Source organism: Balaenoptera ricei, chromosome X (assembly GCF_028023285.1).
Source record: "Balaenoptera ricei isolate mBalRic1 chromosome X, mBalRic1.hap2, whole genome shotgun sequence".
NCBI classification, from domain to species: domain Eukaryota; kingdom Metazoa; phylum Chordata; class Mammalia; order Artiodactyla; family Balaenopteridae; genus Balaenoptera; species Balaenoptera ricei.
The window spans coordinates 43,931,541-43,993,142 of NC_082660.1; the positions used below are offsets into that span (position 1 = coordinate 43,931,541).

Here is a 61,602-nt window from a genome sequence, read left to right on the forward strand (position 1 = left end):
ACTTGGGTAAACTTGGCTCTTGACTTAGGAGTGTACTACACATTCTTAGTATAATCATTCCCCTAGTATCTGTGTTACAGTGTTTAAATGTGGGACCTCCAGAGTCCTAAACGCTACTGTGCAGCCACTGTCCTTTCTGATGATGCAACACTAAGGTGCTTTTGAAGGAATGTGAAGAATGGACATTTGTCCAACTACAGATTATGTTCTCCAAACCATCTTTAGATCAATGTAACCCAGACAATGGTGAAGATGTGAATTTTCCAGAATAATATTCTATAGCTGACCTCACCTGCCCTTGGCCAAAAGGGGTAGTGAAGAGTAAAAACTTCTCTGGGACAGAAAGAGTGAAAAATCAGCTCAGAGTGAGAAAGAAAAAGGCAGCACTGCATAACAGGTACAGATAAAGACAATTGCTAGTTAACAGGAAATACTATTTCTCCTAAATTCATACAGCAGCTGTAAAATGCCACAAAGACACATTTTTTTCTCTACTACTTTCTTATCAATGATGACCCCCAGATCCACTTTGCTATTCCCATCTATTGCCGGAGATTTCCACCCCTTCCCCTCTGGGTCCCTGCCTCATTCACCTCTGCTTACACACATGGCCCATCACATCAGACTGCCATCTGGGCCCCAGGAAGCAGGAGTCCAAGATCAACCTGAAATGGCAGATCTGACCGCCCATCCCCATCCCACTTAAGGGTGACCTTTGATGGGCCTGAAACCCCAGGAATATTCTCTATCAGCAGGAGGACGAAATGTTTCTTTTGTTTTTTAATTTTATTAAAGTATAGTTGATGTACAATGTCGTGTTAATTTCCGCTATACAGCAAAGTGATTCAGTTATACATATATACATTCTTTTTCATATTCTTTTCCATTATGGTGTATCACAGGATATTGAATATAGTTCCCTGTGCTATACATTAAGACCTTGTTGTTTATCCATTCTCAATGTAATAGTTTGCATCTACTAAGCTTGATTCCACCACAGAGATGGCCTCAGTGAAAAACCACAATAGGGTGAGGGCCACAAATATGGTCATTCATACAGTGGGACCTCTCCTTCTGGAGCAAAAGTGCTATTACATGGACTTTGGCTGTGTCCATTAAGATCATGTCTTTCAGTCTGTCTCTCACCTTGGAAAATGTTGTCACCAGCAGAGGTGTGATTTGGGGGGCAAGTTATTCAACCTTTCTGTGGATTTATGCTTTATATCTCTTGTAAAAAGAATACACACACATGCATGAATGAAGTAATTTAAATCGTTTTAAGATACAGAAAGGCATTGGCAGGCTTTAGTACAGGAAATTTTCACAGATGTCACTGTGCATACTAAATAAGAAATGTGTTCCAGTCTCAATTATTGTAGATTTACATAACGTAGCCCCAGCTGACCTTAGAATCACTTTATTTGGCAACCTCAAGAAAGCAATGCTTGTGTGCCTTTGGAACTGGCTGGATATCTGTTTTGTTTGTTTGACTGATAATTCAATTTACTCACTCTAAAAAAATTAAACTCCACATTGAGCATATCTATACTAAATGTTATGAAATCCTACATCTAGAATCTGACTTCATTAGAACAGTAATAGAAAATATGCTTTTTAAAAAGTTTTATTTTTTGAAAAGGTAGTACATCCACATAGTACAATTTTCAAAAGTTCTGAAAGGATATACAGTTGTCTCCCTCCCAATTCCTTCCCTCCAGCCACCCACTTCCCCTTCCCTTTCCCAGAGGTAATCAGGGTTCCCAGCTTCTCGTATATCTTTCCAGAGATAGTTTATGCATATATACTCAATTATGTATTCACCATTTGTTCTCCTTTTTACTTACAAATGGTAGCATATTATCCTCAGTATCCTGCACCTTGCTTTTCTAATAATGTATATTGGAGGTCATCCCACATCACTACACAAATGGTGTCCAAGTTCTCTTTATCCATTTTTTTTTTTTTTGTCTACCTAAAAGGTTGCTGTGCGAACATTCCAGGATTTCAGGAGCCATGTGGAAAGCTTCCAATCTTTTGTTTTCACAAACAGTGCATCACTGAATACCTCTGTGTGTTCATCATTTTGTACATGCATGAGTATATACATTCCTAGAAGTGGAATTGCTGGCTCAAAAGCCATGTACATTTATGGTTTTGATTGCCTTGGAATCACTCCTCATTGAGTAAGAGTTTTTTCCTGGACTTGTTGTTTGCTGGAAGTTCATGTAAGGGAAGAAATGGGGCCACATTCTAGGCAGATCAGAGTTTTTCTAACTGGAATTACTTTTGCATTTGGTAGGTTTTTCAGATTTGACTTTCCAGAGTCAGTAAATAGGGGCAGCTGTTGGGTTCTTTACAAGAACACTCCCTTCTCTTTCCCCAGCCCCTGCCAACTGCTCCGCTCATGAGTATAGACTACTTTCTGCAAATATGGCTTGTCTGAGCAATTCCTTGTTGAGGCCCCTGCCTGTCTCTCCTGAGACTCCAAATGGGTCTAGGAAACGTCCCACCTGCCCATGCTCTCTGTTACCATTGTTATGTATCTATTTGGTCTTGCACTCCGCCTAAAACTCGGCTAAGAGTCCTTACCAGTGCTATCTCACATCTGCAGCCTTGACCACTCCTCTCTAGCCTTTGAAATCTCCTTGCACTGGTGCTTGATTTCCTCTGCCTCTGGCAGCCCTCTCATCAGGGTTTCAGCGATCTCCTAATTTTGTCAGATACAGAGATTACACGTCCACTTCTTTTTCTCCTAGTAGCTTTTGGGTGAAGACTGAGGTGGAAAGGAAAAAAGGCTGACTTTACTCCCCATATTTAAACCAGAAGTCAGAACATACTTTTAAAATGTTTAAACTGACAAAACTTTCCTTCAGTGAAGATAACTGCACTGTTGACTCTCTAATGTGAAATGAGCTTAGACTTCCGGGTATGGCCTTTCCCATGGGCTTTCTTTCCTGTATGTGTTCTCTGATGTACAATAAGATTTGACTTTTGAGTAAAGGCTTTCCCACATTCTGTACACTTATAGGGTTTCTCTCCAGTATGAGTTCTCTGATGTACAGTGAATGTTGATTTTTCTCTGAAGGCTTTGCCACACTCAGTGCACGCATAGGGTTTCTCTCCTGTGTGTGTTCGCTGATGTATTATGAGCTGTGACTTCTGGCTGAAAGCCTTCCAACATACAGGACATTCATAGGGCTTCTCTCCTGTATGGATTCTCTGATGTATAATGAGCTTCGACTTTTCTCTGAAGGCTTTGCCACATTCATTACATTTATAGGGTTTTTCTTCTGTATGCGTTCTTTGATGTATAATGAGATATGATTTCTGGGAAAATGCTTTTTCACATTCATTGCATTCATAGGGCTTCTCTCCTGTATGACCTCTCTGGTGTAGCATGAGATAGGATTTCTGAGAGAATGCTTTCTCACATTCATTACATTCAAAGGGTTTCTCTCCTGAATGAGTTCTTTGATGTACACCAAGGTTTGACTTTTGGGTGAAGGTTTTCCCACACACATCACATTCATAGGGTTTCTCTCCTGTATGAGTTCGCTGATGCACAATGAGGGTTGACTTCTCGTTGAAAGACTTCCCACATTCCGTACATTTATGAGGTTTCTCTCCCGTATGAGTTCTTTGATGTATAATGAGAGTTGACTTATCACTGAAAGTTTTCTTACACTCATTACATTCATGGGGTTTCTTTCCTGTATGAGTACTATGATGTATAATTAGATCAAGCTTCTGTATGAAAGATTCCCCACATTTGGTGCATTCGTAAGTTTTTTCTCCTGTGTGGGTTTTCTGATGGACAATGAGGTTTGACTTCTGAGTGAAGGCTTTTCCACATTCGTTACATTCATAAGGTTTCTCTCCCGTATGAGTCCTGTAATGTATAATGACAGTTGACTTTTCTCTGAAGGCTTTTCCACATTCTGGACATTCAAAGGGTCGCTCTCCTGTATGAGTTCTCAGGTGTATGATGAGCTGAGATTTTTGGCTAAAGGCTTTGCCACATTCTGTACATCCAAAGGGTTTCTCTCCTGTATGAGTTCTCCAATGTACAATGAGGTGTGACTTCTTGCTGAAGGTTTTCCTACATGCAGTACATTCAAAGGGTTTCTCTCCATTTTTAATTCTCTGATGTAGACTAAGACCTTTCTTTTGCCTGAGGGTCTTCCCACACTCTTTATATCCATAGGGTTTTACTCCAGGAGTTGTTTTCTCATACTCAGTATGGAAGAATAATTTTGCACATTCATTATCATGTTTCTTTCCTGCAGAGCTTCTACTAAATAAGTCTAAATTATCTACCATATTATATCCAAATGACTCATATTTATGGGGCCTTTGTATTGAAGCAACAAGGTTTGTACTCAGATGAAGTATATTTCCAAATTCATTATAGTCAAGGCCACTCTTGGTGGTAATTGTTTTCCTGTCAGGGAATCCAACTTGCATCAGATATTTATCTTGGTCATCCTGATGCTGTCTCTCAAACTGTTCATCAACCTGGCAGGCTTCTTCTAGAAAGAAGTACAATAAACCATCTTTATACTTTCACATTATGGAATGGACCTTCTTTAGAAATGCCCTGCCATATGAAAGCTGATACTGATATCTCATTTTATGAGTTCCTGGAGAGAGAATCACAGCCATCAAATCCTGTTCTTTTACTAAACTCCCACCTGCTAGCCTTTTTGTTACCAAAAACAATCTTACCCTAACATCTCAGTCTTTCTTACCTCTACTTTTACATCACTCTGGGGATCTTATCACCCTTTATTTATCATATGAACTCTTAACTGTTCCTGACTTACACTATTTCCACCTAGACAGAAATACAACACTGTGACTCGTGGACTCAAATCTTACAACAATCCTGAAACCCACATTCTCAGTAAATGAGAGAAATATCTAGAATAATTAGCCTTACAAAAACAAAGAAACCTAAATATCTTTGCCCAATTTGGATTCACCTTTGTATTCATCCAAGTTTGCATTCATAGTTCTTCAACACCACCTTCTGCTTCTGTCTACACTAATTCCACTAAAATCCCATCTATTATTAACTCCAAACCCTTCCTCGTGTTCCATCACCCACATAGCCCAGTCCTCCATATTTTGCTATATTCAGAATCCAGATAACTTTCAAGAAGCAGTTCAGTCTTTTCAAAAAAGCTTAATCTGATCTTCCTCAATGACTTTAACTTTCATTAACTTCTAAAGTAGTCAGTTATCTGTACCACTCATTTAGACAGTTAAAATTGCAAGGCCTTGCCTTTAATATACCATACTTCATCAATTATAAGATGCATATTATTCCACATTTTAAAACCTCTGAATCCAGATTCACCTTACAATCAATGACATGTCATAAATTAATTGGTGGCAAATTTTATTTCTCAGTGGTGTGTCTTAAAACCAATGGTATCCTGGACAGTAAATACTTTTTGCACATACACTAAATTTTTATTTTTTGTAGTTTAGTTTTCTTCTCACCTTTTCCTAAAATTTTATATGAAAAATTTCAAACATACAGAAAAGTTGAAAGAAGAGTACAATAACTACTCATATTACCACTTAAACTTAATAACAACATTTGAGAGTAATACTGAATTTTAAAAGGGATCATGCAGCTGTGGCTTCTCTTCCTGTGACTTCCTTTCTTTCCATAGTAAAGCACTAGTTCTTAACTGAGAGTGAATATCATAATCATAAGAAAAGCTTTTACAAAATACATTTGATGGGACCCAAGCTCCACCAAGGATCTACTGAATCTGGACCTCCTTAGGTGGTTAAGAAGCAACATAGCACATGTGGCTAGGGTCGTAAGTTCTCTAGGCCAGGATCAAATCCTGGATCAGACTTTTACATGTTCTGTGACCTTAGGCATATTAGCTAATCTATTTGCATCTTACTTTCACACCTGGAAAACAGGAATTATAACAGTGCCCACTGAAATGTAATGTTTATGTACAGCACTTCAAATGTTTACTAGAACAACAACTACCACTAATGCAATACAGCTACTACTATTATGATTGAGTCACTACATTACTATAAAAAGAAGTAAGGACTATCTCAGTATATTTAACATGTTCTTGAATTAACTGAAAAAAGAAGGTGTATAAAAATAAGCACAGTAGGCTACCATTTTTCTAAGGAGGAAACAAATATATAAGTATATATTTAAAATAATATAGGCTCATACTATAAAAAACAATGGAAGGATAAATCTTTAAATTTTAATAAATGGTTACCTATGGGGGAAGGAAGAGAGAGAATAGGATGGAGAGGGAAAGAGGCTAGACTTCTTTGAATATACCTTGTTTTCTAGATTTGATTTTATTTTCTAGGTTTGATTTTGGAACCAAGTTAATATTTTGCAAATATTTTATATACTCATAAAGCAAAATTGAAAATAAAAGGATTCCCTAATAGTAATAAATATCCCCTCATCTGTATTTCCTAACAACCATGCTAAAAAGTCTTGATTCTCAATGGCACCAACATGATTACCTCAATTGATTCAACCCGCTATACATATTCAGCGGTCTCAGAATAATACTAACAATATTACCATCAGATGTAAGATTAATAAATTAAAAACATTTAAGTCCAGAATTTGATTTGGAAATATACATTTGAATACGTGATATATCTTTCTCTTAAAAATCTTTTTTTACATAGTTCCTAGCTATGTCAATGAAAAGGCCTAGAAACAATTCCCTAACATCCAAATTGTGGTCACAAAACATTATTTACCACTAAAAAGAACCAAGGCTCCTTGGAGAAATGGCTGATTCCAGGGCAGAGAAAGGAACTATATAATATGAGCCTGGAACATCTTGTAACAACAGAAAGCAAGGAAGCTACCAAAGACTAGGGACCCAACTTGAAGGGGTTTCCACTGGCCAGAGATAGAGCAGTTTGATTTATAATAAGGATAAGGCAATGGATCAAAACATAAAAGTGTTTAAATCTATAAGTCCATAAATGATACTCCAAAAAGACATACTAGGCTTTGAATGATGCTACAAAACCAACTCATTTTGAAAACTGATAAATAAATGGAAAAATACATGTAACTCATATATAACCAAATACAGTTGACCCTTGAACAATGCAGGGGTTAGGGGCACTGACCCTCTGCACAGTCGAAAATCCAACTGTAACTTATAGTTGGCCCTCCATATAGGTAGTTTCTCCTCCTAGTCTGCGGTCCCACATCCGTGGATTTAACCAACTGCAGATCATCTAGCACTGTACCATTACCATTGAAAAATGCATATAAGTGACTTGCACAGTTCAAACCTGTGTTGTTCAAGGGTCAACTGTAATAGATGGAGGGCAATCCCTCTTTATTGAAGTATTCCAACTAATCAACAAAGAAGGAAAGTTCTTTACAGAAAAATGCCAACTTACAAATGTAGAAGGAATGATAGAAAGTGCACCATTTTTCCAACCATCTTAGTAATAACTGATTCAGGCAAGAATCATCAGTGAACGTTAAAACCACCGGGTAAAAATTTTGGAGGAACAGGATATACACACAGTTTGGCAGTTCCACAAAATGTTAACACAAACAGCTATCACATGGTCTAACAACTCCACTCCTATGTATGTTCTCAAAAGAAATGAAAATGTACATTTCAAAACTTCTACATGAATGTTCATAGCAGCATTATCTATAATACCCAAAAAGTGGAAATAACCTAAATGTCCATCAACAGATGAATGGATAAACAAAATGTGGAATATCCATACAATGAAATATCATTCCACCATAAAAAGGGATGACACATGCTACAATATGGACAAACCTTGAAAACATGCCAAGTGAAAGAAACCAGACATAAAATTCCACATTTTATATGGTTCCATTTATATGAAATGTCAAGAATAGGCAGAACTATAGAGATAGAAAGTAGATTAGTGCTGGCCGGGGGATGGGTGTTGGGGAATGGAGAGTGACTGATAAGGGATAGGAGTTTCTTTGGAGGGTGATGATAATGTTCTAGAATTAGACAGTGGTGATGGTTAGATAGTATATTCTGTGAATATACTAAACATCCTGAGTTTTTGAGTTTCACTTCAAAAGAGTGAATTTTATTGTATGTTAATTATATCTTAATGAAGCTATTGTTAAAGAGAGAATCAAGATGCTTTAGGAGAACAAATCTGATAGGAATGTCTAAACTGGATGGAATCAGGTAACCCAATCTGGAATTAGAGCATTAGTGCCTAGGCCTGTGACTCATGTGGGCCTGGCTTCAGATGAGCAGTGGGAGTTAAGAACGATAGAAGTGGCAGGGCGTGGGGCCGGGGGATTGGCATTTACAAGACAACTTTATACAGGGAAATGGAGCTGTGCAGAAACTTATCGGTCAGCACCAACTTAAGGAGAGTGGTCTGGTGGGTGTAGGATAGGGTAGGGGGTGTCAGCCTTAGGTGTTCATGTCCCTGTCCTCCAACAACCATTCCTGAGATATTCCTCAAAGTCCTTTCACAGGTCCTCACCCCTGACTGACAAGCTGGGACCTCCTTTCCCCATAGCCTGAGTCAATCCCACTTACCTGGAAAGCTCCAAATTGGGATTTTTCCTTCTGGCAGGCATGGCTCTTCTACCTCCAATTTGAGGATGAGATCTGGTTTGGTAACCTGCTGCCCTGCTAATGAGAAATGACAGCGATACCTCCTTGGTCTTCAGAGCCTCTGAGAAAAAGGAAGGTGGAGTTTGGGGCAGTACAAGCGATATATCACTTGACACAATGGTCGTCAAACCAATTCACCTGAGTTTTGAGTTCACAAACACCTTGTCAGGAAAGCAAAGGGGGAAAAGGAACTCTGATCCATGGAATTTAATGACAGACTCTTCAATCAGTTCAGAGGCCTTGCAAGTTTCCATACTTGAGAAAGGAAAGGCGTTCTATCGGACAGAATAATCATAAACAGCAAAATTACCTGAGGAAGCCATTCTTACCCACAGAGACCAGGTTGCTGTAGGTTTCCAGCATCACATCTCTGTACAGGTTCCTCTGTGGAGGGTTCAGGTACTGCCACTCCTCCTGGGTGAAATCCACAGCCACATCCTCAAATGTCATGAGTCCCTATAATTGCACATTCTTTTATTCTAATATGCTTACCACTGGGTGATAAGGATGGAATGAATGTAGGGGAACTTCTGACTGGTTCCCAGTTCATGATGATAACTTAATACAGGATGCCTATCAAGTTAGTGACCTACTCTGTGGGAAAAAAAATCACAAGTCATGGTAGAGAAACTATTACATTAAATAACAGAATATTTAAGACAATGTGGTATGAGCACAAGGATAGACGGATAGACATATAGTCCAGTAGAACTAAAAAGATAATCCAAATATGTACGGACACCTGAGTTATGATAAAGTTGAAACTGCAAAACAGTGGGGACAGGATGATATTTTCAAGTAAATGTGGATGGGTTACCAGATATCTATATGGGGACAAAAATGCCATCTAACCCCCTAACTCTCACTATATACAAAAATCTGCTACAGGTAACTTGTAAATCTAATGTGAAAGGTAACACAATGAAGTGTCTGGAAAATAATATACGAAAATGTTTTCATAAGCTTGGGGTAGGGAAAACATTCAAAAACAAGACATGAAAAGCACTACTCATAAAGGAAAAGACATACATGTTACAAGATTAAAAATACAGCAGCAAAGGCAAGCTATAGATGGGGAGATTATCGGCAGCTTTCATAAGTGATAAAGCGTTCTGATCTGGAACATATAAAATAACCCCTACAAATCAAAAGAAACATACCAACAACGCAGAAAAATAGACAAGAGATGTGAATAGATACTTCACTAAAAAGAAAAAATAAACATATGGACATATGTTCTATGAACATAAGAAAATATACCCAACCCTGTTAGCACTCAGGTAAATGAAAATTTAAGCCACATTGAGACACCACTTGGCACCCACCAGAAACATTATAATTATATGACTAAAATGCCATAAGATTGTGTTGAAATGGGAACTCGCACACGCTGTTAGTAGGAATGTTAAAAACTGGTATAACTGCTTGGGAAAACAGTTTGGCATTATTTACTAAAGTTAATGATTTGCAAACACTATGACCCAGAAATTCTACTCTTAGGTGCACACTTTAGAGAAAATCATGCACATGTGCTCTAGAAAACAAGTACAAGGATGTTCACAGAAGCACTATTTCTAATACTAGGTTGTGGGAAAAATCCAAATGTCCCTCAACAATACAATAGGTAAATTGTGGCACAATCTTTCAAAGGAATACTATGTGGTAATGAAAAGGAATGAACTACAGCTGCATATCCAACATAGATGAATGTCACAATTGTACTAATGAGCAAAAGAATCCAGCCCCAAAAGAGCACATACTGCATGATTCTATTTATATACAGTTAGAGAACAGGCAAGCCTAATCCATGATGTCAGAAGTTAGGAGAGTGATTACCTTTGAGGCTGGTATTGATTGAAAGAGGGCATGAAGGGGGATTTAGGTCGTGATTTATGTTATAATCTTCACCTTGACCTGGGGGTGGCTCCACAGTGTGTTCACTTTGTGATAATTCATCAAGCTGTACACTTATAAACTGTACTTCATGTATGTTATAATTAAAGGTACTTTATATCTTTATACTTAAAATTATTTTTGACAAATGCAAAGGCACTTTGATGGAAAATGGGAGTTCCCATTTCAACAAATGGTGTTGGAACAATTGGATATCCATATGCCAAAAAATAGAAATAAAAAAAGAACTTCAATCCATACCTCCAACATATATAAAAATTAACTCAAAATGGATCACAAACCTAAATGTAAAATCTAAACCTATAAAATTTTTAGAAGAAAATATAAGAGAAAATCTTTTTAACCTTAGGTTTGCCAAGTATTTCTTTGATGTGACACCAAAACTCAAAAGATACTGTTAAAAGAATAAAAAGCCATGGAACGGGAGAAAATATTTACAAATCATATACCTGACAAAGAAGTTGTATTGAGAATACATAAGAACTAGAACTCTCAAAATTGAAAAAAAAAAAGGCAAAAGAGACATACTTTACCAAAGATATATAAATGGGAAATAAGCACATACAAAGATGCTCAACATCATTAACCATGAGGAAACTACAAATCAAAACCACAATGAGCTACCACTACATACGTATTAGAATGGGAAAAGAAACTGACAATGCCAAGTGCTGGTGATGTGGAACAACTGGAAGTCTCATTTATCATCGATAGGGATGCAAATGGAACAGTCACTTTGGAACAGTTTTCTAGTTTCTTATGAAGTTAAGCATATACTCCCATAGGACCTGCAATCCCACTCACAGGTATATTTACCCAAGTGGAAAGAAAACTTATGTAAACCCAAAAACCTGTACATGAACATTTATATAGCAGGTATATTTGTAATCACCAAAATACGGAAACAACCCAAATGTTTTTCAACCAGTGAGTGAAAAACAAACTGTAATCTATACAATGTAATACTAAACAATAAAACTGAAAGAACTAATGATACATGCAGCCAACATGGGTGAATCTCAAATGTATTATGCTAAGTGAAAGAAGCCAGACTCAACAAGCTACATACTGTATTATTCCATTTATATAACATGGGAAAGGCAAAACTGTAGAGACCAAAAATATATCAGTGATTACGAGGGGCCAGGGTGCGGCAAGGGGTTGACTACAAAGGGGAAATACAGTTGACCCTTGACAACACAGATTGACAATCTGACAACACAGATTTGAACTACATGGGTCCACTTATATGCAGATTTCTTTCAATAAATATATTGGAAAAATTTTTGGAGATTTGCAACAATTTGAAAAAACTCACAGATGAGTTGCATAGCCTAGAAATATTGAAAATATTAAGAAAAATTTAGGAATGTCATGAAAGCATAAAATATATGTAGATACTATTCTATCCTTACATAGGCATATGGTGATATTTATATAAAATTAATAATGTGTTAGTTTTCCTACTATTTTATAACTTTGCTTTCAAAGAATTTTATTACCGTACAGTATGCTGTTCTCTCTCATAATTGGAGAAACTGCTTATCAGCCTATCATCACAGGTAACTGGGTTTTTAAAAAATGTAACAATGTTCCCAATACTGTATTATGAATATGACTGTAATATTGTATGCCATAAAATTATATAACGATTCATTCATTAGTGTATAGGCTAAGCTACCATGAAGCAATCATATCGACTACACTATGCTACCATAAAGCAATCATATTGCTGCTTCTTCGTTATCAATGTATGAATCATTATAACTGTAAATAAATATGAATTTCTTTTTCACATTATCTTTTCATTGTTGATGTCCTGTTAATAATCTGTATAACATCTACAGTATTTTGTAGCATATAAAACAATATTAATGTAGGTACTGACAGACGTGATTCATCTTGTAAACAGACGACGCAAACTTAAGTATCGACAAATACAGTGCAGTACTGAACATGTATTTTCTCTTCCTTATGATTTTCTTAATGACATTTCCTTTTCTCTAGCTTACTTCATTGTAAGAATACAGTATTTAATACATATAACATATAAAATATGTGTTAATAGACTGTTTATGTTATTGGTAAAGCTTTTGGTCAACACTAGGCTATTAGCAGTTAAATTTTGGCGGAGTCCAAAGTTATACGTAAATTTTCAACTGTGCAGGGAGCTGGAACCACTAACCCCCGAGTTGTCCAAGCGTCAACTGTATTGGGAGGTGATAGAACTGTTCTACATCTTCATTGTGGCAGTGTCAAAACTTGCAGCGTTTGCCAAAAGATGCAGAACTGTACACTGAAGGCCTATTTTACTGTATACAGATTATACCTTAACTTTTTATTAAAAAAATTAAGGATCCTCCAGGTAATTTAGAATAACTTCACCTGTTAAAGGTGAAGTAGTTAAATCCAAATCTCTTCACATATCCCCCCAAAAACTATACAGATCAATATGAAGAACAAATAAAACTATACATAACCTATACCTTCAGTATAACTTATAATAGAAAATAGAGAGTACTATACACATTTCTAATTATCTATAATTGAAAAACAAATACCAAATTCTAGCTCAGCTGGCTTTCAAATTACTGCCACAAACCTTTCTGGAGTGTGAGAAGGGTATGAAGAAAACAGTCAAGAGAACAGAGAGGGGAGCAGAGAACCTAAGAATGAGCTGAAATCAAAGCTTAGAAAGAGAAAATCTACCATAAGTATAAAAACACTGAAAAATGGGCTAGATCAATCACAGCACCAGCTATAAGAAAGGTATATGGGACCCAAGGTGGCAGTCACAAAAAAGCATAGCCTCCAAGGGAGCAGATGATAAAAAGGAATGAGGAAGAACCATGTGGAGATTGGGTTGTAAAGGGGAAAAGCTAGAGGGGGAAATTGGAGGTCATGTGAGACAAAAAATGACCTAAACAAACTAAAACAAGTCAGAGCACACACAAGTGGCACCTCCACAGTGCCAAAAGAAAAGTCTCCATTAAGGGAACTGCAGTTTGCCTCACTGACAAAAGAGGGGGCTCTTGAGCCAAGAATCGTGCAAGTCACCACAACCTCCAACACTGTCCTTAAATAGATGAAAACAGTGTGCATCCATTCAAAGCTTCTTTGAGAACAATAGAAAATGAGAAAATATTTCAGGTGATAAGAAATTCACCCCACAATGGCATTAGCAAAATGACAGAGTAGGCAGCTCCCAGCCCTTAGCTTCTCTCCCACTACCACCCCAAAAATAAAAATTAAAAAACAAGCAGAAAAGTGTCACAACCAACTTTGTCAAAACTCTGGAAAACAAAGGTTTGCAGTAACCACATGGAATCAAGAAAAAGGCAACTTAAAAGACATCAGGAAAACTTCATGGCATCTTTACTTGTCCCTCTCCTAAAGGACAGCAGTCTTGAAGCAGCAGCAGCCAATGTTCCCCATGTGGGACCCCCAACCCCTAATTCTGAAGGAAGCAGAGCAGACCTTATTCACAAATTAGTGTGTGTCTGTTCTAACCTGTCTGGGGCTACCAGAAAGACTGATGTAAGGTGCTCCTCTCTGTTTCACCTAACTCTGAACTCAGGCCAGAAAGCAGTAGGCGTTGCTCTTAAAGGCTGCAAGGCAAACTAACAACCCAGAGGTGCCTGGGGCAAAAGATTACAGTCCAGACAGACAACAGACTGCCTAAGGCCTGAAAGGAAATACTGGGGGAGATTCTTTGGGAAATTAGGACATTCAAAAGCACCCATGTACAAGGGAATGTAGAAAGCCACACATATGCCCAGGATAAGACTCATGCTCACAAGAGACCTTAGAAGACTCTAACTGCTCTAATTCTTCCTAAGCATAGAAAAATGAAAAGCTTCCAAATTTGTACAAGAACTGAGTATAAATTTGACACATAAACTCACTTAAGGTTGTACAAAATAGGAAAATGCAGACTAATCTCATTTATGAACAACAGTGCAAAAAATCCTAAATAAAATACAGTTAACCCTTGAACAACATGGGGGTTAATCTACGTATAACTTATAGTCAGCCCTCCATATCAGTGGCTTTCCACATCTGTGGATTTTAGCACAGACCAAACATGGACTGTGTAGTACTGCAGTATTTACTATTGAAAAACATCCACATATAAGTGGACCCAAACAGTTCAAACCCATGTTGTCCAAGGGTCAACTGTATAAGCAAAAAGAATAGATCCACATTAAGACAATAATACATCATGACCAATTAAAATTTATTCCAGGCATACAATGATAGTTCAATATTAGAAGATTCATTAACATAAATCACCATTAAACAGACCTAAAGAGAAAACTTACATGATTAAGATAATTAATATAAGAAATGCTGATACAAAAATATTGAAACAGAATTCAATACCCAATCCCGATTTAAAAAAAAAAAACAGTAAAGATTAGAATAAATGGTAATTTCCTTAAAATAACCAGATAGGAAGGAAGGGAGGGAGGGAGGGAGGAAGGAAGGAAGGAAGGAAGGAAGGAAGGAAGGAAGGAAGGAAGGAAGGGCAGAAGTATGTTTTGCATAGGGGCTTTAGGGTGGGGGCTTTGGGTCACTCCCAGAGGGGCTGGAGACAGACAGCAGCCACATGGATAATCATGCTTATAAAATGAAGCCCTAATTAAAAACTCTGGGGGACTTCCCAGATGGTCCAATGGCTAAGACTCCGTGCTCCCAAAGCAGGGGACCCAGGTTCGATCCCTGGTCTGGGAACTAGATGCCACATGCCACAACTAAAGATCCTTCAGGCTGCAACTAAAAGATCCTGCATGCGGCAGTGAAGATCCCAAGTGCCACAACTAAGACCCGGCACAGCCAAAATAAATAAATAAATAAATATTTACCAAAAAAAAAAAAAAAACTCTGAACACCAAGGCTCACAAGAGCTTCCCTGGTTGACAGAACTCCATGTGTACTATCACACATCAATGCCAACCACACAAAGTCATGCACCCTGACTCCATGGGGAGAGAAAAATGGAAGCTCCATGTTTGGTACTTTCTAGGGCTCTGCTCTATGTACTTCTTCCCTTGGCAGGTTCCAATCTGTATCCTTTCCCTGTAACAAGCCATAACCATGAGTATAACAGCTTTCAGTGAGTTCTGTGAGTCCCTCCAGTGAATTGTCAAACCTAAGGGTGACCTTGGGGACCCCCAAACTTGTAATTGGTGTCAGAAGTGAGGGTGGTCTCTTATCGGGACAGTTCCCTCTAACTTCAGAGTTGTCCAACTCTTCATAGATAGAATGATAGAAAGTCACAAACATGTAGTTATCCCTAAGTTAATTTATAAATTTAATCTGATCCTAATTTAAAAAACAAGCTTTTTAATGGTACTAAACAAGGTAGTACTAAAGATCATATCAAAAAATAAATGTGCAACAATAGCTAGAAAAAGTCTGGAAAAGAGAAACTGTGAGGAAGGGAGTAGCCCTACCAGATACCAGAACACACTCTGATACAGGCATTCTCTCAAAGCACAGGGTGAAAGACCCACTTTTTAATAAATGGTGCTGGGTCAACTGGAGAGCAATTTGGGAAAGGCTAAATTGGATCCATACCTCATTACATACACAAGTATAAACACCAAATGGATCGGGAGCTAAATGTAAAAAACTGAAACCAAACAAAGTACTAGAAGAAGGCATGGGTGAATGTCCATATAACCTGAATGGAGGGAAAGACTTTCTAACTATGAATAAAAATTCAGATGTAATAAATGATTAATAAATACAACCACAAAAATATAAAAACACTTTGGCAAGTCCAAACACATAAGTCCAAAGACAAATGACAAACCAGGGGGGAAATCTGTTGCAACATATATCACAAGTAAAGATTGCTGTAACATATATCACAGATAAAGATTAATATCCTTAATATATAAAGAACTCTTAAAAATCAAAGGGAAACGAAGAACAAATACATGATAGAAAATTACACAAAAAACATAAGACAATTAACAAGAGGTATAAAAATGGCTCTTATAGATATTTTATTTATTTTTTGGCTGCACTGCGAGCTTGCAGTATCTTAGTTCCCCAACTAGGAGCTGAACCTGGAGCCATGGCAGTGAAAGTGCCGAGTCCTAACCACTGGATCTCCAGGGAACTCCCATAAATGGCTCTTAAATATATGAAATTACATTCAACTTTACTCATAATAATAGTAATGCTAATTAAAACTATACAGAGATATCATTTCTTCCCTAGCAGATTGGAAAAACTTAAAAGCCAGACAATATTCTCTGTTGGTACAGCCATAGAGAAACAGGTACTATCATACATTGTTGGTGGGAATGTTAAACAGTACAACCCTTATGGAAGGGAATTTAGCAATATCTAATAAATTGTGTTTACCCTTTGACCCATCAATGCCACTTGTAGGAATTTACATAGAAGATATACTTGCACAAAAAGGAAACAACTTATGCACAGTATATTTCATTTCAGCATTATTCTTAATTGCAAAATACTGAAACAACCAAAATTCACATGTATATAGGAGAATGGTTGAACAAACTGGTACATCCACTAATAGAATACTATGCAGCTATAAAAATGAACAAGTCACAGAAACAGAACAATCCAAAGTTCATATGAAATCACAAAAGACTCTGAATAGACAAAGCAATCTTTAGAAAGGACAACAAAGCTGGCGGCATCACATGCCCTAATTTCAAACTATATTACAAAGCTGTAGTAATCAAAATAGTATGGTACTTGCATAAAAACAGAACATAGATCAATGGAACAGAACAGAAGGCCCAGAAATAATCCCATGCATAAATGGTCAATTAATTTATGACAAAGGAGCCAAGACTATACAATGGGGAAAAGACAGCCTCTTTAATAAATTCTAAAATAAACTGTGTTGGGAAAACTGGACAGCCACATGCAAAAGAATGAAACTGGAGCACTATCTTATACTACGTGCAAAAATTAACTCAAAATGGATTAAAGACTTGAACATAAGACCCAAAACCATAAAATTCCTAGAATAAAACATAGGTAGTAAGCTCCTTGACACTGGTCTCGGTAATGATTTTTTTGGATATGACACCAAAAGCAAGGCAACGAAAGCAAAACTCAACAAATAGGACTACATAAAAAATAAAGAGCTTCAGTACAGCAAAGGAATCCATCAACAAAATGAAAAGGCAACCTACCAGACAGGAGAAAACACCTGCAAATCATATAACTGAAAAGGGGTTAATATCCAAAATATATAAAGAACTCACACAACTCAGTATCAAAAAAACAAACAACCCAATTAAAAAATAAGCAGAGGACCTGAGTAGACATTTTTCCAAAGAATACATACAGATGGCCAACAGGCACATTAAAAGATGCACTAATCATCAGAGAAATGCAAATCAAAACTACAATGAGCTATCATCTCACACCTGTCAGAATGGCCATTATAAGAGACAAGCAATAGCAAGTGTCAGCAAGGATGTGGAGAAAAGGGAATCCTTGTGCACTGTTAGTGAGAACGTAAATTGGTGCAGCCATTAGGGAAAACAGTATAGAGGTTCTTCAAAAAATTAAAAATAGAATTACCATATGATCCAGCAATTCCACTTCTGGGTATTTATTCAAAAGGAAACAAAAACACTGACTGGAAAAGATATATGCACCTCCATGTTCACTGCAGCATTATTTACAATAGCCAAGACATGGACTCAACCTAAGTGTCCATGGATGGATCAATGTATTAAGAAAATGTGATACATACAAACACACATACACACACACACACACACACACACACACACACACACAATGGAATATTATTCAGTCATAAAAAAGAAGGAAATCTTTACATTTGTGACAACATGGATGGATCTTTAGGGCATTATGCTAAGTGAAATAAGTCAGAGAAAGATAAACACCATATGATCTCACTTATATGTGGAATCTAAAAACAAACAAACAAACAAACAAAAGAACCCTCATAGATACAAAGAACAGATTGGTGGTTGCCAGAGCCAGGTGGTGGGGAGGGGGGTAGACAAAATAGGTAAAGGGGGTCAAAAGGTACAAACTTCCAGTTATAAAATAAATAAGTCCTGGGGATGTAATGCACAGCATGGTGACTACAGTTAATAATACTGTATCGTATATATAAAAGTTGCTAACAAAATAAATCTTAAAAGTTCTCATCATAAGAAAAAAACGTGTAACTGTGTGATGATGGATGTTAACTAGACTTATTGTGGTGATCATTTTGCAATATACACAAATATCAAATCATTGTGTTGTACACCTGAAGCTAATATAATGTCATATGTCAATTATATCTCAATTAAAATAAAATGAATGAGGACAATATTTGTAAACATACATGGAGCAATTTCTAGGTTATATTGCTAAGGGAAAAAAGCAAAGTGCAAAAGACTATAAATAAAGTATACTACCTTTTTGAGTAAGAAGGAAGGGGAAATTTTTAAAATATACCTTTATCTGCTTCTTTTAAAAAGAAACACTATAAGCATAAATCAGAAGCTAACAAGATTGGTTATCTCCAAGGTAGAGTGAGAATAGGGTAGAAGGTACAGGGGAGAGGTGACTCAAATCATATTAACATTTTACATATAAAGAATAAAATTAAATCAACAAAAATGGAAAGAAAGAAAATCTAAAATGGAATACCAACAGAAAAAAATGAACCTAACTGTATACCAAATAAATAACATAAGCACACTAGTTAGGAAAAAAAAAACCAAAAGGAAAAATTAATTCAAGTAACTTCTAAACAGAGTACTTTGATTACATATCCTCAGTACAAAAGGCATGCAAACAAATCATGTACTGTACTCAATAGGTTGATTTTTCACAGATGTGGGTGCAGGAATTCTGATTCTACTTTCTGTATATTGTAAGACTGAGCAAATGAGTCAATATATTGATGCTAGGATCCAGTGCTCTCACTGTTGGTGAAGGCAGATGCAAATATGGAATGAGAGAAGTCTAAGAAGATTCCTGGGATATTGTATGAATTCAAGGTGTGTGTGTGTGTATATACAGACACACACATACATACACAGACATATAAATAGAGACACACACACACAGAGTTCACTGAAAGGGCCTAGAAGTAATGACGCCCAGCAGCAATGAGCACACCCAGCACCCAGATTTTGATTTCTATAAATAATTATTTACTAACAGGAACCAGTGCTCCTTGAAGAAATGGCTGATTCTAGGCCTGGGGTAGGGAAAGTAAAAGATGGAGGCTGGAACATCTTATTATGTCGAAACTAAGGAAGTGCTCAGAAAATTATCAGGATGTGACAAAAGGACACAAAAGCCAGCTTAAAGGGGCTCCCACTGGATAACTCAGGGACAAGTGAGCAGCAAAATAAACAGTGACAGTAATGGATTATAATCCACTGAAAAAAATTAAAATCCATAAAAATAAAAATTCTGTATTACCGATGTAAATAAATAAATAAGAAGAGGAAGCCCCACCTGCTAACACCATCACTTACCTTGGGCATTAGGATACCAACATGTGAATTTTGGGGGCACACAAACATCCAGACCATAGCAAAGGTCAACAAACAAAAATCAATCATATTTCTATATACTGGCAATGAATACTCGCAATTGAAATTTTAAAAACAAAACCATTTACAATGGCTTAAAAAATGAAACATGCCATGTTGTTATGGAGTGAACTGTGTCCCCCCCTAAAATTCTTAAGTTGATGCCCAAACCCCCAATGTGACTGTATTTGGAGATGGGGCCTTTAAGAAGGTAATTAAGGTTAAATGAAGCCATAAGAGTGGGGCCTAATCCAACAGGACTGGTGTCCTTCTAAAAATAGGAAGAAACACCAGAGCTCCTTCTCACTCTGCAGATGCACAAAGGAAAGACTGTGTGAGGACAGTGAAAAGGCAGCCGTCTACAAGGAAGAAAGTTCTCACCAGAAACCAACCCTGATCTGGGACTTCCAGCCTCCAGAACTGTGAGAAAATAAATTTCTGTTGTTTAAGCTAGTCAGTCTGTGGTGTTTTATGGCAGCCTGAGCAGACTAATACACAATGTATATGCTCTGTATGTTGAAAATTACAAAATGTTGATGAAATCAATAAAATATCTAAATAAATGGAGAGACATACTGTGTTCATGGACTGGAAGACACAACATACTAAAGATGTCAATTCTCCCCAAACTGATCTATAGGTTTAACTCAATTCCTATCAAAGTCCTAGCAAGGGGACTTCCCTGATGGCACAGAGGTTAAGACTCCGCCTGCCAATGCAGGGGACACGGGTTCAAGCCCTGGTCCAGGAAGATCTCACATGCCGCGGAGCAATTAAGCCTGTGTGCCACAACTACTGAGCCCACGTGCCACAACTACTGAAGCCAGCACACCCTAGAGCCCGTGCACTGCAACTACTGAGCCCACGTGCTGCAACTACTGAAGCCCACACGCCTAGAGCCTGTGCTCCACAACAAGAGAAGCCACCGCAATGAGAAGCCCACGCACCACAACAGAGAGTAGCCCCTGCTTGCCACAACTAGAGAAAGCCCGTGCAACGAAGACCCAACGCAGCCAAAAAAAAGTAATTAAATTATTCTAAAATTGATATATAATGACAAAGGCAAAGAAACAAGAATAGCCAAAAATTTTTGAAAAAGTAGAATAAAGTTGGAGAAGTCATACTACCTGATTTCAAGACTTACCATAAAGCTGCAGTAATGAAGACAGTGTGGTAATGGCAGAGGGTTAGATACACAGATCAACAGAACAGAAGAGAGTCGAGAAATAGACCCCACAAATATGGCCAACTGATTTTTGACAAACCATAAAATCAATTCAATGGAGAAAAGATGGTCCTTTCAACAAATGGGGTTAGAACAAATAGAAATCCATTTGCAAAATTATGAACCACGACCTAATCCTTACACCTTACATAAAAATTAATGGAAAATGGATCTTAGGTCTAAATGTAAACCTAAAACTGTAAAACTTATAGAATAGGAGAAAATCTTCATGACCTAGGTGATATTGTGATTTATAATAAGAAATATATTTTTGGTCTTAGCTCCCAATTTCTGGCAGAAAGAGCTCCTGAAACCCTTGGAGTTTCTTAAGTGAGGAAAGCAATAAAGGTGTCTTTTGTTATGTTAATGAGATGACTTTGGGACCCCCCACCTAAGGAGGGGGAGCTGGTTGACAGGAGAACCAACCACGTGATTAGAAGGTTGGAACTTTTAGTCCCGCCCCCCAACCTCGGGGAAGGGGAGAGGGGCCGGAAGTTGAATCAAAAGCCAATTGCCAAATAAATAAATAAATAACAACAACGCCAATGAGTTAATCATGCCTATGTAATGAAGTCTCCATAAAAACCCAAAAGGACTGGGTTCAGAGAGCTTCTGAATTGGTAGACACATGGAGGTGCTAGGAGAGTGACACACCTGGACCTAGAGAGGGTATGGAAGCTCCACACTTCTTCCCATATACTTTGCCCTTACACAACTCTTCCATCTGCATGTTCATCTGTATCCTTTACCATATCCTTTAATAAACTGGGGAACGTGTTTCCCTGAGTTCTGTGAGACACTCTAGCAAATTAGTCGAACTCAAAGAGGGGGTCGCTGGAAGCTCCAATCAACAGCTGGTTGGTCAGAAGCACAAGTGATAAGCACTGGGCTTCTGACTGGCATCTTAAGTTGGAAGGTGGGGGCAGTCTTGTGGAACTGAGCTCTTAACCTGTGGGATGGATCTGACACACTCTCCAGGTAGATAGTATCAGAATTAAGTTGTAGAACACCCAGCTGGTGTCACAGAGAATTGCTTGTTCTGAGGGGAAACCTCCACACATTTGGTGACCAGAAGTATCAGAAGTGAAGCGTTCTGTGTGAGAGTAAGATTCACAGGAGTGACACAGTATGAAAGAACTGGGTTTTTCTCTACATAGGAGGTAGAAGACTAGAGGTTTTCCATTTCACCTAGGGTTAGGCAAAGAGTTCTTAGACCTGACACCAAAAGCACAACCCATAAAGGAAATGGTTTATAAATTGGACATTTTCAAAGTTAAAAATTCTTGCTCTGTGAACAACACTATTAAATGAAAAGACAAGCTACACACTTGGAGAAAATATTTACAAACCATGGATCTGACACAGGACTTGTACACAGAATATATAAAGAACTCTCAAAACTCAGTAGTGATTGGGCTTCCCTGGTGGCGCAGAGGTTAAGAATCCGCCTGCCAGGGGGCTTCCCTGGTGGCGCAGTGGTTGAGAATCTGCCTGCCAATGCAGGGGACACGGGTTCGAGCCCTGGTCTGGGAAGATCCCACATGCCGCGGAGCGACTAGGCCCGTGAGCCACAACTACTGAGCCTGCGTGTCTGGAGCCTGTCCTCCGCAACAAGAAAGGCCGCGACAGTGAGAGGCCCGTGCACCGCGATGAAGAGTGGCCCCCGCTTGCCGCAACTAGAGAAAGCCCTCGCACAGAAACGAAGACCCAACACAGCCAAAAATTAATTAATTAATTAAAAAAAAAAAAAGAATCCGCCTGCCAATGCAGGGGACACGGGTTCGAGCCCTGGTCCGGGAAGATCCCACATGCCTCAGAGCAACTAAGCCCGTGTGCCACAACTACTGAGCCTATGCTCTAGAGCCCTCGAGCCACAACTACTGAGCCCACGTGCCACAACTACTAAAGCCCGCACACCTAGAGCCTGTGCTCTGCAACAAGAGAACCACTGCAATGAGAAGCCCGCACACTGCAACAAAGAGTAGCCCCCGCTCACCACAACTAGAGAAAGCCTGCCCACAGCAACGAAGACCCAACACAGCCAAAAATAAATAAATTAAATAATTTTAAAAAAACCTCAATAGTGATAAAACAAACAATCCAATTTAAAAATGGGCAGAAGACCTGATTGGACACTTCACCAAAGAGGATATGTAAAAAGTAAATAAGCATATATAAAGATATTCAACATCATTGGCCATTAGGGCAATGCAAATTAAAGCCATCATGAGATAACACTACACACTAGAATGACTAAAATTAAAAACGCAGTTGACCCTTGGACAACATGGGTTTGAGCTGCATGGGTCCACTTATACGTGGATTTTTTTCAATAAATGCATACTACAGTACTACACGATCTGCAAGTTAGTTGGAAACACACATGCAGAGGGCCTATTGTAGGTAGATTTTCAACTACTGGGGGAGTCAGTGCCCCTAACCCCAGCGTTGTTCAAGTGTCAACTGTACTGACAATACCAAGTGCTGGCAAAAATGTGAAGCAATTGGAATTCTTATACATTACTGGTGGAAATGAAAAATAATTCAACCATCCTAGAAAACAATTTGGCAGATTCCTAAAAAGTTAAGCCATACACTTACCATATGACCCAGCAATCCAATATTTACTCTAGAGAAATGAAAACATATGTTCACACAAAAACCTGTGTATGAATGTTTAAAGTAGCTCTACTCACAACTGCCAAAAACTGAAAATAATTCAAATGTCTTTCAACAGGAGAATGGATAAATAAGCTGTGGTACATCTACATCATGGAATGCCACTCAGCAATAAAAAGGAAAGAACTATGGACACACACAACTTGGCTGAATCTCCAGGGAATCATACTGAGTGAAAAAAAAATCCAATCTCAAAAGGTTACAGACTATGTGATTTGAATTATATCACATTCTTGAAATGACAAAATTCTAGAAATGGAGAACAGATCAGTAATTGCTAGAAGTCTAGGCATAGGGTGAGGGGGGGAAATGGATGGATGTGGCTATAAAAGGGTAACATAAGGGATCCTTGTGGTGATGGAACTGTGTCTTAACCATATCAATGTGAATATCCTGGTTGTGACATTGTGCTATAACTTTGCAAGATGCTACCATTGATGCAAACTGGGCAACGGATACATGAGATCTCTCCGTATTATTTTTACAACTGCATGTCAATCAACTGTTGCAAAAGAAAGTTTAATTTGAAAAAAGGAAAGCTATATACTGTATGATACCATTTATATGACATTCTTGAAGAGATAAAACTCTAGTGACACAGAACAGGTCTGTGGTTGCCTGAGGTTACAGGGAGGGGAGGATATGACTAAAAGGGGTTGCATGAGGCAGTTTTTTGGCGGGATGAAACTATTCTCTATCCCACAGATTAGTTATAACAATCTACATAGGTGTTAACATTTATCGACCTGGACAACAAAATCAATTTTACTGTACACTAATTTTAAAAATAAAAAAAATTTAAGTGAAAGAAAAAAGATGGTGGGCTGTGGGTGCCTACAGGACTTTGTCTCTGGCCAAATGAGAATCAGAAGTCCAACTGAGAAAATTACTTCAGCAAAATCATTTGGAAGACAAACAAATTCCCTAAGATATTTCATTCCCAAATTACATCTAGATATTATGTCTCCAGCTCACTGAAGAATGCTATAAGGAATATCTGCAGGAAACCATAGGCTGCATTTATCATTAGGCTGTGACTGAAGACAATTCCACCATCCACACGAAGATTCAGCAAAGAAACGCCTTGAAAGGCAATTGCAGGAAACCTTTACTTCCCTGAGGGCTTGATGTGTTCTCTCTTTGATGAGTAAAGTGAGCCAGATTACCTCTGGCTGCCAGAGGCGCAAAGAGAAATTTGCAACACAACTAATATTGTACTGCCGTTAACTGTCTGTTGCCCTAAGTCATTTGTCTACATTCTAATCTGGCCTTGCTGCTGTCTCATTTTCCCTGATTCTAATGCTTATTTATAAATAATTTTCTCTTTTATGTCTGAGATTCCTACATCGCTCATCACATTCATGGTAAAATAAAAGAAGGAACAGACAATATCCTTACCTGGGGTTTGGCCATTTCCTGCTCTTCTTGGGAAAAGACAGAGATGTGTGAAGCCTGAGCTAAAAGAGTGGAGAAGTGGAGAGCATATGAGAGACCCCATCAGGCTTCCAGTGCCCAGAATTATCTGCCTAGAAATCCCCTCACATGAAGCTGCTCTGTGGAAGTTTGGGCGACCATGTGGTTTTAACAACCACTTGTGTATTCTTGAGTCTTTTCCTCATGTGAACATCTAACACAAAAGGTTTTCTTCTATATATACTTGTGTACTGACTCAGAAATTGTATTTCTAGGTATTTTCCTTAATGAAATAATGTATCATAATTTCTCTGTAAGTACCTTCATCTCAGCATTGACTTTAACAATGCCAAACTTAAACGATCCTCTATGACCCATGATATGGGATTAATAAGGAAATACAAGGGATTAAATTCTATGTAGCTACTGAAAATAATGTTGTATGGTACTGTACACTTATTATCTGTGTATTTTCTGTACATATATCTAAATTACAAGTTTTTTTAATGTTACAGAATAAATCTTTAAGCTGAATGGCAGTAACTTCTAAATGAAAGAAAAGGCAGGTTATCAAACTTCAGGAACGCATTTTAAAACCATACGTTAAATGTTTAAAAATGCATATCCCTTATACATACTAAAAAGTGTCTAAAGAATGAACATTTAAACAGAGGGGGCTAAAATTAGTTCTTTTTTATTTTCTTCTCTATTTTCTAATCAATCTATAATGCAAATGTGTTACGTGTTAAATGCCAAAAAAAAAACCCCCACTGAACTTTAACACTATTATTCCCAGGCGTTTTAAGCCCGACCCCCGCGCCCCGCCAGACCCCACAACACCAGACCCTGCCCACGCCTCCCAAGCCCCAGGCTCTGCGCGAGGCCCCTAATCAGGTGAGTTCTCTCAGGTGCCTCTTCTTGCTTCTCCTCACCTCACTGGGGACGTCTTGCCCAGGAGCCAGAAGGAAGCCTTCGGGTGCAGATTCACTTCAGCTGGAGCATTCACACAAGGCCCCTACCTCGGGGCTCGGGCAAGGGGAGAGGAACAGAGGGAGAGGCGGGGGCGCCTAACGAGGAGCTTGAGGGGTGCGTATGAACCCTTAGCGCAGGTCACTGTGCTGGAAAATGTGTAAAAGTCAACGTTTAATATGCCCCATTCAACCCCGACTAGCCCCATAACTTTGTCTACCACTGAGCCCACAAACCCTCATTCGCTGACCTCTCGGTCCACCCCACAACCTCCCACAACAGTGACGCCCCAAAACCCGCTTCATTCGTCCCCCAGAACTCCCCATCACTCAGCCCATCACCCCTACCACTCGCCCCCTCAACCTCTCTCTCGACACAGATTTTGTGCTCGCTGCAGAGGAGACCGTTACGAAAACTGGCCCCGAGAAGCACTTCCGCTTTGGGACCAACTCCGGCTCCGCAGCCCAGAGGGCTGTAGCGGCCGGGTGTGCGCACGCTCAGTGGGGGCTTTGAGCCCGCGTACACCAATAGTCAACACGGGGCCCCCTCCCGCCTGCCGGACGCGAATGCGACGGGGCTGCGGCGCAGGCGCAGAGGGGAGATGGCCGCTCCGGTGACGTCACTGCTCTGAAACGATGGCCGCGCCCACTGCGTCTTTTCCCTTCGAGGGTGGCAGTGTAGAACAGGTGCTTACGTTGATCTGCGGAGGCCGTCATTCCTAAGACTCCAAAGATCGGTTTCCTTATGGAGGGAGGGGAAGGGCCCAATTAAGGAGAATGCTAGCAGGCGGGAATTTCATGTCTTGAGCCTGGAGGGCAGTATCGGGTTTGCAGGTGTAATTGAATAGGAAGTCGGGATGCGTGGCAGAATTGCTCAGCATGCACAAAGGCTAGGAGGTAGGGAGAGGTCACTGGCTCCATCCAGTGGCTAAGGCTGGGAGTGTACAGTCTAGCGTTTGAAGGACGGTGTGCAGACAAACACGAAGCTGAAGAATAAATAAATGGCCACCTAGTACACACACGCACCGGGATGAAGGGGATGTGTTAAGTAGTGGCTGACAATGTTGTTGTCTCAGGATGGGCAGGGACGATCTCCTTTTGTCGGGGGTGACAGTTAACGCTGATCAAAAGGAGCCGGCCACACAAATATTTGAAGCAAAGAGCTTCGTGGTGGAGGGCGCGGCTGTTACAAAGGCCCTGAAGTAGGACCTGGTTTGGCACGTTGGAGGAACAGAAACAGTGTCAGTGTGTTGGGAATATAGAAGGTGTGGGCAAGGGAGAAGTGAGTGGGTGCCAGATGCTGTAGGGCCTCCTCTGCCAGGGACAGAGCTCATGTCTCATTCTGACATAATGGGATGCCCTTAAGGGGGATCAGATTTTTAAAACACCAGTCTGAAGCAATCTAGCATTATATATTAACTTTAAAAATACACGTATACTAGGCTCTTGTTTATTGCCTGTCTTGAACCGCTAGGACATGAGCTCCACAGGAATTTGCTTAAGCACCTCCCGTACGCCAGGTAGTGTTCTAGATATTGGGAATACAGCAGGAGAGAAAACAGAACCAACCAAACAAACAAACATGATGGAGACAGCCTGGTTGCAAACTCCCACCTACCAGCCGTGTAATCTAGGTCAGGACTCAACTCCTCTGTGCTAAATTTCCTCATCTATAAAATGGGGGATAATGACAGCACCTACCTCGTTAGGGCTGTGGTGACAAATGAGCTGATAATTGTAAATGGTTTAGAACAATGCCTGGAACACAGCAAGTGCTGTGTAAGTGATGATGATGATTAAAATAAAATTAGATGTGTGTATGTATAAAACTTTTTTTAATAAGAAGAAAAAAATAAAAAGATGACCTGCAGGCTGCTTTGTGAATGACAGATTGCAGAGGGCAAGGGCGAAAACAGGAAGAACAATAAGGAGGCTCCTGCCAACAGGCCCAGCAAGTGATAATGGAGGCTGAGACCTAGCTCAGTATCTCCTGTGTGCCAGGCACTGTGTGAAGCACATGACATGACCTGCCTCAGATAGTCCCCACTTTCTGTGAACAATCCTGTGGTCCCACCCGTCTTGTTAGGTGAGGAAACTGAGTCCCAGAGAGACTAAGTAACTTGCCCAAAGTCACACAGTTTCCCAAGATCGGATCCTTAACTTCTACCCAATAATACTCTTCTTTTGTTTATTCAGTATCCCACAGAACTTCCAGAAAATATCTGAGGGTCCTCATTCCAGAACCATTAAAACTAGGCAAGGAATTTTTTTGGGGGGGGGGGCCCAGGAATATAGATGGAGCTTCCTAGCAGACAAAGCAAAGAGAGAAAGCAGGGAAGTAACTCAGGTCTCTTGCTCTCTTAAGGATCTCTGCCTTCTGGGTACAAAACTTGTCAACTCTCTTAATGCATTAGGAGGTGGAAAATAGGAGGGGCTGGACCTTTAGGGCCCCTGTCAGTCTGGCTTCTTCCATCCTGTAAACATAACTTCTCCGCCACCTTGTACACACATATATATACACACACCCCTGTGTGTAGGGGGAAATCCTATAGGGTTGGTGGGTGTTGGGGTACAGTGATTTCCAGCTCCAAAAATATTCTGAGCCAGTGATACAGCCCTGCAGAAGCTGTCCCAGGGTTCACAGTGCATATCCACAAGCTACGTGAAACCAGATTTTCTGCTGTGGAGCTAGGATGCCCACTCTCTGTCCTGGGCATCCTCTACCATCCGTCCCTACAGGTACAAACTCATTCAGTGGCCTAAGCAGCAGGTAGCTAGGTGAAGGGGTGTGGAAAGCTGACAGGTAGCTGGTCCCACCACAGAATCTGCACGATGTGACACTCCAACCCAAAGGCCACCCCCACCTCGCTGGTGAGTCATTACAACTGCTCTTAAGATACATTTTCTCAAAACTGTGGAAGTGTTGCCAATTGTAAGCAATCATTTTGGACCATAGGTAGCAGGTGAGTTTGGCAGAGCTACAGCATAGGAGCAGCCAGCTCTCTGGTGAGCTTGGAGCTGCCAATCTAGCCCTGCCTCCAAGAGAGGAATCCCCTTCCATCCTCTTGAAGCCATTGGTATTTAGGGTGGTATTGGTATGTGCAGCCAAACTGAATCCTGAACAATACATCAGACTTTTCTGTCCTGGCAGATGTGTCACTAAACAGAGACATGTGGGCCCAGTGGGGGTGGGGGGCGTGAATAAGGGTGAATGAAGGACAAATTGGGAATGAATGGGGGCAAGGAGAGACAAAGGGGGATGGCAGGGAGGTGAATGAGCAGTGGAGTGGAGTGAATGTGGGTAGTGTGGGGCAGAGTGAGGGAATGACTACGCATTCAATTTTGAATCAATTTAAGATTATGGATGAGACTGAGTAAGTGATGGGAAAATGAGGCACCGTCTAAGTGGCAAAAAGTGAAAGAGGGAGTGGACTGTGAGTGAATGGGACGCTGTGAAAGGTGGTGAATGTGAATGGGGTTGATAAAGCATGAGAGTGCAAGTCGATATGAGTACTAAGGATTGAAGTGTAAATGAATGATGGTTTATGGGGCACAGTATGAGTAAGGAGAGGTGAATTTAGGGAGAAAGTAGCAGTGAATGGAAGTCATGTGAGGCACAGAGGGAAGAATGGGGGGCACAAGGGGCAGAATAAGAGGAAACAGAAATGAATACATGGTAGAATGTGAATAAGTGAATCGGGTCAAGTTTGTTTGAGTGGGGATACTACGAGGGAGGAGAGCGACCAGAGGTGAATGAGAGGCAGACTGGGATTAGATGGGGCAGGTAATGCGGGGCAGCGTTCCAGTAATGTGCAGAGATCCCAGTGGGAATCAGCCCAGGTGAATGAGCCAAAGCATGTGCGTGGATGGAGGTAATGTTGGGCAGAGTGAGAGGGGATGGAAGTAAAGAGCAGAAGAAGGTGAGGAATTGGGTATTGTGAGGCAAAGGGAGAGGGGATGAAGGTCACATGGCCCAAGGTGAGTAAAGTGGGGGAAATGGAGCCCGATGTGAGCAAAAAGTGGTAAATCCGAGGCAGAGTGTGACTGAACAAGGGTACCGCGAGGCAGAGTGGGAGCAACTCAACATGAATCGGGAGCAGAACAAGACTGATGAGTGGAAACAGGGGTTACATCGGGAGTGACTTTAAATGAATGAGATAATGGGAGGCAGTGAAGATTGAGAAAGAATGGAGGTGACCAAGTGTAGAGTGAGTATGTGTGGATAACTTGGGCTAGTGTTTGGGAGTAATACAATTTCAGGAAATGCAGGTAATATGGGAGGAGTGCTTGAGAGAATAGAAGTGAAGAAGGGGCAGAAATAGAGTGAATGAGGGAGGGAATGAGGCCCAGAGTCAATGAACAAAGGTGAAGGATGGGCCACGTGAGAGCGTATGGGAGTCATTTGATGCAGTGTCAGGCAGTGAAGGTGAAAGTAGGAAAAGAGAGTCTGGGAGTGAATGGAGGTGAAGAAGGAATAGGATGTGAGAGAGCTTGGGTAAGAGTAAGTAGAGGGTTAGGGAATTGCAGTAACACGAGGCCCAGTGTGAGTGAATATAGGTGGATAAGAGGCAGTGTAAGTGGACGAGGGAATAAAATGTAGAATGAGAACGGGGGTGAAAAAGCAGTAGAGTGAACATGTATATGTAATATGTAATGTGTAATATGTAATGTGGGGCAGAGTCTGATTAAATGGGTGTAACGTGGGGCAGATTCCAGTAAATGAGGGTGGAACAGAGCACACTAAGTGAAGAGAGGTGAAGGAGGTGCTGAGAATGAGTAAATAGAAGTAATGTGGAGCAAAGGGGAGAGCACAGTGGTCATATTTTATAAAGCATGAGGAATCCGAGGTGGTAGTAGGCATGGTGTAGTGACCAGAGCTGACTACTCAGCAGAGTGGGGGAAATGGAGGTGATGAGGGGCAGAATGAGTGGAAATGGAGGTAACCAAGTGGTAGAGCATGATTAATGGGAGTAGAGTGGGACAGTGTTAAGGAACGTAGGGGAATGTGGGCTGAGTGTGAGGTCTACTACCTGGGTCCTGTCTGTCCTTTTTGTGTCCCCAGCCCCTCTCTCCCTGCATCCCTTTCTGATATCTCTGGGTTTCTCCCTGTCCTTGTCTCCTTCCACCTCTGTGTATACATCAGTATCTTTCTTTTTCTTTGTGTCTTTAACAGAGCTAGCACAGGGGAAGATGGTGAGATGCCCAACCCTCTGGCTTCTCTGTTCCAGAATCTGTCACTTAGATCTTCACAGAGCCCAAAATTCCAGCATATCCTTAGTTCTGAGCACTGGAGGGTGAGTCTGAAGCAATGGGTCAGTTAGGAGGGCTTGTGGGTGTCATAATGCAGGCCTGGGACACTATGGTGGTGACCCTGGCCATACTGATGCCTGCCACTGTGGATGCCAAGATCTTCGAACGCTGCGACCTGGCAATGAAGCTGGAGGAGGCGGGCCTCAACGGCTTCAAGGGCTACACCATTGGAGACTGTGAGACTCGTCACCCCAAGTCCCACCCATGCCACGGGCCGCCCACCACACTCAGACCCAGGCCCTTCCCCTTTGCCATTTGTTACCTCCCAGGCTAGGGAATGATCCTCTCAGTCACTCTCTGACTATGATGAGTATTTTAACTAACTCTAGTTTCATCATCATTGCCTTCACAACCATTTACCCTCATCTCTACTAACACCGCCATCACTACCATCAATGTCATCACTGCTGTTATCACCACGAATACCATCACCACCACCATTACTGGTATCTCACCAGAATCACCAACATCAACCCCAAACCAAGATATTCACCCCCAACAACTAAGATGAAAACCATCCCTGCCCCACTCCCTCATCCTACCCTCTCCCCTATTCCCAAGACCCATGCCCATCTGCTACCTCCCCCCTCCCTGCCCCAGGGCTGTGCATGGCGCACTATGAAAGTGGCTTTGACACCTCCTTCGTGGACCACAATCCTGATGGCAGCAGTTCATATGGCATTTTCCAGCTGAACTCCGCCTGGTGGTGTGACAATGGTGTTACACCTACCCAGAACCTCTGTCACATGGAGTGTCATGGTAAGGCAGCATTGAGGACACCTTGAAGCCCTGCCTGGCCCCACTCCCCAACACGCAGAGGGCAAGACTGTCTAAGCCATAGCCTTGAGTAACAAGCAGAAAAATGATAGGGAAAGGAGCAGAGTTGCCTGGGCTGTTACAGACACCAGCCTGTATCCTTACCCAGATTGCACTGAGATGTTGTCTAGGTCAGGAGGACTCAGAGCTCCCAAACCTCACCTAGAATGGAGGCTGCCATTTTCTAGGACTCAGGAAACAATACACTTAGCTCCAAGTGGAATGGAGGGGGAAACTGTCCTGATTTGGGGTTGGGGTTGTCCAGGCCCTGAAGGAAGAAGCAGATATCTGTCTGTAGGAACAGAAACAAGGTACCTCTGTGCAGAAAGGAAAGAATTTTCCAGACAAGAGTGTGGTATTGTTGAGGACAAAATTGAATAGCAGTAGAAGTTGTTCAGGGTTGGCCAAAATGGTGTTTAAGGTTGTCCAAGATAGGCCAAAATGGAGACTGTGGTTATTTGGGACCAGCCCAAGTGGAGGTTGAAGTTGTCCAAGTCCTGCCACAGTGACAGAATAGATCACCCAGGACTTGGCAGCTTGAAGGCTGAGGCTATCCAGGACTAGTCAACATAGTGGTTGAGATCATTAGTCAGAATGGCAGTTAAGGTCATCCTCGTCTAGCCACCATAGCAGTTGATGTCATCTAGGACCAGGCACCATGGTAGCTGAAGTTGAACAGGACTAGCCAACATAGAGACTGAGGTCTCTTGTAACTAGTAAAAATGGGTGTTGATGTTATCCAGGACCTGACAACATAGTGTTTGAAGTTCCCAGGACTGACCAACCTTGCAGTTGAGTGGCTTCCCAGCCAGCCAACAGCCATTGCAGTTGAGATCATTCATAACCATACAAAATGACAGTTGAAGTCATCTGGAACTGGCCAACATGGAGTCTGAGGTTGTCCAGGACCAGCCAACATGGTGGTTGAGGTTACTCATAACCAGCAAACGTGACAGTCAAGATCACTCAGGATCAGTCAATGAGTTAAGGTTGTACAGAACCAGTCAACATGGCAGTTGATGTAATTCATAGCCAGCTAATAAGTGAATCAAGGTCATCTAGAATCAGGCAATATAGTGGTTGAAGTTATTCAGGCCCCAAGAAACCCAGAACCCCTTGTCCCTTCATACACTGTCACCCTGTCTCCAATACACCAGATTACTATATCCCTCTCTTCCTCCTAGAACTGTTCAACCGCCATATTCTGGATGACATCATGTGTGCCAAGCAGATAGTGTCCTCACAAAATGGTATGAATACCTGGTAAGTTTCATGGGGATGGCTTGGACTCTGGGCAGCCGGGATAGTGGCATTGCCACCCCATCAGCCTGTCCACTTCATCCTCCCTCTCTCCCTTCATTTCCCAGGGATTCTTGGAACCAGCACTGTTCTGGCCATGATTTATCTGAATGGCTCAAGGGGTGTCATATGTATGCAAAACCTTACACAACAGAAATTCATTCATGACTCAGCTTCCCAGAGATAGAGATTTCATTTTCCTTTCTGTTCTTTCTTTTGTGGATTTAACAAAGGATGATATCTATAAACAATGCAAGAGACCCCTGATGTCTGACTCTCTTCATTTTTCCAATGCCTGAAGGTACCCCTATTCAATCTCTCCCTCCATATATTCAAAGCTCTAATCAGGGGACACGAGATCACTCAGGGTGGGGGTGGAGGATAATGTAGTGATTAAGAGCATAGGTTCTCCTGGGTTCAGAAACAATCTCTACCACTTACTGTCCCCAAGTTGCCTTGGGTGAGGCACTTAATTTCTTTGTGCCTCAGTTTCCTCATCTGCAAAATGAGGATGATAGTGGTAGTAACTATCTCATGGGTTTCTGAGAGAATTAAATGAATTAATGTTTGTAAAGCACATAAAGCGTTTAGTACACAAGACAATTCTAGGTCTGGAAATAGAAGGGTGGTGTGGGGAGGTATGAAAATTGGCTTCCCTTAAAAAGTATCACTCTCTGTTGAAGTAACTACAGGGTCTTTAATTAAGGTAGATACAGTCTCTTCAGGGGAAAATGGAATTGGTTTCAGCTTACAGAGAAAGCTCAGTGGGAATTAGGATTTTAAAGTATTCACATTCTCCCACATCCTCCCACATTATTACCATTCTAACTCTCAGCCCCCAACTCCTTCTTTCATGATCTGTAACCAAAGTTTCAAATGACAAACTGGAAATTTAGGCCAGGAATTCAATGGCTGCACAAGGTAATAATTATTTTTACAGAATCCCCGGGTTTCAGTCTATGTCTTGAGCAGAGAATTTAGGAATTTGAACTTGCCATTCTTTCTCTTTGTGCCGACCAGCCCCATTGGAAGCAGCCACCCCCGTGAGGAAGCAGTCCCTCACGTCCTTTGTACTCTTTGGTTGGGGTGGATATTCAACTACCCAAAGCCTTGTTTTCAGTGTTGACTTCATCCAGATAAGCACAGATGATCATTAAAGCAGTTATCTGCTACTGCATGCCAAGGAATGCCAGAGCCCCCTTCTTTAATGCCACCTGGATTTCCCCTGCCTTCAGCCCCAACCAGCCTAGATAACCAAATCTCACATTTCCCTGGGGTCCATAAAAGGTACCATCACTCTGGATACCAATTTCTGAATGAGATAGTTATTTATCAAAAGCAGCATAAATAAACTCTGGTGAACTTAAGTGAAAAGCAGATCTCCTAAAAGCCTATCAGGTAGCTCATAGTATTTCTGGGAAGACTGCATGATCTAGCTCAGACAGGGGGAAGGTCCACACAAAGGAGAAGCCAGGAGGATTCCCTGGTGGCGCAGTGGTTGAGAGTCTGCCTGCTAATGCAGGGGACACGGGTTCGCGCCCTGGTCTGGGAAGATCCCACATGCCCGGAGCAACTGGGCCCGTGAGCCACAATTACTGAGCCTGCGCGTCTGGAGCCTGTGCTCCGCAACAAGAGAGGCCGCGATAATGAGAGGCCCGCGCACCGCGATGAAGGGTGGCCCCCGCTTGCCGCAACTGGAGAAAGCCCTCGCACAGAAACGAAGACCCAACACAGCCATAAATAAATAAACAAATAACAAAAGTGATTGTTTAAAAAAAAAAAAAAGAAGAAGAAGAAGAAGCCAAAATCTTGAACGTAGAATAGGTTGGGGCAAGAATATTGGCATTATCAACTGTTGCTACTTCTGAAAACTGGATTTGATGCCCTAGTGTTTCCTTTACATTGTTCCGATTATGCATCCTTTCTAATAATTTACAATATTTATAGTATATTTATCATTGTTATTCCTTTAGTGGTTATCTTTAAATCTCTAATTTTATATCATTTGATAAACTCTTTTTTCTGTAGGTAGCACTTATTCCCCATTATGAGAGATGTCAAAGCAGCTGTTCTTCATAATAGACTGTATTAGGTTTTTTTCTATGAGAGTTTGATATTAAATCTGGAATATTTCCCTTAATATCATTGCCATGGGACTATGTTTATTGAAATCAATTAAATTGGGTTTCTCTTGATACCTGTGCCCAGATTTACCATGAGGTTTGGCTCTCATATATTCAAGGCTTCAAAGGACTGCAGTCTTGAACAACCTCTCTGATGTATAATGGTTATTCACTATACACCCATGATAACAACTACAGAGGCCAAGTATTTTGCACCAGGGTCTTGGCTCTTGCTATTCCTTATGCCTGGAATGTTCTTACCCCCAGTATGGCTGGCTCCTTATTTTTAGAAAGACCTTCCCTGACCACCTTAGCTAAGGCATGATCCTTTCACCTCACCTTTTTCTTTTCCTTTCACATTTTTATGAAGGATTTTCCATTTTCAGTTCTTTTGCAAAGTTTCTCTTTTCTCTGAGTTCTTTAATCCATGATGAACTTTAACTTCTGGAAGGTTTTTCTTATATTCAGGAAAGCCATAGGGTTTCTCACCTATGTGGGTTCTTCGATGTAGAGTGAGTTTTGACTTCTCTCTGAAGGCTCTACTACACTTATCACATTTATAGGTTTTCTCTCATGTGTGAGTTCTTTGATGTATAACAAGATATGATTTCAGGGAGAAAGCTTTCTCACATACATTACACTCATAGGGTTTCTCCCCAGTGTGAACTCTCAGATGAATAATGAGATATGACTACTGGAAGAAAACTTTGTCATATTCTTTGCATTCATAGGATTTCTCAAATTTTTCTCCTGTATGAGCTCTCCGATGTAACATAAGATAGTACTTCAGGGAGAAGACTTCCCCACATACAGTACATCCATAGGTTTTTTTCTACTGTATGAATTCTTTGATGAGCACTGAGATTCAGCTTAAGGGTGAAGGCTCCTCCACAGTCTGAACACACAAAAGGTTTATCTCCTGTATGAGTTCTTTGATGTCTACGTGATTTTGATTTCTCTCTGAAGGATTTGCCACATTCATTACATTCATAGGGTTTCTCTCCTGTGTGTGTTCTCTGATATGTACCTTTTGATTGAAGGTTCTCCCACATTCATTACATTCACAGGATTTCTCTTCTGTGTGAGTTCTCTGACGTATAATGAGGTTTGTCTTTTCTTGGAAGGCTTTGCCACATTCGTTGCATGTATATGGTTTTTCACCTGTGTGCGTTCTCTGATGTATATGCAGTGCTGATTTCTCTCTGAAGGATTTGCCACATTCATTACATTCAAAGGGTTTCTCTCTTTTGTGCGTTGTACTTCTGATGTACACTGAAGCGTGCCTTCTTGTTGAAGGCTTTTCTGTATTCTGTGCATCCGTAGGGTTTTTCTCCTACATGAGTGATCTGATGAGCAATAGGAGTGAATTCTTGCTGAAAGTTTTTCTACACTCAGGAAATTAACAGATTTTCTCTCCAGCTTGAGTTATATTATGCTGAACAAAGAATGGGTTATGCTTATGACCTTTCCCACCCACATTATGGTCATGGGATTTCATTCCATTATTTTTCTTAAGCCTGCCATGAATTAATAATTTTCCACATACATTACATTCATAACATTCTGAGCTGCAAAGCCTCTATTATGACTGAGTAAACCCGAATTATCTTGAAAACTTTTCTGAGTCATATATACAGGGAGTGTGTAATGAAGAAACCACCCCTGTGCTCTGAGGAAGTGGGTTTACAAATCCATTATATTCATGACCTCTCTCCTTAGTCAAATTTTTCTCATTAATGGCTATAGCTTGCCTCAGGTGTCTGTTTTGGTTTTTCTGGTACCTCTCCAGCTGGTCAACTTTCCAGACTTCTAGAAAGAAGAATAATAAACCATACCGTGTGAATACACCTTTTGTCAGAAGCAGACCTTTGTAGGGTTGACTTTTATTTTCTTTTGACTAGATACCAGTCAGAAAGAAATTCGAAGCACATGTCTCTCCTATATGCTGAGCTTAAGGGGAAAAAAGCTCAAATTGCTCTAATAGATATTGGAACAGGAGAGTAACAATAAATATAAGTGACTTTGATTGTTTAAGAAAAGTACCTTAAAATTGAGGAGAGAAAGTGAAAATGGGTTTAGGTAGCCACTGAGTAGGAAAAAATGATTTTTTGAAATGGTATCAGATCTATGATTTGGAGGGAGGGGACTCAAATAGGATGTAAAGAGCCTTTCAGGAAGGCTGAAAACAACTGAGGTGACCAAGAGAAGAAGCAGAAGGACAAGGCTAGATTATAGTCTAGTTCCTCTCCATCTCATTCCAAGATTACCATGAGACAGTAACTCACAAAACTAACAATTTGGAGTTAGAAAAAAAAGTTCATATGCTTTAGGAAGATATTTCTGAGATTTAAGAGATGTCTGGCACTCACTGACACACTGGAGTCTTACCCTCATCGTCTCCCACCTATTCATTTCTTATTTACCTGTACAACTCGAACTTGGGATTTCTCTCTCTATGATCCAAAGTCCTCTCTTCTCCAAAGAGGTAATCATATCTAGTTCAGTAACAGGATACCCTGTAATGGGAAATGATACAAGACTTGGGCACATCTGTGTGGGCTTCAGGGCCTCAAAGTAATTAGGAAGGTACATTTTAATAAGCATAACTTTCACATGAGAGGTGAAAATACAAACACCTTGTTCAGTCTAAGAGCAATTAAGAATCTTTAGTTCCTCAGAAATAGACTCACAGACATAGAAAACAAACTTATGGTTACCAAAGGGGAAAGAGAGGGGGAGGAGGGATAAATTAGGAGTATGGGATTAATAGATACAAACTACCATACATAAAATAGATAAGCAACAAGGACTTACTGTATAACACAGGGAACTATATTCAATATCTTATAATAACCTATAATGGAAAACAATCTCAAAAAGATATATGTATATATATAACTGAATCACTTTGCTATACACCTGAAACAAATACAATATTGTAAATCAACTATACTTCAATAAAAAAAATTTTTTTAAAGAATCTTATGGTTACCAAAGGGGAAAGGGAGTGGGGGAGGGATAAATTAGGAGTTTGGGATTAGCAGATACAAATTACTATATATAAAATAGATAAACAACAAGGACCTACTGTATAGCACAGGGAACTATATTCAATATACTGTAATAAATCATAATGGAGGGACTTCCCTGGTGGTCCAATGTTTAAGACTCCACGCTTCCACTGCAGGGGATGCAGGTTCAATCCCTGGTCAGGGAACTAAGATCCCATATGCCGCGCGGCACGGCCAAAAAATTTAAGAAAAAAAAAATGATGGGAAAGAATATGAAAAAGAATATATATATATATATATATATATATATATATATATATATATATAACTTAATCACTTTGCTGTACACCAGAAACTAACACAACATTGTAAATCAACTATATGTCAATAAAAAAAATAAAAATAAAAATAAGAATCTTTAGTTCCTGGAACTTGAGGTCAAAGTATTACTACACTTCAGAGATGGAAAGTTGTTCTATTGGGTACACTATGAATTACTCAAGGAAGCTGTACTCACCCACAGAGACCAAATGGCTATAGTTCTCTAGCATCACATCTTTGTACAAGGTTCTCTGAGTAGGGTCCAGATGATTCCACTCCTCCTGGGTGAAGTCCACAGACACATCTTCGAATGACACCAATCCCTGTAATTACATACTTCTATTCAATCAGTTTGATAAAAATTAAAATAATATATTTATTTATTTATTTATTTATTTATTTATTTATTTATGCTGCACCAGGTCTTAGTTGCAGCACGCGGGATCTTCGTTGCAGCCTGCGGACTTCTTCGTTGCAGCATGCTGACTTCTTAGTTGCAGCATGAGGACTTCTTAGTTGTGGCATGAGGGCTCTTAATTAAGGCATACAGGATCTAGTTCCCCGACCAGGGATTGAACCCGGGCCCCCTGCATTGGGAGCATGGAGTCTTACCCACTGGCCCACCAGGGAAGTCCCAAAATTAAAATAATATTTTTTAAGAAGGGAATATTCTTAAGAGAAAAGCTACTGTTTAATCATTTCAAAGATGCCTTCTCTGAGATATTTGCAATACCTGTATCTAACAAAGGACTTTTATACTATAGAAACTATAAAGAACACCTACAAATCAGTAAGATAAATATATATTTTTTTTATAAATTCATTTATTTTACTTATTTAGTTTTGGCTGCGTTGGGTCTTCGTTGCTCCATGCGGGCTTTCTCTAGTTGCGGCGAGTGGGGGCTGCTCTTCATTGTGGTGCGCAGGCTTCTCATTGCGGTGGCTTCTCTTGTTGGGGAGCACGGGTTCTAGGAGTGCGGGCTTCAGTAGTTGTGGCACGTGGGCTCAGTAGTTGTGGCTCGAGGGCTCTAGAAGGCAGGCTCAGTAGTTGTGGCGCACGGGCTTAGTTGCTCCACAGCATGTGGGATTTTCCTGGACCAGGGCTCAAACCCGTGTTCCCTGCATTGGCAGGCAGATTCTTAACCACTGTGCCACCAGAGAAGCCCCCAGTAAGATAAATATAAACAATCCTATAGAAAAAGATTTGAACAGACACTTCACAAAAGATGATATATAAATGGCCAATTAACATATTTAAAGGTGCTCAAAATCATTAGTTATCAGGGACATACAAATTTAAACCACAATGAGATACCACTATATACCAACAGAATGGCTAAAATTAAGACCAAAAACCCAATGTTGGTGAGGATGTGAAACAACTGGAACTCTCGTATATGGTGAGAGTACAATGGTACAGCCTCTTTGGAAAACATTGTAACTCAATCTACTATTGAGGAGCATACCCCTAACCTAGGACCCAGCAACCCCACTCCTAGGTAAATATCCAACAGAAATGAACACATATGTTCACCAAGATATAAACAAGAATATTCATGGAAGTATTATTTGTAATAGCCAAAATGGAAACATCCAGCAGCAGTAGAATGGATAAACAATTGTGATATATTTATACAATAGAATCACAGTAATGGAAAGAAAACAAACTACTGATATATAAAATAACAAGAATGAGTCTCAAAAACATCATGATGAATGAAAAAAAGCCAAACCCAAAGAATAATAACGTATGATTCCATTTACATGACATTCAAGAAGAAGCAAAAATGATCTATGATGGTGAAAATCAGATAGTGGTTACCCATGAGTCAGGGGATAGCAATTGAAAGGGGAATGAAGGAGGGGTTATTTACAAGTGCGTGACTTATTTTCAAACATCTGAGGATTTTCTAGTTATCTGTTATAGGCATGTAGTTTAATTCCACTGTGGTCAGAGAATATACACTGTATAACTTCATCCTTTGAAATTTGTTGAGACTTTCTTTATGGACCAACATGGGTTCTTTATTTTTAATAAATTTATTTATTTATTTATTTATTTATTTATTTATTTATGGCTGTGTTCGGTCTTCATTGCTGCACACAGGTTTCTCTGGTTGCGGCGAGTGGGGGCTACTCTTCGTTGCGGTGCGCAGGCTTCTCATTGAGGTGGTTTCTCTTGTTGCGGAGCATGGGCTGTAGGTGTGCAGGCTTCAGTAGTTGTGTGGCTCGCGGGCTCTAGAGCACAGGCTCAGTAGTTGTGGCGCACGGGCTTAGTTGCTCCGTGGCATGTGGGATCTTCGCAGACCAGGGCTCGAACCTGTGTCCCCTGCACTGGCAGGCAGATTCTTAACCACTGCGCCACCAGGGAAGTCCCCAACATGGGTTCTATTTGGATAAACGCTCCTTGTGCACCTGAAAAGACTGAATTCTTCAGTTGTTGGGTGTAGTAATTATATGAAGTTGTGCCAATTATATGAAGTTGGTTAATTGTGATGTTCAACTCTTCTATAACATGTCTGACTTTTTTTCTGTTTATTCTATTACTGAGAGAGGTGTTAAAATCTCTATGTTGTGGATTTGTCCATTTCATCTTGTAATTCTATCAGCTTTCACTTTATATATTTTGAACCTATGTTATTAGGTGATGTAGTATGCAGAATAATGGACCCTCAAAGATGTCCTGTCCTAATCCCCAGAAACTAAATATGATGAGTTGCCATGCACATGAATGTTTTGTTACATGACAAAAGGGACTTTACAGATGTAATTAAGATTATTAATCAGTTGATCCTAATTTAGAGAGATTATCCCAGATTACCCATATGGGCCCAGCGTAATTACATGAGCCCTTAAAAGCAGATACCCAGGGGCAGGAGTGGAAGAGAAAGGCAGAAGGGAAAGTCAGAGATTCAAAGCACAGAAAGAAGTTGCCATGCTATTGTCAGCTTAAAGATGGAGGGGACCATGTGAAAAAGAAGTGAATTATGACAACAAACTGAATGACTTTGGAAGTAGATTCTTCCCTAGAGCCTCCAGAAAGGTACACAGCACTGCCAACACCATAATTTCAACCTTATGAAACCCTAAGAAGAGAACCCAGCTGAACCGCACTTTGCCTGGACTTCTGCCCCATGGAAACTGTGAAGTAATAAATGGGTGTTGCTTTAAGCAGCTAAGTTTGTGGTAATTTGTTACAGCAGCAACAAAAACTAATAATGCAGGTAGATTAAAATTTTAGAATTGTTCTATCTTCTCTTGAATTGACCCTTTTATCATTATGAAATTTCCCTCTTTATCTTTAGCATTACTTCTACCTTACAGTCTACTTTCTTTGTTATTATTATAGCTACAACAGCTTTCTATTAGTGTTTGCATTGCATATATTTTTTCATTTTTTTATGTTCAAACTTTCTGTGCTTCTTCACTCTTTTCTATGTTTCTTGCTTCCATTTGGGATCAGATTAAATAACTTTAATATTTAGTATTTCTAGTAGTATAAGTCTACTGATGATGAATTGCCTTAGCTTTGTAGTAAGCTTTGTAATAAATATTTGTATTTATTTCACTTGCCTTTTTGGACTACTGGTATAGAATTGGGTATAGAATTCTCAGTTGGCAGATTTTTGTTTCCTTTCAGTACTTCAATGATATCATTCCATTTTCCTCTGGTTACCAGAATTTCTCTTGAAAAAACCAGCCATTCATCTTATTGTTTTTCCTTTGTCCTTTTTTCTAAGGACAGCTTCTAAGGTTTTCTTTATAACTTTGGGTTTCATCAGTTTGAGTATGATGAGTTTAGATGTAGTTTTATTTGTGTTTAGTACTTAGGGTTTGGTGTGCTTCCTGAAACTGTGGGCTGATGACTACCATTAGTGTTGGAAAATACTCAATATTTCTACAAATATTACTTCTGTCCCCATTCTCTCTATCCTCTTGTCAAGCAAAAGGCAAGGCCAGGCCAAGGCCTGACATATTCAGCCTGTAAAGAAACAATGAGCCCCTTCTAGATTCAGACTGTTTATTACTTACTTAGACAGCAAACAGAAGGATCAACTAAAGATTACAGCTCCCTAAGACCCTGTTCAGGGCAACACCAAAACAAAGGGGCCTGATGACTGCAACAGGAAGGATAGGACACTCTGTTACTGAGACACCTATAGCCATGCTGCAGCTAAGAAGTTTTATAGCCTGCAGCTCTACCTTAAGGGAGTGAGGCAGAAAACTTCATACCTCAATAGAACCTGCGGCGAGAGAGAAGTGCCCTCCCAGAGGAGATAGGGAGGCAAGTGGGAAATGACCCTATAGGAGCTCCTCGCAAGCCTCTCATGCTCTCATTTTCCAGGAACAATACAGTCATTCTGCCAAGACATAGATTCAGCTCTAGTTCCAGCCTTGTCTGTGTGGCTTATGTGGATACATACAAGGTCACCAGGGCACTGTGGAGGAGCTGTTCCACCATAGCTCTCTTTTATTTATGTCTTTTATACTGTTATACTTTATTCTTTTTTCTCTTTGTGCTACTTTTGTATATTTTCTATTGTCCTGTCTTCTAGTTCACTAATCCTGTTTTCTACTGTGTTCAATCTAAAGTTAAGCCCTGGGCTTCCCTGGTGGCGCAGTGGTTGAGAATCTGCCTGCTAATGCAGGGGACACGGGTTCGTGCCCTGGTCTGGGAAGATCCCACATGCCGCGGAGCGACTAGGCCCGTGAGCCACAACTACTGAGCCTGCGCGTCTGGAGCCTGTGCTCCGCAACAAGAGAGGCCACGATAGTGAGAGGCCCGCGCATCGCGATGAAGAGTGGCCCCCGCTTGCCACAACTAGAGAAAGCCCTCGCACAGAAACGAAGACCCAACACAGCCAAAAATAAATAAATAAAAAAATAAAAAAATAAAAAAACAGCTGGTGCTTTAAAAAAAAATAAAAATAAAAAAAAATAAAGTTAAGCCCTTCCAATGAGTTCTTAATCACTGATATTAGAATTTTGGGTTCTAGCATGTCCATTTGATCCTTTCCTTAGTGATTGTAGTTCTCTGTTAAATTTTTCCATCTTTCTGTCTATTTGTCCATCTTTCCCTCCATATTCTTGAACATATTAATCATAGTTTTCCTCTGGCTGCAGATAGAATCTGGTGAAATCACATCGATCCCGTTGAGACTTGATTTTAGGCTTTGTTGAGGCTGGTCTATTCCACTTATACCTCACTCATAGGGTGTAACCCTTACTACTAAATTGTAGCTCTTAGTCCAAGGGCGTGGCTCTTCTGGGTCTCAACTGAAAGCCTAGAGTGCATGCCAGGGCCTCTCTACCTTGGTGGGGCTTGAACTCCATCCTTTGCTTCTCTAGTACCAAATAGCTACCAAAATCTCCACTCATCTCTTCACTCTCCAAGCTACAGTTTTCTATTGGGTTTCTTGGAATCTTGCCCTGCACACATAGAGCTTAGAGTCAGACAAAGAGGTATTTGTACACAGATATTTTGGCTCTCTCTCTGCAGTTCCTTCCTCTCTGAGATTTTTTGCTTCTTAATCCCAACTGTTTTGGCAAGCTAGTCACTTTCTGAATGGTCTCTATTCCCTCTTATTGTCTTGCACTGCCATTTGGAAAATACCAAAGTTAAAGTAGAACTCCCTGTGCCTCCCTTCTCTCAAGAATTGTAGTTCCTCAAGTCCTGCATGCATTGGTGGGCTTCCAGTACCTTCAGACAAGTTTTGTATGTATTTATCCAGCATTTATAGTTGTTTTAGCAAGAGAGTTAGTTCAATACAAGCAACTACATTATGGCCAAAATTAAAAGATGCCCCACACTTTAACCTCTACTTTTAGATCTTGGTTTTCATATCTCTAAATTCTATTGAATGAGAAAAATTTTACAGTGATCAGCCTGACAAACAAAGCCTAACACAGTCAAGATTCACCCATGCATCTAAACTTGCATTACACAAGTTCTCCAAAAATGTCATGTTTCATTCTATTAAGGACACACATTTTTATTCACACTGTAACATCTGTAAAATCAGGTTGTTTTAGTATTAATGGCAAGAAATGGCTCCATTAGCAGAGGGATTTTTCTTCCTTAGAGGTACATAAAATAATGTTGCACCTTACAATTGATGGTAGCTTAAATTAGATGAAATAAAGTAGCTTCTGTTCCACTGTGTTCTAATTAGTTCTCCAATACAAATAATGCCTTATTCATATCTAATCACAACCCTTTGCTTATATACATATGCTCCCTCACTTTATTCTTCATCTTTTTTTCCCTGTTTGTAACTTCCTGACATTATTTGGGTAGTAGCTACTAAGCAAAACTTTCAAAAGTGACTATTAACTTAATTAAGGTTTCTATTAACTTTTCCACCATTAAGGTCCTTCTGATTTCACCTTGAACCAGGGCTACTGTTATGTTTTCCATATCAATATATCACTGGTAGAGATCTTGAATCCTGGGACTTTCCTAAATGTTCTACCATCAAGGCTCCTCTGGTCTGAACTTTAACTTCAGCCTTTTTAAATTATTCCACTGTCAGTGATCATTTGGTTGAAATTCAGCCTAGGTGTATGTTAACTCTTCCACAATCATTGCCCCTGTAATCTTGAAATCAAACCCAAGTCCTATCAATTATTGTATTACCAATGTGTTTCTGGACCATCAATGGACCCTGGCTTGTCCTTGTCCTCTGATAACAATTCCACCATTAAAACTCCTCTGATATGAGATTTCAGTTATATATTGCTGTGTAACAAATGACCACAAAACTTAGTGACTTAAAACAACAATGTATTATTTTTAAGGATTCTGAGGATTGACTGGGTGATTCCTCTGCTGTTCTCACATGGGCTCACATATTCAGCAGCAGGCAGCCGGAAGGTCCAGGAAGACCTCTCTCTCATGTCTGGGGCCTCACCTGGGATGGCTGTAATTGCTAGAATGGCTGGGCCTCTCTTCTCCACTTGGATTTCCATCCTGGGGTTCTTTACATAATGGAGGAAGAGCTCTATGAGAGTGAAGTCAGAAACTGCAAATCTGAAACTCTTGAGATTTGGGCTATAACAAGCATGACATCACTTCTGCAACATTCTACTAGTCAAAGTATGTAACAAGGTCAGCCCAATGTAAGAATGGGAGAAGCAGCAAAGGATGATGGCCATTTTTAACTTACCACATGTGACAAAGAAACAATGCCCCTGCTAACTTTTCCAATATCAATGCCCATCTGATCTAGATCTTAAATCAAATTAGCTATCAATTCTTCCACCATCAATGCTTCTCTGTTTTTTAGACTCATGAATCTGAGTCTAAGGTTTAGACCTTAGGGATAAGGTCTAAACTGTATCTTTGGTATTGTTAATATTCCCCCTAAAACAACCCCTCTAAAGTATGCAAAGAGTCCAGGTTTCTCTCAACACTTCTACTAGCAATGCTCCTCTTGCCTGAGCATCAAACGTAGATCTTATGCAACCATTTCACAATCAATGACTCTCTGCTATGGATCACAAAACTGTGACTTTGTTAATTCTTTTGTAATCAAAGTATGGGTCTCAAATTATGAGTCTACTTTTCCATCATCAGTATTGATCAAGTGTATTCTTGAATCTGAATATTGAATCTGTTCGGACTTCTGTTAATTCTATCTGAGACTTTGGGATTCCAGGGGCAGAAAGATTGTAAGTGATAGGCAAAGACTGGCCTTGGAAGATCTCAGAGGGGCCAATGGGAGGCTGGAGGATATTTACACTGTGAGTTATAGGCAGAGGTGAACTGTACCCATTTGAGGGGCCAGTGGAAAACTTGGCCAGTGACAATACTAGGCTGAAAGTGACAGGCAAGGATAGACACTGGGAAGACAATGGAAGCCCTGAGGGACAGTTATGCTTGGGCTATAAGTGACAAGCAGGATTTGACTCTGCCCCACTGAAGTGCCAATGGGAGGCTCAGAAGGCAGTGAGAATGTGACACTAGCACTCTGAATGACAGCCTGGGATGGGCTCTGTCACACTGAAAAGCCAATGGGAGGCCTGAAAAGTGGTAACACTGGTGCTGACAGACTAGGGGGTCCTGCCAAAATGAAAGTGTCAACGGGAGTCCTGGAGGGTGCTGACCCTGGGGCTGCAAGTGACAAGTGAGGGTTGGCTTTATTAGCACTGAAGAATCAATGGTAGACCTGAAGGATGGCAGTGCTGGGGTTTGACGGTCAGGTGAGGTGGGCCCTGCCATCACTGAAGGACCAATGGAAATTCTGGAGGAGGTGGACACAAGGGCTGTGACTGACAGGCAGAGGCAGGCTTTATCCTATTGAAGGCCCAATGGGAGGTTGGGGGGGAGGTGACACTGGGTCTAAGTACCAATAAGAGACATGGAGGGTGGTAATGCTGGGCCTGTGAGTGACAGGCCAGGTCAGGTTCTGCTGGCATTGAAGACTCAATGGAAATTGTAATGCTAGGGCTATGAGTGACAGACTGAGGGCATACCCTGACACCATTAAAGGACCAATGGAAAGCCTAGACAGCAGTGACTCCTGGGTTGTGAGTGATGGGCAGGAACAGGCCTTGCCAATATGAAGCCCCAATGTGAGGCAGTGACCCTGGGGCTAGGAGAAGTGGTACCAGCACTGAAGCCAATAGGAGGGCTGCAGGTGGTAATGTTCGGACCAAGAGTGACAGGTAGGGGTAGGCTCTGCCACATTGAAGAGCCACCATCTAAATCCCTTTGCTTTCACCATGAATCTGGACTTCTACAAACTATTCTACCATCACCTGTTTCGTATTCCTAACCATAAATCTGAGACTGTCTTATCTATTTCACCACTAATGGATCTGACATCCCAACTGTACTTCAGTTAACACTTTCACCATCAACACCTTTCTGGTCTAACCTTAAACCCAGGTCTCTGTTAAATATTGTGCCATTAATAGCTTTCTGGTCTCATGTCAATTCCAGCCCTATTCCATCATAAAAGCTCTTTTGGTGTAAATCTTGAATCCAGACTTCTATTAACAATACCACCATCAATACCCCTCTGCTTCTAACCTTGTATCTGGCCCTGTGTTAACTATCCCAACATCAATTTCATTTTGGTCTGGATACCAAATCCCAAGCATCAAACAACTCTTCTATCATCACTGTCCCCCTAAACTGACCTCCAATTTGGGTCTCTGTTAACTCAATTACCATCAATTTCCTTCTTTTTAAGAATTTGTCCTTGGTTCTATTATCTTGTCCTTGATCAATTCCCCTCTGTATTGTAATGAGAATTAATGCCTCATTAAGTCTTCCAGTATCTCTGATATTCTAGACTGACCTCAAAGTCAGCCTCTCTAAACTACTCCACCTAGAACTTGAAACTATCCTAATTAACCCTTTAATAATTAGTGCAATACAAAGCAATAAATACCCTTGGGTCTAGGCTTCAAATCCTGGGCCTCCCGTTAATTCCCTCATCAATGACTCTCCACTTTGAAATTGAGAAAGACCTCTGTCAACTTCTCCACTGTGAATATCCATCTGCTGTGACCTTGAAGCCAGGTCACTTTAAACTACCACCATTAATACCCCTTGAACTTCTGGGGACTTCCCTGGTGGTGCAGTGGTTAAGAATCCGCCTGCCAATGCAGGGGACATGGGTTCGAGCCCTGGTCCGGGAAGATCCCACATGCCACGGAGCAACTAAGCCCGTGTGCCACAACTACTGAGCCTGCACTCTAGAGCCCACGAGCCACAACTACTGAGCCCGTGTGCCACAACTACTGAAGCCCACCGCATCTAGAGCCTGTGCTCCGCAACAAGAGAAGCCACTGCACTGAGAAGCTCGTGCACCGCAACGAAGAGCAGCCCCCACTCACTGCAACTAGAGAAAGCCTGCGCAACAATGAAGACCCAGTGCAGCCAAAAATTAATTAATTAATTAATTTAAAAAAATACCCCTTGAACTTCTGTTAACTATGCCTCCATCAGTGTCCCTCAGCTATAACTTCAAACCCAGAGCCTCTGTTACCTCTTCCAACATGAATGCCCCTCTGGACAGACCTCAAACTCAAGTATTTTTTAACTATTGTACCATCAATGTCTCTGTAGACTGACCTTAATCCCAGGCCCCTGTTAACTCCTCCACCACAAATTACCTTCTGGTCTAGATCTCAAATTCCAGGCCTCTGTTTTATCTACCTCTATCAGTTTTCTTCTGGTCTGACTTCAAACTTTGGTCTGTGAATGCTTTCAACATCAGTGCCCATTTGGTATAGATCTAAAATCATGAACCTCTGTTACAAATTCTATTATCAATGCTCTTCTCAACTCAGGGCCTAGAATTAATGCTTTTACCTTCAAATTCTCTCCGGACTGATACTGAACCTGGATACCTGTTATCTGTTCCACCATCAATGCTCTTCCTCTGACCCACGTGTAACTCATGCGTCTGTTAACTATTCTTCCATTAGTGCCCTTCTAGTCTAACCTTGAATCTGGGTCATTGTTAAATATTTTAATATCCAGCTTTTCAGGTCTGAACTTGAACTCAAGCCTCTCAGGTTTTTCCCCAGCTTTATTGAGGTATAATTGAGAAATAGAAAGTATATATATTTAAGGAATGCACATGATGAGACATATATGTGTGTGTGTGTGTGTGTGAATGAGCACCACAATTAAGTTAATTAACGCATCCATCACCTCACATAGTTACTTTTTTTTTTTTGGTGTGGTAAGAACAGTTAAGATCCACTTTCTTAGCAAATTTCAAGTATACAATGTAGTATTATTAACTATAGTTACTATGCTGTAAATTAGATCCCCAGAACATATTCATCTTATAACTGAAAGTTTGAACCCTTTGACCTACATCTCCCCATTTCCCCTACCCCCAGCCCCTGGCAACCACCATTCTACTCTCTGTTTCTATAAGTTCGATTATTTTATATTCCACGTATAAGTGATACCATACAGTATTTGTCTTTCTCTGTCTGGTTTATTTCCCTAAGCATAATGCCCTTCAGGTTCATCCATGTTGTTGCAAGTGGCAGGATTTCCTTCTTTTTATTGCTATATAGTATTCCTCTGTGTGTGTGTGTGTGTGTGTGCATTTTCTTTATCCATTCATCTGTCAACAGGCACTTAGGTTGTTTCTATACCTTGGCTATTGTGAATAATGCTGCAATGAACATGGGAGTACAGATACTTCTTCGAGGCCCTGATTTCATTGCCTTTGGATATATACCCAGAAGTGAGAATACTGGATCAATTTTTGAGGAATCTCCATGCTTTTCCCCATAGTGGCTCTACCAATTCCCATTCCCACAAACAATGTATAAATGTTTCCCTTTCTCCACACTCTCACCAACACTTGTTATCTCTTGTCATTTTGATATTAAGCCTCTTTTTAGTATTGTACCATCTATGCTGCTCTGAAATGACCTTTAGCTTGGGCATCTTCAAATTATTCCATCAGTAACTCTCTATTCTAGACCTTGAAACTGTGCTTCCATTCACTTTTATACAATCAGTGTCCCTTGATTCTGAACTAGAACCTATGTCTCTGTTAACTATGCCAACATCAAACCAACAGCCTTTCTGGCCTGATCCTAAACTTGGGCCCCTGTTCATTCTTCCTCTATCAATGACGCTGTGATGGTTAATTTTATATATCAATTTGACTGGGCCATGACTGGTTAAACACTATTCTGGGAGTGTCTGAGAGTGTTTCTGGATGAGATTAACATTTGAATTGTAGACAAGTAAAGTAGATTGCCCTCCCTAAAGTGGGTGGGCCCTATCCAATCTATTGAAGGTCTGAATAGAAGAAAAGACTCAGTAAGGGAGAATTCACTCTCTCAGCCTGTCTTTGAGCTGGACATCAGTCTTGTGCACTGGGACTGGAACTTAGACCGTTGGCTCTCCTGGGTTTCCAGCTTTCTGACTGCAGATCTTGGGCCTTGTCAGCATCCATAACTGTGTGAGCCAATTACTTTATAATAAATCTTTTTATGTATGCATGCACGCACACACACACACACACACACACACACACACACAATCAGTTCTGTTTCTCTGAAGAACCCAGATTAATACAACACCTTTGTTCTGCTTTGGCACCTGGGCGCCTGTTAAGTATTTTATCATTAATACCTCCCTGGTTTGACCTAAAATTCAGGCTTCTGTTAAGTATCCCATCATTACTAACCCTCCAGTATAACCTCAACCTGGGCCTCTGTTAATATTTCCACCATCGATGACTTCAATCCCAGCATTCTTCAACTATTCCACCATCATTGCTACTCTGACCCAGGCCTCTGTTATTCATCCACTGACAATTTGCCTTTGCGAACTCAAACACTTGTCTCTGTTAACTCTTCCACCATCTGTTGTTGACTTGAACTTGGGCTTATTTTTACTCTTCCACCACCATTATCCCTCTGCTCTGACTTCCTATCCTGGTCATGATTTTGCTACCAAAGCCCTCTAGTCTAGATTTTGAACCCTTCTGCTAACAGTTCTATCAGCAATGATCCCCTAATCTAGATATCAAATCCTAAGCCTCTATTAATACTTCCCCACTGCGCCCCTCTGCTTTGATTGCAAATTTAGGCCACTCTTAACTCTTCCACTATCAATGGCTCTTTGGTCTAAATCTCAAAGCCTAGGTCTCTGAGCTCTCTTCCACCATCACTGCCTCTCTGCTTTTATTGTCAATTCAGGCACTTGTTAATGGTTCTAACGTTAATGCCCCCCTGGACAGACTGAAAAGTTGGATATTTATTAAATTTTCCACCATTTATGCTGCTATGGTCCAATCTCAGTTCTGGGCCCCTTCAAGTGACTACAGAAGAGTTTGGATACCAGGAGGAGTGACTCATTGGAAGGCATGAAATACATTAATATAACAATCTGCCACAATTGTTAACAATTCCCACATCACTGACCTTCTGATTCAGGTCTCTGTTAACTTTTCCAATATTAATGGCCTGTGATTCTTAAATCTGTGACTTTGTGAATTCTTCTACCATCAATACTCCTCTGGTCTGGATCTTGTTCCTGGACATATGGAACAAATTTCACCATAAAGTTCTATTTGGTTTGACCTCAAATCAAGGCTTGTATTATATTTTCAACCATCAGTGTGTTACCAAACCAAACTTGGGTCTGCTTGCCTACTGTGCAGCACTACTGACATCAGGTTATGGTGAGGAAAGTACAGAATTAACTGCAGATACCAAGCAAGGAGAAGGGGCAGCTCACGCTCAAAAGACCAGAACTTCCCATGGCTTTCAGGGAAAGGTTTTTAAAGCAACATTAGGGTTGGGGATTGCAGGGTGTGTGATCAGCTCATGGACTTTCTTCTGATTGGTTGGTGGTGGTATAGTAATAGGGTGATGTTTCAGGAATCTTAATCATCAAGCTTCTGGTTCCAACCAGTCTGCGGTCTAGTGCTTGTGCTCAGCATGTAATCATCCCTCACCTGAGTAGAGAGTTTTAGTTTCCACCAAACAACTCAAAGATATGTGTCAGATTGTTATGTATATCCCTTGAGGAGGAACTAGGACTCTGTTTTGTCACTGAACTATTGTTTATTGACTGCTTTTCCCTTGTTTCAGCATTCCCTCACTTCCCTAATTAGTAACTGCTTGAGTCTGCTCTTTGGAGCTCAGAGAAGGTCTAGGAGACTAAAGTCTTTTTCTACAAACAAGAAACAGGGGACAAAGAGGGGCTTTTGTAGCCAGGAAGTTCCTGCAGGGTCCTGCTCAGTTTCAATCCCCCCCCCTTTTTGATATTCCTATATCCTGAGGGGAACAGGGACAGAACAAGAAGGGAATAAAATTTTAGATAGAGACGTTAATCATAAACTTGGCGGCGGAACTCTGTTTTAGGGGGACTTGGTTCAAATGCTCCTCTAATCTCATCTTGAACCTGGGCTCCTCTCAATATTTTCACCATCAAAGACCCTCTATTTTAACCTTAAATCCAAATCTCTGTTAATTATTCCAGCAAAAGAGTTCTTTGTAGACATCAAACCCAACTCTCTGTTAACTCATCCACCATTAATGTCCCTGTGAGCTGTTGTTGACCCTAGGCCTCTGTTAACTCTTTCATTATTAATGCTTCTACAAGTAGAACCCATGATCTAAACTAGGACTCTGTTAACTCATGCAAAACAAACTTCATACTTTATGGCAAGACAAGAAAAATTTAAACATAAAAATTCTTCTCTGCCCTTTGACCTCCTCCCTCCCCCCCACTGTGTGTTGTGTATCTGCATTATGCATCGACCAAACCTCCCCCATTGGCAGGAGTACCTGCTCAACCATAAAGAGGAACATTCTCCTAGCATCAGCAAGACAACTCCATAAAAGATAACATTCCTTCTTGATCTTGTAAGGGGTCACATGACCCACCAGGCTGACACTTAGATCTGGATTATGTAAACTGTCAATAATATGTCATTTAATATTTATAGGACATTCCATCCAAAACAACAGAATACACATTTTTCTCAAGGGCTCATGGAACATTCTCCAAGATAGATCATATCTTGGGTCACAAATCAAGCCTTGGTAAATTTAAGAAGATTGAAATCGTATCAGGTATCTTTTCCGACCACAATGCTATGAGACTAGATATCAATTACAGGAAAAGATCTGTAAAAAATACAAACACATGGAGGCTAAACAATACACTACTTAATAACGAAGTGATCACTGAAGAAATCAAAGAGGAAATCAAAAAACACCTAGAAACAAATGACAATGGAGACACGACGACCCAAAACCTATGGGATGCAGTAAAAGCAGTTTTAAGAGGGAAGTATATAGCAATACAATCCTACCTTAAGAAACAGGAAACATCTCAAATAAACAACCTAACCTTGCACCTAAAGGAATTAGAGAAAGAAGAACAAAAAAACCCCAAAGTTAGCAGAAGGAAAGAAATCATAAAGATCAGATCAGAAATAAATGAAAAAGAAATGAAGGAAATGATAGCGAAGATCAATAAAACTAAAAGCTGGTTCTTTGAGTAGATAAACAAAATTGATAAACCATTAGCCAGATTCATCAAGAAAAAAAGGGAGAAGACTCAAATCAATAGAATTAGAAATGAAAAAGGAGAAGTAACCACTGACACTGCAGAAATACAGACGATCATGAGAGATTACTACAAGCAACTCTATGCCAATAAAATGGACAACCTGGAAGAAATGGACAGATTCTTAGAAATGCACAACCTGCCGAGACTGAACCAGGAAGAAATAGAAAATATGAACAGACCAATCACAAGCACTGAAATTGAAACTGTGATTAAAAATCTTCCAACAAACAAAAGTCCAGGACCAGATGACTTCACAGGTGAATTCTATCAAACATTTAGAGAAGAGCTAACACCTATCCTTCTCAAACTCTTCCAAAATACTGCAGAGGGAGGAACACTCCCCAACTCATTCTACGAGGCCACCATCACCCTAATACCAAAACCAGACAAAGATGTCACAAAGAAAGAAAACTACAGACCAATATCACTGATGAACATCGATGCAAAAATCCTCAACAAAATACTAGCAAACAGAATCCAACAGCACATTAAAAGGATCATACACCATGATCAAGTGGGGTTTATTCCAGGAATGCAAGGATTCTTCAATATATGCAAATCAATCAACGTGATACACCATATTAACAAATTGAAGGAGAAAAACCATATGATCATCTCAATAGATGCAGAGAAAGCTTTCGACAAAATTCAACACCCATTTATGATAAAAGCCCTGCAGAAAGTAGGCATAGAGGGAACTTTCCTCAACATAATAAAGGCCATATATGACAAACCCACAGCCAACATCGTCCTCAATGGTGAAAAACTGAAACCATTTCCACTAAGATCAGGAACAAGACAAGGTTGCCCACTCTCACCACTATTATTCAACATAGTTTTGGAAGTGTTAGCCACAGCAATCAGAGAAGAAAAAGAAATAAAAGGAATCCAAATCGGAAAAGAAGAAGTAAAGATGTCACTGTTTGCAGATGACATGATACTATACATAGAGAATCCTAAAAATGCTAGCAGAAAACTACTAGAGCTAATCAATGAATTTGGTAAAGTAGCAGGATACAAAATTAATGCACAGAAATCTCTTGCATTCCTATACACTAATGATGAAAAATCTGAAAGTGAAATTAAGAAAACACTCCCATTTACCACTGCAACAAAAAGAATAAAATATCTAGGAATAAACCTACCTAAGGAGACAAAAGACCTCTATGCAGAAAATTATAAGACACTGATGAAAGAAATTAAAGACGATACAAATAGATGGAGAGATATACCATGTTCTTGGATTGGAAGAATCAACATTGTGAAAATGACTCTACTACCCAAAGCAATCCACAGATTCAATGCAATCCCTATCAAACTACCACTGGCATTTCTCACAGAACTAGAACAAAAAATTTCACAATTTGTATGGAAACACAAAAGACCCCAAATAGCCAAAGCAATCTTGAGAAAGAAAAATGGAGCTGGAGGAATCAGGCTCCCTGACTTCAGACTATACTACAAAGCTACAGTAATCAAGACAGTATGGTACTGGCACGAAAACAGAAACGTAGATCAATGGAACAGGATAGAAAGCCCAGAGATAAACCCACGCACATATGGTCACCTCATCTTTGATAAAGGAGGCAAGCATATACAGTGGAGAAAAGACAGTCTCTTCAATAAGTGGTGCTGGGAAAACTGGACAGGTACATGTAAAAGTATGAAATTAGAACACTCCCTAACACCATACACACAAAAAAACTCAAAATGGATTAAAGACCTAAATGTAAGGCCAGACACTATCAAACTCTTAGAGGAAAACATAGGCAGAACACTGTATGACATAAATCACAGCAAGATCCTTTTTGACCCAGCTCCTAGAGAAATGGAAATAAAAACAAAAATAAACAAATGGAAACTAACAAAACTTAAAAGCTTTTGCACAGCAAAGGAAACCATAAACAAGACCAAAAGACAACCCTCAGAATGGGAGAAAATATTTGCAAATGAAGCAACTGACAAAGGATTAATCTCCAAAATTTACAAGCAGCTCATGCAGCTCAATAACAAAAAAACAAACAACCCAATCCAAAAATGGGCAGAAGACCTAAATAGACATTTCTCCAAAGAAGATATACAGATTGCCAACAAACACATGAAAGACTGCTCAACATCATTAATCATTAGAGAAATGCAAATCAAAACTACAATGAGATATCATCTCACACTGGTCAGAATGGCCATCATCAAAAAATCTAGAAACAATAAATGCTGGAGAGGGTGTGGAGAAAAGGGAACCCTCTTGCACTGTTGGTGGGAATGTAAATTGATACAGCCACTGTGGAGAACAGTATGGAGGTTCCTTATAAAACTAAAAATAGAACTACCATATGACCCAGCAATCCCACTACTGGGCATATACCCTGAGAAAACCATAATTCAAAAAGAGCCGTGTACCAAAATGTTCATTACAGCTCTATTTACAATAACCAGGACATGGAAGCAACCTAAGTGTCCATCATTGGATGAATGGATAAAGAAGATGTGGCACATATATACAATGAAATATTACTCAGCCATAAAAAGAAACGTAATTGAGTTATTTGTAGTGAGGTGGATGGAGTTAGAGTCTGTCATACAGAGTGAAGTAAGTCAGAAAGAGAAAAACAAATACAGTATGCTAACACATATATATGGAGTCTAAGGAAAAAAAACAAAAAAGATCATGAAGAACCTAGTGGCAAGACGGGAATAAAGACACAGACCTACTAGAGAATGGACTTGAGGATATGAGGAGGGGGAAGGGTAAGCTGTGACAAAGTGAGAGAGTGGCATGGACATATATACACTACCAAACGTAAAACAGATAGCTAGTGGGAAGCAGCCACATAGCACAGGGAGATCAGCTCGGTGCTTTGTGACCACCTAGATGGGTGGGATAGGGAGGGTGGGAGGGAGGGAGATGCAAGAGGGAAGAGATATGGGAACATATGTATATGTATAACTTTGTTATAAATCAGAAACTAACACACCATTGTAAAGCAATTATACTCCAATAAAGATGTTAAAAAAATAAAATAAAATAAAATAATATGTCATTTAATGTACAGCTCTCTGTCTCAAAAAACTTACGTAACTGTGCCTTGACTTCTAACCGGTGGAACAGTTCTCAGAGCTTTCTGTGATGCTCTTCCCAGATTATAATCCTAAAATTTAGCTCACATAAAATTTTCCAATCCTTTCTTAGATCAAATGATTATTTTTCAACACTTTTCAATCGTCTATGACTCTCTTGTCTAGATGTCAAATCCTGGGCTACTGTTAACTTTTCCACCAACAGTGTTCCTCTGTATTAGATGTTAAAATTGGACCACTGTTAACCTGCCCACCATTAATGGCCCCCTAGTCTAGGATTCAATTTTTCCTGTCTATTAACTCCTCCACCATCAGTGTTTCTTGGCTATGATCTTAAACCTGGGCCTCTTTTAACTATTTCCCCATCAATGCTCCTCTCTCTTTGATCTAGAACCTAGGCTTCTAATAAGTCATTCACCACCAATGCCCCTCTGGTCTTACCTTGAATATGGATCTTTGTTAAATATTACAACATCCATGTCTTTCAGGTCTGAACTAGAACCCAAGCACTTGTTTACTATTGTCCCGACACAGTCCTTCTGGTCTTACCTTGAACTTGGTCCTGTTGAAACCATTTCACTACCAGTTCCTCCTCTAATCTAGACCTCAATCTTGGACCCACATGTTTCATTTGCTTGCTATGTCTCAGGAGTATCTTAATCATCTTTAGTATTGCTTTTAATGATCCTCTAGCATTCCACACTTTGGAGGTATCACTTCTTTCTCCAATACCCATGGTTGGAGTTTGGGTTATTCCCAGTTTCTTTGTGTTAATAACAAACCTGTGATGAAGACTCCTAAAGTTAAATCTCTGTGAACATACATCTTTATTGCCTTAGGATGAATTTCTAGAACTATAAATAGAATTGCTGGATCAAAGGAGGGCAACAAGTAGTTCATATGAAGAGACAACATTTTTAAACCTTCCAATAGAAAGATGCTTGCCACCCAGGTCTTTCAACACTCTGTCCTTCCCCTTGGGTCCTTTTTAAACAGGAGTAGAAAATGATATAATCCCTAGTGAGATGTTTGTTTATCCTGTGCAGTAAAGACTTAATGCAGCAGGCCTGGGCTTCCCAAACCCTGCATATTCCAAACCTCTTCAGGGCTGGCTCTTAACCAGCTCCTGGGCGATAATCTCTGAGTCCCTGGAATATCTTGCCTGATAAGAGCATCTTTGTGTAACTGAGATCATGGGCCACACCAGATAGTTTACGCTAAAACCTGCTTTATGTTAAATGTACATTTTTGTATGTCTGGGGCTTTGGGCCACACTGTATTGGTTTGACCTCTGGAGGGCTGGAGACTAAATAGTTAAGGTGAGTCACGCAGGTACTCCATGCCTATGTGACTGACCCCCAGTAAAAATCCTGGATACCAAGGCGCCAGTAAACTTCCCTGGTTGGCAATACTTTATACATATTGTTACACATCATTGCTGGAACAATTAAGTGCTGACCATGCAACACCACTGGGAGAGGATAACTGGAAACTAAGGCCTGGTTTCTTCTGAGCTCTGCCCTGTGCACTTTTTTTCCTTTGCTGATTTTAATCTGTGTTCTTTCACCGTAATAAACCATAATCGTGAGTACAACCACTTTCCTGAGTTCTGAGTCCTTCTAGTGAATCATCAAACTGAGAGTACTCCTGGAGACCCCATATTTGGCATCAGAAGTGCCATTCACTAGAATGACCCTGACTCACTGAAACATGGCAAAAGTATTGTTTGGGAAAAGGAAGGATGAGTGGATACGAATTGATGAACCTTTGATGCCTGGATAGCCTCCAAGTCACCCTTGGTATAAAATAGCAGCTGTGAATTTACTAGAGGTAAAAGTTACCAATGGAATTTAGAAATGACAGACCTAACTCCTGAGGAGTTGCCTCACTGGATGTATTAGAGTTCTCCAGAGAAACAGAACCAAAATGAACCAAATATACATATAAACACACACACACACACATATGATTTATTATAAGGAATTGGCTCATGAAATTATAGATGCAGAGAAGTCCCACAATATGCTGTCTGTAAGTGAGAGATCCAGGAGAGTTGGTGGTATAAATCCCAGTCCTAGTCTGAAGGACTGAGAATGAGGAGCACCAATGGTATTAACCCCAGTCCAAAGGCAGGAGTAGACCAATGTCTCAGCTCAGTCAGTGAAAGAGAGCAAATTCTCCCATCTTTCACGTTTTTGCTCTTATCAGGCCCTCAACTGATTGGATGGGTCCACCCACACTGGGGAGGGCGCTCTGATTTACTCAGTCTGCTGATCCAAATACTAATCTCATCTGGAAATACCCTCACAAATACACCCAGAAATAATGTTTAGCCCAATATCTGGGCACCAAATAATTAAGTCAAGTTGTCACATAAAATTACCCATCACACTTGAAATATAAGGATATGCAAAATAACAAGAAACAAGCTAAGTATACAATCTCTTGGTTATTATTATCTGTAACAGCTAAAATGAAAGCAGAGTGTTGAGGTAGATTCTGACACTGTGCCAACCTCAGATTTCAGCTGGTCTGAGCTATAGCTGCTAGCCTCAGAGCCACTACCAAAGGAGAAAAAAATATGCCAGAATACTGGATAGTATCTCTACAACCTCTGGTCACCAAGAAGGTAGTGCAGGTGGCAGGGGAGCAAAAGCAAGAAACTACTGACACCAGGGGGTATAGAGTGAAGGAGCGTTGAGAGTTTAGCTAAGCTACTCCATGGTTTTGCTGCCTCAACATCCATTTGTTTGGCCAAGCAGCCTGCAGGGGCCTTAAAGTGACACTAGCCCACTCACGCAAGCACGTGCACTAGATAACAGCCCACAGAATCACAAGTAAATGTAGGTTCCTGATATGACTTCCTCAACAACCCTTGTGATAAACAGTCTTCCCGCCTCCTAGGAACTTCCCCTTGTGTACCCCTTAGATAAAAGCCCTGTGGAACTTACCAAAACCCCACTCTTTTTGGTTTGAATTGACCAATCCAGCCTTAGCCTGGAAACCCTAAAGCACTCTACCCACCAACCCTAATAAAGGTATGGGCCCAGGTCTTGTCTCTCTCTCCACCTGCACCCTGCCTTGACCTCCCCATATGGCCCATCAAGGTGTGCCTCCTCCAGGATGTGTGAGAAATAAACCTTTTAATTTCAATTTCTTTGTTGAATCTAGGCTCTCCATTCAGCTCCAGAGGCCTCTATTTAACTACTTTTAATATAACAAAGTTATAACAAGGACTTATCTCATTTTGTGGATCAGTATCATCAGCTTCCCTTTATGCATCTTCCAGATGCTAAGAAAATTAGGGTGACTTACAAAAGAATGGGGAACTACAATAGGGAGAGTCAAGGGACTTCTCCAAGCAGGTTGGGCAAGTACCTTTACATACATATTTATATATAAATCTTTAAACAGCTATTAAGAGGGGGCTCGGCTGCCTGGCTGTGTACACCACCCTGTAGTGACCGAGGTGCCAGGGCTAGGGCAGGGTGACCTCAGTCCTACCCCAATGGCGTGACCCTGCCACATGCCCACCCTCACCCCTCAAACTTTATCCAGCCCCGGGGGTGCTGGAGCTTGGAATAGGTAATGGGATGGCTGCCAATGTGTTTTGAGTGCTTACACGTGCCAAACCCTGGGCTTGGTTCAGTGATTTAACTCTGCAATAGCACTGTGGTGGTGCTTCACAACTGTTTTACAGACGCTGAAATTGAGACTCACGGAATGTTTTGTATTGTGAGACGTGGAATAACAGTGGGGCAAAACAAGAGTATAGAGGAAAGCGGTAGGACTTGACCTTCATTAGAAATAGGCTTTAGCAATCTTGAGAAAGAAAAACGGAGCTGGAGGAATCAGGCTCTCCCACTTCAAACTATACTACAAAACTACAGTAATCAAGACAATATGGTACTGGCACAAAAACAGAAATATAGATCAATGGTACAGTATAGAAAGCCCAGAGATAAACCCACACACACATGGTCACCTAATTTACGACAAAGGAGGCAAGAACATACAATGGAGAAAAGACAGCCTCTTCAATAAGTGGTGCTCGGAAAATTGGACAGCTACATGTTAAACAATGAAATTAGAACACTACCTAACACCATACACAAAAATAAACTCAAAATGGATTAAAGA

General features: G+C 40.4%; 2 protein-coding genes and 1 pseudogene across 6 annotated transcripts; 1 reads left to right on the forward strand and 2 right to left on the reverse strand.

Annotated features, from left to right (window-relative positions):
* Window positions 1–885: 885 nt before the first annotated feature.
* LOC132356898 (zinc finger protein 182) lies at window positions 886–26,936 on the reverse strand. Of its 5 annotated transcripts, none has more exons than XM_059910104.1 (6): window positions 26,793–26,936; window positions 26,393–26,578; window positions 25,446–25,504; window positions 8,990–9,116; window positions 8,583–8,678; window positions 886–4,529 (listed from the first exon to the last, which is right to left on the reverse strand). In XM_059910104.1, exons 3-6 carry the CDS (start codon window positions 25,458–25,460, stop codon window positions 2,899–2,901), a joined length of 1,869 nt encoding a protein of 622 aa, XP_059766087.1. In that variant the 5' UTR covers window positions 25,461–25,504; window positions 26,393–26,578; window positions 26,793–26,936; the 3' UTR covers window positions 886–2,898. The 5 variants fall into 5 exon arrangements, with proteins under 5 accessions (XP_059766087.1, XP_059766088.1, XP_059766086.1 ...); XM_059910105.1 differs by having other exon boundaries at window positions 8,583–8,675; window positions 26,777–26,936; XM_059910103.1 differs by having other exon boundaries at window positions 26,777–26,936.
* A 4,833-nt stretch (window positions 26,937–31,769) lies between these two features.
* Window positions 31,770–34,021, forward strand: LOC132357061 (sperm acrosome-associated protein 5-like). The gene is made up of 4 exons (XM_059910376.1): window positions 31,770–31,914; window positions 32,339–32,497; window positions 33,739–33,817; window positions 33,922–34,021. The coding sequence occupies exons 1-4, from the start codon at window positions 31,770–31,772 to the stop codon at window positions 34,019–34,021; spliced, it is 483 nt and encodes a 160-aa protein (XP_059766359.1).
* Window positions 34,022–36,338: 2,317 nt separating this feature from the next.
* Window positions 36,339–39,643, reverse strand: LOC132356899 (zinc finger protein OZF-like; annotated as a pseudogene).
* Between the last annotated feature and the right edge of the window lie 21,959 nt (window positions 39,644–61,602).

Coding starts and splice junctions, on each gene's coding strand:
- LOC132356898 (XM_059910104.1), bottom strand. Junction 8,679..8,989: donor CAGCAACCTGGTCTCTGTGG/GTAAGAATGGCT, acceptor ATTTCTCATTAG/CAGGGCAGCAGGTTACCAAA. Junction 4,530..8,582: donor CCCAATTTGGAGCTTTCCAG/GTAAGTGGGATT, acceptor ACTTCTTTCTAG/AAGAAGCCTGCCAGGTTGAT.
- LOC132357061 (XM_059910376.1), top strand. CDS start 31,770: ATGCAGGCCTGGGACACTATGGTGGTGACCCTGGCCATACTGATGCCT. Junction 31,915..32,338: donor GGGCTACACCATTGGAGACT/GTGAGACTCGTC, acceptor TCCCTGCCCCAG/GGCTGTGCATGGCGCACTAT. Junction 33,818..33,921: donor CAAAATGGTATGAATACCTG/GTAAGTTTCATG, acceptor TTCATTTCCCAG/GGATTCTTGGAACCAGCACT.